The sequence below is a fragment of the Propithecus coquereli genome, unplaced genomic scaffold (genome assembly GCF_000956105.1).
Source record: "Propithecus coquereli isolate 6110/MARCELLA unplaced genomic scaffold, Pcoq_1.0 Scaffold110, whole genome shotgun sequence".
Classification (NCBI taxonomy): Eukaryota; Metazoa; Chordata; class Mammalia; order Primates; family Indriidae; genus Propithecus; species Propithecus coquereli.
The window spans coordinates 106,414-171,134 of record NW_012134970.1 but is presented as its reverse complement, the minus strand read 5'-3'; the positions used below and the strand labels follow the sequence as shown (position 1 = coordinate 171,134).

General features: G+C 41.3%; 3 protein-coding genes across 5 annotated transcripts in view; all 3 read left to right on the top strand.

Annotated features, from left to right (window-relative positions):
- The window catches only part of LOC105814424 (UDP-glucuronosyltransferase 3A2-like), a 22,421-nt gene extending 3,102 nt beyond the window's left edge, over positions 1 to 19,319 (top strand). Inside the window, exons 3-7 of the mRNA XM_012649384.1 lie at positions 8,932 to 9,046; positions 11,013 to 11,544; positions 13,696 to 13,927; positions 15,536 to 15,755; positions 17,474 to 19,319. Of these exons, the coding sequence (XP_012504838.1) occupies positions 8,932 to 9,046; positions 11,013 to 11,544; positions 13,696 to 13,927; positions 15,536 to 15,755; positions 17,474 to 17,750 (1,376 nt within the window). The 3' untranslated portion in view covers positions 17,751 to 19,319. The remainder of the gene's footprint in view (positions 1 to 8,931; positions 9,047 to 11,012; positions 11,545 to 13,695; positions 13,928 to 15,535; positions 15,756 to 17,473) is intronic.
- A 4,815-nt stretch (positions 19,320 to 24,134) lies between these two features.
- On the top strand, positions 24,135 to 43,352 carry LOC105814642 (UDP-glucuronosyltransferase 3A2-like). 2 transcript variants are annotated; one of them, XM_012649699.1, is made up of 7 exons: positions 24,135 to 24,342; positions 27,024 to 27,125; positions 33,677 to 33,791; positions 35,861 to 36,392; positions 39,359 to 39,590; positions 41,042 to 41,261; positions 43,047 to 43,352. In XM_012649699.1, the coding sequence occupies exons 1-7, from the start codon at positions 24,249 to 24,251 to the stop codon at positions 43,321 to 43,323; spliced, it is 1,572 nt and encodes a 523-aa protein (XP_012505153.1). In that variant the 5' UTR covers positions 24,135 to 24,248; the 3' UTR covers positions 43,324 to 43,352. The 2 variants fall into 2 exon arrangements, with proteins under 2 accessions (XP_012505153.1, XP_012505162.1); XM_012649708.1 differs by lacking the exon at positions 27,024 to 27,125.
- Positions 43,353 to 62,513: 19,161 nt separating this feature from the next.
- Positions 62,514 to 64,721, top strand: part of CAPSL (calcyphosine-like) — a 26,208-nt gene continuing 24,000 nt past the window's right edge. The window contains exon 1 of one of the 2 annotated variants that reach the window (XM_012649767.1): positions 62,514 to 62,640. The gene's annotated coding sequence lies outside the window, so the exon portion shown is untranslated. The other variant, XM_012649759.1, reaches the window with a different exon arrangement.

The window sequence follows — 64,721 nt, the reverse complement described above, 5'->3', positions numbered from 1 at the left end:
AGTTCCAGTGGACTTTGAGAAATAACCAAAAGCTACTGCCTTTCTAGGCTTTAATAAATATATGCATACTAAAATCTATAAACAATTGAAGGAATTCATGGAATTTCTTCCATTTTACCATAAGTTTAGCAGTTTAGACATTTTTTTTTGAGACAGAGCCTCATTCTGTCACCCTGGGTAGAATACAGTGGCATCATCATAGCTCACTGCAACCTCAAACTCCAAGGCTCAAGTGATCCTCTTGCCTCAGCCTCCTGAGTAGCAGGAACTTCAGGCACATGGTACATGACTGGCTAATTTTTTTTATTTTTGGTAGAGATAGGGTCTCACTCCTGATTTCAAGCAATCTTGCCATTTTGGCCTCCTAGAGTGCTAGGATTACAGGTATGAGCCACTATGCCCAGCCTTAGCGTTTCTTTCAATATTCCCTCATCGTGGATTTCTTTGAAGGTTTGAAACAGCATTTTCACTCTTCATTTCATCGGTAGAGCTTCAGTTAAGGTCTGCCAATAAGTAAAACACATGATTGGGTTATTATTTCTGACAGATGCCAAATTCAGTGTATTTTGAAACATTTGATCCATTTATTAACTCCTTTTTTGAGTGTGCTTTCCTATGCTGTTTATTTATTTACAACTTTCAAAAATAATATTAGAGGCACTGAAGAAACAAATGTTTCTACTACTCACATGTACTACTGCTTCAACCAATACTGGGAATCACAAGTGGATTATAGGTAGTGGCTAGAAGAGTATTGAGGCGTATAATAGAGCAAATCTCCATTGACCGAACGGACTGTTACTAGAAATGTGGATGCTAAGAATTCTGTGAGTAATGACTCAAAAGGAAGTGTCAACCCAAAATAAGTGACTGAGGCAAATATATCAATCAATGGAGGTTATTAAGGCAAAGTTGAAGAATTGCCCAGGAAAACCACACCACGGACAGATCTTTGGCTGTTTTTCTGAAGGGAAATTTGAAAGTTTCAGTATTGATAGGGGAATGGGAAAATCAGAAAGAAAACAAAAGGCAGGAACAGTGAGACAAAATGGTTATATTTTTGTGAGACCCAGGAAAATCTACATAAGATAAGGAAAACGTTAGAAGAGAAATTGTGAGGGAAGCATCAATTAAGTAGATGTCTGTGCGTAGATGGAAGAGTGATAGATACTGTTTTGTCACTGTTCTGTACCTGTGAAGATAAACTTGTTATTCATTATGAGTGTGAAATTAAACAGACCTTAGGTTTAGGAATTTGATGTAGCCTGCAGACCTAAAGTTGCTATTTGCAAGTCCTTTTTAATGGGAAGCCAACAATGAATTTCCTTAATGAATGATGTGTGGAGCCCGTCCTTCACAGATACCTGATGACTTTACCTTCCCTTTTGAATAAGGCATTTGGGCGGTAGTTCTTAGATTTTATTTTCTTTTACGTTCAACCCTGTTCTTCAAAATCTTTGGGGGAACACGTTGTGGAGGACATGAGTTTGCATTTGTATGTTTCATATAATTTGACATTGCTAGGAAGCCTCATTCTTAGGAGGTCATTTCCCACAGAGAGGAGAATGAATTAAATCAAGAAGGATCAATGCCAAAATTGAGGTGGATAATAAAAACTCAAAAATAATGAAGAAGGCTAGAATCTAATAAGAGGTCTGGTGTAGGTTTTTTTTTTTTTTTTTAACACATAATGTTTTGTTCTCTGTCTAGTTTCTCATTTTTACCAAGTGTATAGCATAGTAGGTCCAGTTTATTTGTAACATAAATTTTAATCTTATTATAATTGGCTAGATTATTTGCATAAAGTGCAGCAAGAGTAGTTATTGGCCATATGGACTTTCTTTTTTTTATGTTGGCTTTGTTGGAATTTTTTAAAAAGGAATCCCAGATTAGACTTTTTTTGAAAAGAGCCTCTTGAGGCTAGTCAAGGCAAGTATTTTTCAAACTGTCTGCAATACCCGTATGAATTGGGTAACTTCTTTTCAGAGATCCCCAAATAACTTAAGCTTGCAGAACCTGATGGAAAGTGACATTCTTTACCTACCATAGATTAGAACCTTGTAAATGACAAGGTACTAGCCCAGTCTCTCCAAAAGGGCTTCTTATTGGCTTTATAATGTCAATCTTAATTCCTCAATGTAGTCTGGGCATACTTGAAAATATGCCATTCCAGTCAAAGCTTTGGTAAAATATCCAGTGTCACCAATTATGTCCTGTTTTAAAAGAAAATCGATCCTTATTAAACTTAAGCAAATAACTATATTATCATATATTAAGAATATTCACAAATAGTGTCTAAATTTTGGAGAAATCAAGTAGAGAGAAAAATGCTTCAAATTTTGCTCACAAAATTATACTTTACCAGTTTGCTGTGAGCTATAAATAGCTCAAAAGAATATAAAAAACTTTTTTGACTTCTGGAAAACAAAACACAAAAAGAATCAGCAATGTTTTAAACAAAAAGTCATAAATAATAAAAAATTACTTCAGTTCCATGTAATCAATTTTTGTTTTGTTTGAGGTTTGTTTAACAATCCTCATGAACAATCCTCATGATGTGTGGAGCCCGTCCTTCACAGATACCTGATGACTTTACTTTCCCTTTTGAATAAGGCATTTGGGCAGTAGTTCTTAGATTTTATTTTCTTTTACATTCAACCCTGTTCTTCAAAATTTGGGGGGGAACACGTTGTAGAGGACATGAGTTTGCATTTGTATGTTTCGTATAATTTGACATTGCTAGGAAGCCTCATTCTTAGGAGGTCATTAATCAGCTTTTAATCAAAGTCTGGTGAAGTTTTCCTCATCCAAATGGTATGATCTCCAAAGTTATCAGCTGTACCTGTAATTAATAGTACCCATCAGAGTCCTTTCTATAAATTTTCTTGAAGAAGCAAATTTTGGACTGTATCCAGTTAAAAATCACTTTTTAAGAGAATCAAAGTAAAGCAATTATTGTCTGTGGAAGACAATATATCTTAGAATAGCCATTGTTAAAGAGATAATTGACAAAGAAATTTGGTTATTTTTGTGGCGTAGGACAATTTAATGAATAACCATAATCAATACTGATAATATACACAAAGACATATCAGAATTATAGAAATCTCATATAATTTTATTATAAACTACATATTAACAACATGTTTATACAAATATAACCCAAAGAAAGTTAAACACCATTTCATATTTGAAAATGCTTCATGATGGTTTTCACATGCCGTACTAGACTAATGTACCTCTTGGACTTTAAGTGGCTCCAATATTTAAAAAAACTATTTTGAAGTCAAGTAGACTAAATTTAGAATTTTGATTTTGGAAAGTTTGTCAAATATGAATGTTTTAGAACACTTGTCACAAAACAGGATTACAGGTTACTATAAAATAACAGTCATTCATTTAGCCAATGTGATAATTTAAATAATTTAAGAAGCAAAAATTTTACTCTTTGATAGAGAGGAGACTCAATTTCCTAAATAATCATAAGACCTAAACAAGACAAACTTAAAGACAAGCTAATAAAGAGGCAGACTGAATCTGTCTCTCTTTCTCTCTCCTCTTTTTTTGTTTAAGTTGGCTCAAAGGTTGAATAAAAATCTTTTATTTCCATTAAAATTACATGAAAATCTTGTTCAAAAGAGAAAACTGACTGGGTATGGTGGCTGATGCCTCTAATCCTAGCACTTTGACAGGTGAAGGAGGGAGGATCACTTGAGGCCAAGAGTTCAAGACCATCCTGGGCAATATAGTGAGACCTCATCTCTAAAAGAAAAATGATCTAGGCGTGGTGCTGTGTGCCAATAGTCCCAGCTACTCAGGAGGATCACTTATGCCCAGGAGTTTGAGGCTGTAGTGAGCTACGATGAAGCCACTGCACTCTAGCCTGGGCAACAGAGCCAGACCCAATCTCTTCTCTCCCCCCCAAAAAGAGAAAACCAAATTTTACATTTGCACTTGTATCTTATTAATGCTACAGCTAATTTTAATAAAGGCTCTATAAAGAAATCTATTTAATCTGAATCAAGTTGACCACAGAATGAGGTTTCTATAAACCTTTTATAACCTTTTTAAAATTTTATCATTTTTTCTAACTTTTATGTCTATTTAGTTTTATCATTCATTTTATTTTTTTTAATTTAAAACAATCTCTAAAACCTTTAAATTAGGAAAATTATTTTACTTTTATCAAAAACCACATTTCTATGTCTTCTGAAATCCTTTCTTACCAAAAACATCTATCATTTTCCTTATATATTGTGCATATAGAGTTTTTCCCTTATATCTAGTAGTTTTAATTATGTATGTTAATTACAGTGTTAATTCCTAGTCACCCTAAGTTTTAGTGAAAAACCTAGGAGGTAAGAAATTTTAATTATGTATCAGATATAGAGCTCAGGACAAAAGACAATGTCTGGAGTATCTTATCTTTTTCAGCAAGACCAAGAGGAAAAACTGGCCCATGAAAGTCAGGCCAGTGTTTTTTCCTAGGACACATCATAGTCTAAAGGCTCAAATGTAAAGATATAAGCTTATGGGCAAATTAAACAAGCATTAAAAATATCGTAGAAGCAACAGTTTATAACCTTAAACCATTTATCTGAGATAGCGTAAACCTTCCTGATCAGTATGTTTAGGAAAAAGAATGTCTAAATTAAATTTGAGGATATTTTTATTGTATTTTATCAATAATTTAAAAATGATCTTTATTTATCAAAGATTATTAAAGCCACATATATGTGAAAAGCTTTTGGGCTTATTTACTTAATTTATGATTATTTACCTACTTTTAAGCTAATTTTGTAGCATAAACAATATTTAAAGACATACACACATACGTACATGAAGATACAAACCTGCATAAATGAAGGCTCTATAGTCTTGATTTTAAAACTCTTGTTATAAGACTGGCCAACTCACCAGTTTTTTTTTGTTTTTAACTCACCAGTTTTAAAAGACAGCTGGATTCAAACTGTGCCCTTAAAAATGGAACAACTTAAAGCCTACTTGTTTCACCCAAGGCCTACGCCCTCACTGAGACTCAGGATACAGGGTAGTAATCTGTATCTCAAAGCAGAGGTAGGGGAAGAGAGAGAGAGATGATGGGAGAGAAAATACTGTCTCTTGAGAAGGAGTTTGGGCCATGCTAGAGGAAGACAGAGTTAATTTCTGATATCCTCAAAAGCCAAAAAGATCAGGTAACATAATACAGCAGAGAGCAGAGTTGTATACCTGAGAGGTTCTGTCTGTGACTTTAGACTCCGCAAGGGAAGCAGAAGACACACAAAAAGAAGTGAGTGGTGCCTTTTGTCCAAGTTTATGAAGGGATTTGAGTCATAAGAGGTTTCTTCCAGGCTTTTTTTTTTCATGTGGTACTGAAGATGGCAACAGTGAAGGAGGAATAGAAATATATATACATATACATATTCCTATTCCTCCTTCAACGTTGCCAATATTTTGATTTCTTTTAACCAACAGTGTACTGCAGTTGAAAGGGTGTTAGTTGATTTTAGAGGCCTCATTTCTCGTAATTTAGAGGTTTTGTCAGTATTGACTAAGAGTTGGTCAAATCTAATGTGACATAGACCATAGACCAAAATGAAAAATAGACGATGCAATCACACAGTTAATATGTTATTGAGATCCCTAAGCATAAGGAGAAGTTATAGCTAACTGACAATAAACTTTAAGCACTTAAAACAAAACCCCAGACTAACTCCTTACTTGGAGATGGGCCCAGCTGAGGCTGCTTTCTGTCATCACAAAAGCAGGGAAATTCACCCTCTTAACTGGAAGAATGCAAAACTCCTTAGAGGCGTTTCCTGGCCAAATATACCTTGGATATCAAGTCAAGAATTTTGAGAGATCCAGGAAGCTCAGGACAGGGCCACTATTTGGCCTTGGCGAAATTCCCTGTAGTTCTCAGTAAACATTTAGCCAGTACCCCAGCACCAATAGAATTGCTGCAAGCCAAAAGGGGTATTGCTCTGCTTTGTCAACCCAAAATAAGTGACTAAGGTAAAAATCTCAATTAACAGAGGTTTATGAAGCGAAAGCTGAGGACTCACCAAGGACAAACACAAAAGCACAGACAGATCTGTGGCTATTATTCTGAAGGGGAATTTGGAAGTTTCGGTATTTAAAAAGGAGTACGGAATACAGAAAGAAAAAAAGGTATGGGGTTAGTGAGACAAAAGGGATATATTTTTGTGAGATTCAAGAAAATCTACATTTTATGTAAGATGAGGGGAATGTTAGAAGAGAAAAAAGCAATGAAGGAAGCATGGATTATGTAGGTGTGAGGATGAGGTATGTATTCCACAGGATGGGTGGAAGAATGTCTGATCGTGCTTTGTCTCTGTTCTGTACCTGTGGAGATAAACTTATAATTCATTATTATTGTGAGAAAAAACAGACTTTAGTTTTAGGAGCTAGACTTAGCCTGCAGACATAAAGTTACAATTTGCATGTCCTTGCTTATGGGAGGCCAGTAAGGAATCTCTCTAATGAATGATGTGTGAGGCCAGTCTCCACAGGCAGCTGAGGCCTTTACCTTTCCTTTTGTATAGGGAGTTGGGAGGGTACTCTTTGTGGTGAGCTGAGAGCTTTACAATAAGGGGTTAATAAATGAAATAAGCGGTACGCCAGGGGCTGGCTAAATTATAGCTACATAGTTGAAGTGTTACACTGAAAGAATAGTCTTTTGTCTAATAACTGCCATCTGCTTCTGTAACCCTGCTTGCAGCTTGCTTTGAGGATTGTAATCTGCCTTCGGGCGCCAGAGATCTGTGAGGGCAACTATGCCCTGTGACCTTGTATTTTGCAACCCAGACTTCACTCCCCGCTTTTGTTCCCTGAACACCTGCCCTATGTCACGTAGCCTCCCTCAAAAATAGTATAAAACCCTCATAAAAACTTGAGATGATGCCATCCTCTCGTACTGCTTTTATGTGGGCGGAGGTGGTCGCTGGCCAGCTATAAAGACTCTCAATTTGGCTTCATTGAATTCTCCTGTGGTCTGTTCGCACCCTCCACACTACAACACTCTTGAGATTTTCACTTTCTTTTACAGAAAAAGGGAATATTGTAGAGAAAATCTATATTGCTCTGGAGGCTATGTAAATCATCATAAGTAGACTATTTGTGAAAATATAGATGTTAATGTCTTCCTTTTGTGAATAGCAAAATTTGAGAAGAAAGAGAGAAATTGAGGAAAGAACTATTAGGCAAAACGGAGCCAGGACTTCATGTTTTGGGAAATTCTCAGCCTATTAGGATTATGAAAGATTCTAAAATTAGGGGCCTCAATGTCAGGAAACTTGTGAATTCTTTTCTCTTGTAGAGAAAGCCAATTGTGTGGCTGGACAAGCTTTCGCTAATGTCTCTGAAGGATTAAAGGGTCAGAGTATTGAGTCACACAGAGGCTCATTGAAGAGATTAGTGTGAGGTAGGTTCACTGAGCACTGGTTACAAACTTGTTTGAGTTTGGGAAGATGGAACACACTCTATACAATTTATGTGAGGTGGATTTTTTACATACAAATAGGCAGCGAGGGACAATGGAAGGCAACGATCCATTGCCAGCTGGTCCCTCAAGGCTCAGAAAGCTGCCGGGTCAAATGGAGTCTCAAGTGTGCATGCCCCACGTGCAATGCAGATGAAGGCCTGTGAAAAGCAGCCCACACTGGGATTTATAGTCTGGGGAAACCTGACACATTGGGCTAAAGATGGAAAAACAATCTGTTTGTAGTGGGGACTAGAACAAAGCATGGGCTATTCAAGCCAGTGCCTTCCTATCTCAAGACGTTGCGTTCCCAATGCATTGTACAGTTATTCTTGAGAACTTTAGGTGAGAAAGGGGAGGGAGGAACAGGGTCAGTCCAAGGCCACCCAGTGACTTATCCTGCAATTAGCTGTATGACTTGTGGATCCCTTCACCCATAGTGGAAGAAGGCAAAAATAGAGATGAAATTATCTACAAAGGATCTGTGTAGCAACCTCTTATCTAGTGAAGTTTAGTCCCATGACATACACAGGAGAGCCACAATGTACCTGAGAATTCTATGCCAGCAAAACCACTGCCAATTTGGACTGGAAGGATCAGAGAGAGAAGATGACAGGAAAGAAGCCTGTTGGACTTCCAAAATTCCACAAGTAGGAAATAGATGATAAACTACTCAGCTGCAAACACATGCTAGCTTTCATGGAAAAGGAAGGATAACTCTTAGGGTGACGCCGTGAGCCCAAAGGGCAGAGCTTCAAGCCGAGAGGCCTGAACTGTAGACCAGAGAATTACTCCTAGTCCTTAAAACCTAATTTTCTTTGCCCAGTTGGCATCAAAATATCTTGGGACTGATGATTCATTTTTTTCCTTCTATTTTATCCCTATTTAAATGATAATGTCTATCACCGGTATCCAGTGCTTGTTGCACTATTGGTGTTGTGGAGCAGATAAATTTATGACTTTTTGACTGAATAAAAAATTATTTGCATGTATCACTTTAATGAAAATGAATTTTTCTCAAACAGAAATAGAGGCTCTGAAATCAAACAGACTCATATTGTATTTAAATACAAACTCTGCCACTTTCTATGTGTGCAGTTTTGACAGGTTGTCTTAAACTAAATTTGCCTTTGTTTTCATACTTGTAAAATGAGAAAAATAGCTATTCCTTTAAATGAAAGCTTTAAATGGAGCTTCCATATCTTCAAATTGAAAAATAAATCCAGAATCTTTGTACGGTCTCAGTAAATGTTATCAGTGTATAAGACTGAATGAATGAGAGAGGAGCAAAATGAGGTAAAACTACTTAAAAAATCAAACATTCAAATACATATAAAATCATTAGAATAAGCAAATTTTGTCATTTTTATGCTAGTGTTACCACATTGTGTGACATATTTACCTTTTTTAACCCATTTCTAATTTCTTAGATTTTAAAGAGGAAGAAAAATCATACCAAGTTATCAGTTGGCTTCTGCCTGAAGACTATCAAGAGGAATTTAATAAGATTATAAGTTTGTTTGTGAAAGAAGTTTACAATGAGAGGTAGTTTTTTTTTATTCTCTGAATGAAAGAGTTACTATTTTAATCATGTAAATAAATGGGTGGATGCCTGCATAATTGAAATGAGGGTAAGGGAAAGGGATGGAGGGATGGATGGATGGATGGATATATGGAATGATACATAGATGATAGGTGGATGTATATAACAGGTGGGTGGATTTGGTACAGTCACTGGAAAACCTTTCTTGCTCTATATTGTCCTTCCTACACTATCAGCATGAATGTATGTCTACACAAATTGAAAGATTGTTCCTTTTGGGACTTCCTTCCAACATTTCATCCACAAACATTGTCTAGAATTTCCCCAACACAGAAACAGGGACATTCCTCTCAAATTCTCATTATTGATAGTATTCAAACTTAGTTTTGTTCCTTCTCCTCTCACATGCTTATAAATAAAGGAAAGATTTATTAATGTTCCTTTTATAGAAGTTGAACGTCTGGCCATGTAAAGTTCTGTTATAAATCAATCACCCTGATACAAAATGAGACATGATACTGACTCTTTTTGCTTCTCTGCAATGCAAAGGAACATATAACTTTTTAATCTAAGACAAAAAACAGGAATAAAGAAATCCATGCCTATCTTGTTTAATTACAGTGGCCTTACCCTATATCTTTCCTTGGGGTCTGCTCTAACCCACCCGTTTGACACTTAGTCTCTATCATCTTCAGAGTTAGTTATAATTGTAAGTGTATACTTTGCTTCTTCTTCCCCAGTTTAATATTTTTAAGGACAGGTTTAGGTAATAGTACATTCTTAAAGATATTTTTAATTTATTAGCTTAATTTTAAATATGATTAATGAACTATACACTAAAGACTTTTACTGCACTACTGAAATTTTCCAAAATAGCTGGAAAACATTTATATTCCTTTGCTATGTGAATTTTTAAAAATAAACAACAGTGGATGATTTCAGCCAATAATTTTCTTTGTTTGACTCGAAGCTGGTCCTAATGGTTAGGCAGGGATCTCAATATGCCTAATAAGTTCTCAGCCTCAGAGCAATCCCTAACTGAAGGGCAATGGTGCAGTGATGTACAGGTTACAGGTGTGCAGAGGTATTGCTTCCCTCAGTCCTCGAAGCTGCCAACAGGCCCCTGATATCTAGAGGCCTGGCACCTGTGGGCTCTGGCCTGGGCATCCTCATTGATTTCCTTAGCATGCTGGAAGATAGGATCATATCCTTTGCAGCCAATGAGGGGAAAGCATTGCAAGAAGAAAGGTCCCTGGAATAGCATAGGCAAAGTCTTAATTAAATGTCAGTAAAGCTTTGGCATTTTATTCTGTGACTACTCCAGCCTACATTGAAGTGGAAACGCTAATAATGTGTTTCAAAACCAGGTTATCTTTCTTTTTTGTCTTTTTCCATTGCTTAACTCCTAGACATAGAAAGGTAAAATTTTCATTTTTGGCTAAGATTTTTGGTTCTAATATGATCGGTGTTTCTTGGGTGAGGCAATGTCTCATACGCAAACACACAATGATAAAAAGATTAGTATAATCATCAATACTGATAAAGTCTATCATCAAATTACCTACAAGTCTAGGTGGGCAAAGAAGAAAATCACTCATAAAAAGTCAGTATGTAAAGGAGGGTTAAACAGAGCATGACAGAAGTTATCAAGGAGACACAGAACTGTGAGATCTGCTATAGTCAGAGACAACTCCCAGAACAGGAGGACCTTGAATTGGCAATGATGGTGGGTGGGATTTGGATCTGGGTGGGAGGCTGAGGGGAGAAGGATACACTCTAGGGAGCAGAAACATTGGAATAACAATGACCATGGCAGAGCGTGTTTGTGGGAAACTGGTTGAATGTGTGGGCTACTGCTAGATATGCTCTTGGTTCTCCAAGATATTGTCTTTGTATCTCATGATTCTTTTATGTATTGTAAATTTAACACCTCCCATGAATATTTATCATTTATTTTCTTTCTTACAGGGATTCGTTTGAAAACTTTTTAAAGTTTGTGGAACAACTGGGATTTCAGTGCAGTCATTTGCTAAGCAGAAGCGATATCATGGATTCCTTAAAGAATGAGAACTTCGACCTGGTGATAGTTGACAGTTTTGACTACTGCCACTTCCTGATTGCTGAGAAGCTTGGCAAGCCATTTGTGTCCATTCTTCCTGCTACATTTGGCACTTTGGACTTTGGGCTTCCAAGCCCCTCGTCTTATGTTCCAGTATACAATTCCTTGTTAACTGACCACATGGACTTCTGGGGCCGTGTGAAAAACTTTTTGACTTTCTTTACTTTCTCCAGGAAGCAATGGCAATTTCAGTCTATATATGACAATATCATCAAGGAGCATTTCCCAGAAGGCTCGAGGCCAGTTTTATCTCGTCTCCTACTGAAAGCAGAGCTGTGGTTTGTTAACTCTGACTTTGCGTTTGATTTTGCCCGGCCCCTGCTTCCCAACACTGTTTATGTTGGAGGCTTGATGGCCAAACCCACTAAACCAGTACCACAAGTAAGTAAACCCTTAGCACTAATTTGGATTTCATGCCAAGGCCTTCAGTACATGGTTGGTGAGACTGAAGTAGAGCCAGGGAGGGAGGGCCTGCTGTGAGAGGAGTTCTCACCTTTAGGGCTATGCTAGTACAGTGCTGGGCCCTGCATGATCCTGAGATTGAGGCCTCCTCCTGTGGGCTCCTCTGGCTGCTCTCTTGCCTCGCGCTAGTTCTGGGCTTGGTGTGATAAGCATTTTATGACAGTTACTGTTTTCATTTGCATTTTACATGAGCATGTGTACAATAAATATGTAGTTAGTGCCCATTGCATGCAATAATATGCAGGGAAATGAGTTATTTACTGACAATGCTGTGATACAGGGAGTAAGTGGGGTGGGACTGTGTGGGACTGACTGACAGCCAGAATGGCAGGTGTCATACCCAGCATCCCCTGCAACTGCTGGTGTCATCCCAGTGTCCCCTGCCTGTAGAGCCCTGTCTCTAGACTCCAACTAGACCTTGTGATCTGATTTGTCAGGGGTGGGCCCAGGCCACTATAATTTGTGAACTTTGTCTTGGTGATTTGAATAAGCAGCTTGGACTCAGAACCACGGCTGTAGAAGGTTGTAGAAGGGAGGACAGCTGGGATTAGTTGGCTGCCTGTTGCCTGTCAGCCCTCGATTGCCATGTTGTAGCAGTTATCATGTACAACATCCTGGCCCTGTAGGTGTGATACTCTCTAATTTTATAAATGAAGAACATTGGAGGCCCAGGTGATGTAGGTGACCTTCCCAGCACCATGCATTTGAGAGGCCCTGAGGGCTTGAACTTGGCCTGGGCCTTGAGGTCACCAAAGTGTCCACCCCTCCTCCCCTGACCTCTCATTGAGTGAGCAGGAGAAGCTGGGGGTGATTCACTGGAGAGATGGGCTTCACATTGGTGTCAGGAGCTTAAAGGAATGAAGCTGGGAGGGAGGTCCCCAGGTACGGAGAGCAGGGCCCATGTGAGGAGGTGGAAGTGCGATGGCCATGAGTTTGTGTCCCCTGGGCAGTCTGGCTGGATGGACTATTGCACGAATAAAGCCAAGGGGGACTGAGTGGAGCTTTATCTGTCAGGAGGGTGAGGCAGGCCTTGGCCATAGAGGAAAGGGAGAGAATTGTTGTGAGGATAATAATGGCAGTGAGGGTTGGAATATCTGTGAGACACACACACTGTTTTAAGAAAATTTTCTTCTCTTCATTTTCCAATTTTTATACAATGGTATTTGATTGCTTTAGTAGTTATAGAAAGGGTGACAAAGTTGTTTTAAAGCAGTCCTTTAGGATGATAAATCAGATAGTGGTGGGCTGTGTAGAATCCATAGGGACCTCACCACCTAATAGGGTGAGGAGTTGGGAGCTTAGGGGAGCCACAGAAGTGCAGAGAGAATCAGGGTCAAAGACATATTTGGCATTAAGAACTGACAAAACTGTGTTAAAGTCACGGTGAAGACACTAGACACCAACCTTCCTTAAGAATTGCCTGGGGGACTTTAAGACATAAGCTGATCAGGTGTACCATTGGGGCTGGGCATGGCTGCTTTGTACAAATTTTCCAATGAGGTTATCATTTATAGTCCTGTGGGTGAGGCATTGTGGTACCAGATGAAGTATGTACGAAGATTAGTGGCCAAGAATATTGTGGAACGTAGGATCCACACTGTGTGTAGGGGGAGGGAGCCTTACCCCATTCTGCGTCCATTTCTGCTGATGACAGCAATGTTCTCCCAGTTTCTGCATTCTGGCCTCCAGAAGTCCATAACCCATGCTGGGTGCTGACCTCCAACTGGTGCTCTCCCAGACCACCACCCCTGGTCCAGCCCTGGACGTCTCTCAGATACCGTGACTCCCTGAACATACAATGGGTGGAGGGAGAAGAACAGCCCAGAAGCTGGGGTCAGGGTTTGAAAGAAGAGAGCTGTTCTCACTCACACAGTGGAAAGGGGTGGACAGTGCAGGGGTGCTGAGCTGTCCCAGGGGCCATGATAACTGTTTCAGGATGGTGATGTCGAGGCACTGATGAGAGGCACTGATGAGAGGGTGTGCCAGTGAATAGTGTGATTTGTATTCTGCTGCCGCTGAGGCTCTCACAGGCAATTGTGTTGTGTCCTTTGCTTGGTTATCTCTCTGCAGGACTTGGAGAACTTCATTGCCAGGTTTGGGGACTCTGGTTTTGTCCTTGTGACTATGGGCTCCTGGGTGAACATCACTAGCCTCCAGGAAGTCCTTAAGGAGATGAACAGTGCCTTTGCCCACCTTCGCCAAGGGGTGATATGGAAGTGTAAGCATTCCGACTTACCCAAAGATGTCAACGTGGCCCCAAATGTGAAACTCGTGGACTGGCTTCCTCAGAGTGACCTCCTGGGTAAGGGCTGCCCAGGCCTGCTCCTCTCATTCCATTGTCCTGTCTTTGGGGCTCTTCAGGGCTCTGACCTCTAGCTGGGCATTTGTCCAGCTAGAGAAAGAGCTGCCCATGGGTAAAGGTAAGGCTCCAGAGTGCAGGAAGGAGCCGCCAGCTGGAGGTCTTGAGGCATCAGGCTATTTTTCCTATGGAATCAGATGCCAAAATGGCCAACATTCCTCCTTCTTTTCTATCCCAGACCTGATGTGTGTAGCCAGTAGTGATATTTCTGTCAAGTCCCCTCCACCTACTGCATTTGGTCTTGGAACAGGTCACCCAAAATCCATCACAACCTGTGGATTCTGAGAATATAAACGAGGGGGGATGCTGCCACTCTCTTTAGTGGCTTTGTGAGCAGCAGTTCAGCCACAAGTCTTTTTTTTTTTTATTTCAGCATGTTATGGGGGTACAGATGATTAGGTTACGTATGATGCCCTTACCCTACCTCCCCCGCAAGTCCGAGCCTCAAGTATGTCCATTCCCCCGGAGGTGCGCATCGCACTCATTGTTTGTGCATATGCCCGTCCCCTCAGCCACAAGTCTTTACACAAAAACACACCCACAGAGAGACACATCCTCTCAATCTAAACAGCAATTCAACCTTCACAACACTGATGCCAGCCATGACTTTAGGATGTGCCAACACACCTTTATGCCAGGCTTAGCAACCTCACAGCTTGTGATTTGGCCCACCAAGTTGTCTGGTCCAGAGAGTTCCTTCATCCCAGCAAGTTTTCTGTGCTCCCGGCACTGCTTGTTACAGACACCCCCATATACAGTACTCAGTAGAGTAAATACTCATAACCAAGGTATGGCTCCAACTACCTGAAACATTTAAGAAACATATTCCTGGCACCATTTCTGCAAATTTATTTCTTTAATTCTGAAGTGGAGCCCAGGATTCTCATTTCCAAGAGGAGGCAAGGAGATTCTGATACATTTTGCAGTTGAGTGACACAGGGTCAGAAGGACTCTTCATGATAACAATCATTTTCATTAGCTCTAAGCATTGTTGGGAGGGAGAGACAGGAACTGGAAATAGCTAGGTGTAGGGTCTGGTCTCAGCTTTGAAGGGACTTGTCACATAATGGAGTCTACCATAACAGTCCAGAGACCCATCAATTATGATGGCAAAGAATGAATTAAGAGTTAAAGAAAAGGAAATTATTTGTAAGTGGAGAGCTCAGGATGCACAGACTGAGGAAGTAGAGACAGAGGGAGAAACACATGAGAGAGAATAGAGATGAGAGAAGCAAATGGATGCACAGGGAGGACAGGGAGAAGGAAGGATGGATGGATGGACAGGGGATGTGTCTTGCATAGCCCTCTTCTCTGTAAAACTCCCAGGGTTCTCAGTCTTACCTGGACTTGGAGAAGGCTCTATACACAGCATGGCTTGGAATCCAGCACCTGGGCACTGCCTCCTTGGATGTGTCCAAAGCTACGTCATTCTAAATAATGGTTCCAACACACCTCTAGGTCCCCTTGGCTTTTTCTCATGCCCTCCCTGCTCGACTTGCTGTTCTGAAACTTTTCATCCTGAATAATGCACGCTTTTATTCTTTGCAACAGCTCACCCCAGCATCCGTCTGTTTGTCACCCATGGCGGGCAGAACAGTATCATGGAGGCCATCCAACATGGGGTGCCCATGGTGGGCATCCCTGTTTTTGGAGACCAGCCAGAAAACATGATCCGAGTAGAAGCCAAAAAGTTTGGTGTCTCTATTAAGTTAAAGGAGCTCAAGGCGGAGACGTTGGCTCTTAAGATGGAACAAGTCATAGAAGACAAGAGGTATGCTGCTTTCAGGGGTGCACTCCCTTTGGGTAAGTGAAGGCATAAACACTAATGGCATTGTGTGGGCCTGTTTTTCAATGCAAATTGTATTTTCCAGGACATGGGATAATATGTGTGTGATGCTAAGAGCTGACTTGTGTCCTCCAGAGCAAGACTAGAACAGTTTAAGTTGGATGCCAAGAATAATTGTCTACCTTTTGCATTTGTGGGACCCAAACTACATACACAGGGGCTCTATGAGAGCTCTTATATTTGCAGTTCTTCTAGTGGAATTTCAGCTGAGGCAGGATGTTGCCTTTCTGTTCTTCAAATGCTCCATGGTCTTCCTCCTCTTGGGTTTCTGTTCATGCTGCTCTCTAACACTTCATCTCTGCTCTTCTCAGAGAGGCTCCTTCATGACATTAGGTCTCATCTCCAACTCATTTGTTCACATATTTCATCCCAGACTGTCCTGGGTGGCCTCTTCTCCCTCCCACCCAACGATATCATTTCCTCCTAAGACTTCCTTGGGGCTGTAGTTACCTCATTTGTTTATGTTTTATTTATTATCTGTCCCCTGACACTACAGAGAAGAGAATATAGATCTTCATGAATATAGCAGTGTGTTCTCTTGTTTTCCACTATGCTCCCAGTGCCTGGCACAGGGTCTGCCACAAAGTAAGTGGTTAATGAGTTTTAGTCAAGTGAGCTATAGAATGGTCCCAGTGACCTCCAGGTAACTAACTGCTCATCCAGCACAATGGCATCGCTAGAAGATGGAAATGCACATTTTCTTTTTATATCTCAGAAGGAGTAAATAATTAGTTAAAGTTTCAAGGTCATGATCCTCTAGGCTTAACTTACTGCCTTGAACATAGGAGACACTCAAGTGCTTCCAGTTGAATGACTGCTGAGCAACCACATAGCTCATGGTTCTTAGCCCTAGAATAGTTAAGTTCCAGGTGTCAGATAACTGCACAAGAATTGTATATATTTTGCAATGTCATGTGTTGTGGATGCTCATTTCCTGAAGAACAGGTTTGTAGCTTTTGTTTGATGCATTTTTAAAGACCTAGACTCCAAATGGCCATGATTTACTGTCCTCTGGGAAGGAGTCATTCTGGGCTGGGATTTCCCCTCAGACATTGTGCATCCCCAGGGCCAGATGCACCATTTGTGGGGCCTGGTGTAAAATGGAAATGTGGGGTTTCTTGTTGTAAAGTTTAAGAATTTCGAGAGGTGACAGCAAAGAATTCAATCAAACACTGGATAGTATTAAGCTTGTTGTGCAAGTATGCAGACAGCAGTCCAGGAATCGAGCCCTGGCCAACATGACTCTTTCCTGGTGCAGGAACATGAAGTCATTGTCCTGGGCCCGGCTGTCCACAGAGTGACATTTTTCATGCAGTGTGGGCACACAGTAGGTGCTCCCTGAATACAAATAATAATAATTACATCATATAATTTTCCTGTGGTCTATCGTAAGCCTCCTGGTAGTAGAGACTATTCCTTACAGATTGAGTCACTATAGTTTGGCACTTTCAGAACTAAGCATGGATTTTTTGCGTGTAGGTATCATTATTGAACTTTTCAAAGAGACCCAGCTAGATTATTGCAGAGTCAGGCCAACAAATTTTCCTTAATCATAGTCTTTAGTGCATCAAATAGAAAAGGATCACACTTTTAAATCCTGTGAGGTAACATCAGTAACGGCCCCACCCCATCTCTGCCAACAGGTACAAGTCTGCAGCAGTGGCCGCCAGTGTCATCAGACGCTCCCACCCCCTGACCCCTGCCCAGCGGCTGGTGGGCTGGATCGACCACATCTTGCAGACAGGGGGCGCGGCACACCTCAAGCCCTATGCCTTCCAGCAACCCTGGCATGAGCGGTACCTGCTGGATGTCTTCATGTTCCTGCTGGGGCTCACTCTGGGCTCCGTGTGGCTTTGTGGGAAGCTGCTGCATGTGGTGTCCAGGTGGCTGTGTGGGGCCAGGAAGCTGAAGGAGACATGAGGCCGAGTACAGTCCTGGAAGACAGATGTGTTTGGTGCTCAGTATCCCCATTTCTTGGAGGCTTCCCACTAGTTCAGGCAACCCTGTTCCCCACATCACATCCACTTGCTAATTTGCTACAAATTCCTCCTCGTGGGCTTTGTCCTGTTAGCAGAATCTTTACCAAGTACTTATGTCCTTTCTTCACCAGTCAGCAAGGGCTGTGCTGTGATTCTGTCTCTGAGTGACTTGGACCATCGACCCTCAGATTTCCAGCTTTCAGACCCACTCGCCTTCTCTGGCCCCTCTGGGCATCACTAAGCCTAACCATCCCAGCCTCCCTGTCCAGATCTCAGCCTCTTGCTCTCACTCCTGCCCCCAGCACTTGTCAGGGAATATTTTTCCAAATTTTCCCTGGTCTTTGCTGCTCCTGTACACTCAGTGCTCAGGAAGCCTGTGTCATGCATATGCATTCAGGGTCGGGCCCACCCTTGGAGAGCTTCATATGTGGAACCTTCCTCTGGTGCTCACAGATAGCTCCTTGTTGGCTGATCAGACAGGGAGACTTGGGGTTTCCAGATTTCCGGGAAATTAAAAGTTTTTAAAGAATATTTCCCCTGCAACCCACACTGCCCCACTGGCGAATGGATATCTGTCCTAATTGCCCATATTTCTGTCATCTGGCTCTCAAGCCTACAAGGAAGCTGGAAAGTGTCTGCATTGGCAGGTGACAAGGACAAAGGGATCTGGGACTGGCTGTGGGGTAATCCAACCTGTAGTGTCTGAAGAACATGGAAAATAGCCAAACAATACTCCAGAATGGACAATTTTCTGATGTTTTTGTCTTGGCCTATGTTTATACATTAAATCAGCAAGGAATCTTGGACATAAGGGGAATACAATCTTTTGTTTCTTGGTTATAGTCTCTGGCTGGGCCTGAGGAAGCACATGACACTGAGCTGGGCTCAATGACTTTCTGAGTCTGATGGGGACCCCTAGATAGGCAGAAGGAGCAGGTGATTTCAGTGCTGGAGCCCCAGCCCTTGATCCCTGTATAGATGAGAAGAGGGAAGGAATCATGGAACCGAGGCTGTGAAACCAAAGAGAGCACAGAGAGGGCTACATGTTGTTACCCACCAGTGGACACTAAGCCTTAAGTGTTATAAGAAGGGTATAAGCCACCCTATTTATGGTTGTGTAGAAATATGATTTCCAAATGGATTCTCTTTTCAGTCAGTTGGCTCTGTCCTCTGTACAGAAGATTTTGTACTAATGAGTGGGAGATATGTGTCCACGTGAAGATGTCCCCACAAGTACAGAAGAATGGGGACTTGAAACTTGCTCATAGGCACTAGAATTCACCTTAGCATTCATGCATGGTGTTTTTAATTAAGCCTACCCCACTGTTTGCTAGCTCTCACCACTTTTGTTGGTATGAAGGTTTAGAAAATGCTGAGGTAGGTGTCAGGATGGAGGATATGGAACATTCAGAGGGACTTTTCCCATACGGGGTCTCCACAATCTCTTGTAATTAGATAACAGATTCAGTAAAAAGATCAACCAGAAGAGAAAACAAGCCATGTAACTGAGCTTTTCATTAATAAAAATATAAATACCAGATGTGGGCCGAGCTATTTACTGAACTCCTCTTACAATCCTTTGTTTTTATGTTTTATGAAGCTGATGTCACCCTGATACCAAAACCAGGAAAGGACAGAACAAAAAAATAAAAGTACAGATCAATATCCATTATGAATATAGATGCAAAAATTCTCACCAAAATCCTAGCAAACTGAATTCAGGTGCTTTATAAAAAAATAATCTATCACAACCAAGTGGGCTTCATCCCAGTGATACAGGGATGTTTCAACATATGTAAATTTATAAATGTAATTCTCCACATAAATAGAAGCAAAAACAAAGACCATATGATCCTCTCAATAGATGCAGAAAAAGCTTTCAACAAAATTCAACTCCCTTTTGTGACAAGAATGCTTAACAAAATAGGCATAGACAGGACTTACCTCGAAATGATAAAAGCTGCATATGACGAACCCACAGGCAACGTCATACTGAATGGGGAAAAACTGAAAGCATTTCCACTTAGACTGAAACCAGAAAGGTTGCCCTCTATCACCGCTTCTATTCAACATAGTGCTAGAAGTCCTAGCCAGAGCAATCAGAAAAGAGAAGGAAATCAAGGGCATCCAAATGGAGGAAGAAGAGGTCAAACTGTCGCTTTTTGCTGACAATATGATCTTATATCTAGAAAACCCCAAAGATTCTTCCATAAGACTACTGAAATTGATAAACAAATTCAGCAAAATCTCAGGTTACAAAATCAATGTACGGAAATCAGTAGCATTCTTATAAGCCAACAACGGTCAAATTGAAAACCCAATCGAAGACTCAATGTCCTTCACAATAGCAACAAAGAAAATAAAATACTTAGGAATATGTTTAACTAAGGAGGTAACAGACCTCTACAGGGAGAACTGCGAAACACTGATGAAAGAAACAGCAGAGAATGTAAACAGGTGGAAAACCATACCATACTCATGGGGCGGCAGAATCAACATTGTTAAAATGTCTGTACTACCCAAAGTGATCTACAGATTCAATACAATCCCTATTAAAATACCAAAATCATTTTTCACAGATCTAGAAAAAATAATTCTATGCTTCATATGGAACCAGAGAAGATCCCGTATAGCAAAAGTAATCTTAAGCAAAATAAACAAACAAATAAAAAAAACCCAACAACAAAATTGGGAGGCATCAATTTACCACACTTCAAGCTATACTACAAGACTATAATAACTAAAACAGCATGGTACTGGCACAAGAACAGAGACATAGTCCAGTGGAACAGAACTGAGAATCCAGATATAAAACCATCCTCATATAGCCATCTAATTTTTGACAAAGCAGACAAAAACATACACTGGGTAAAAGAATCCTCATTCAATAAATAGTGCTGGGAAAACTGGATAGCCACATGAGGAAGACTGAAACAGGATCGGCACCTTTCACCTCTCACAAAAATCAACTCACAGTGGGTAACAGACTTGAACCTAGGGCATGAAACTATAAGAATTCTAGAAGAAAATGTTGGAAAAACTCTTATAGGCATTGGCCTAGGCAAAGAATTTATGAAGAAGACCTCAAAGGCAATCACAGCAACAAAAAAAAAATAAATAAATGGGACCTGATCAAATTAAAACGTTTCTGCATAGCGAAGGAAAGTATCATGAGAGCAAACAGACAACCTACAGAATGGGAGAAAATATTCACGTTACACATCTGATAAAAGGCTGATAACTAGAATCTATATAGAACTCAGGAAAATCAGCAAGAAAAAGTAAAACAACCCTATCAAAAAGTGGATGAAGGACATGAACAGAAACTTTTCAAAAGAAGATAGATTAATGGCTAACGAACATATGAAAAAATGCTCAACATCTGTAATCATAAGGGACATGCAAATCAAAACTGCAATGAGATATCACTTATCTCCAATGAGAATGGCCTTTATCAAAAAGTCCCAAAACAATAAATGTTGGCATGGATGTGGAGAGATAGGAACAGTCATACACTGCTGGTGGGACTGATAACTAGTCAACCTCTGTAGAAAGTAATACAGAGATACCTCAAAGAGCTACAAGTAGAACTACCATTTGATCCAGCAATCCCATTACTGGGTATCTACTCAAAAGAACAAAAGACATTCTGCAAAAAAGACATCTGCACTAGAATGTTTATAGCAGCACAATTCACAACTGTTTATAGCAGCCCAAGTGCCCATCAACACATGAGTGAATTAATAAAATGTGGTATATGTATACCATGGAGTTCTACTCAGCCACAGAAAACAATGATGATATAGCACCTCTTGCATTATCCTGGATAGAGCTGGAACCCATTCTACTAAGTGAAGTATCACAAGAATGGAAAAACAAGTACCACATGTACTCACCATCACATTGGTATTATCTGATCAATACTTAGGTGCACATATAGTAATAACATTCATTGGGTGTCAGGGAGATGGGAGGGGGGACGAAGCGATGGGTATATACGCACCTGATGGGTGTGGTGCGCACCATCTGGCAGATGGACATGCTTGAAGCTCTGACTCAGGTGGGCAAAGGCAATATATGTAACCTAAACATTTGTACCCCTGTAATATGCTGAAAAAAAATAAAAAAAAAACCACCGAAAAAAGAAACAATCCTTTGTGTTGAGCTGGTGAGTCTGGAAAAACTGTCTGTGTGAAGCAGGTTCACTGCACACTGGTTAACACTGCTTAACAGTTTGTCTGAGTCCAGCGAGACAGACACCTCTACATATAAGATAGAAGAAATGAGTTTAGTGGCCTAAAATATTATTCAAGTCTCTGAAGGAAGCCAAAATTAGAAGAATAGAATAAGTAGGAGAAATGGAAACATGGTAGATTTAAATCCATACATTCCAGTTGAGGTAAAAAATTGACAGACCTGATTAAAAATATCAAACTAATCTACAATAGGAGGATACAGGTCGGTTCCATATAAAAGGATAGGAAAGGATAGGTCATATAATTCTCCTGGAAAATAAAACATGAATAATTAGTAATAACATCAAACAAAATAGACTTTGGGTGAAAAGTACTACTAGAGACAAAATTGGTGATTCACAATGAAAGTGAACTGTTTCGCTGGGAAGGTATAATACCTGAAACTATAATTGTAAATGTGTATGCACTTGCCGAGGTGGCTTTAAATTTTATAAAGCCCAAATTTCCATAGTAACGAGGGAAAATAGAATCATAGTGGGGAAGTTGTAAAAAGTTTTTATTGAAAGATTTAAAACATTCATAGAAGTAGAACTTCCTCATGTCCAACACTTAGTGTCAATGATTAATAACTCCTGACCAATTTTCTTTTGTTTGTATTCACACCCACTTCTGGGCTTGCTTCCCTCCCCTACTCCACCTCTAATTATTTTGCAGCAAATCCCAGACATCATGAGAGTTCATCTGAAAATGTTTCAGAATGTAACACCTTAAGCGATAAGGAATGTCTTTTTATATAATCACTGTAAAGTATAACTTTTCCACAAAGCAACAGTAACTACTGAATATCATGAAATTTTGTGTTCAAATATCTCTGATAATTTTACAGTATTTTAGCACTGTTTGCATCATGTTATCTAAAATGTTGGCACTTCTGATACCCAACCCTTCCTATCTCTTTCTGTCTGATTTTTCTTAGTAGCATGTGCCATTAACACTATATATATCATTTGTTAGTGTGTTTTAACATCTGTCTCCCCAGCAGGACAGTGTCTGGCATAATAATTTGCTATCAATTTAATTGTTGAATAAATGAAAAGCTTGGAGTTTCATAATAAATCCTAATTTTTGCTAACAAATTAAGAAAAGTACAAGAAAAATAGATGGACTGGAGCCTTATGATGCCTGGTAAACCTTTCCCCTCTTCGCTCTCTCTCTCTGTTTCTCTCTTCCTACATTTCTGTTTCCCTCCCTCTCTCTCCACCATGGGCGTGTATATGTGAGGGATGCACAAATATATAAGAATGTAATGCTTCAAATAAATATAAAAAAAAACCACATGTAGACTGAAGACAATAATAGTACAAAGAAAATTCAAGAGCCTACTTCAGCTATAGACATGATCCACTGAACCATTTTTCTGCCTGTTTAGAGTTGCCCTGAAAGCCTTTCCTAAGGCCAGTGTTGGTTTGAGGGTAGGGAAGAAAAAGGTGACTCCTGGGCATAGCGATCCCTGCCTTCCACAGGCCAACAGTACAGGGGGGTGATATGACAAACTGTCTTCACCTTGTGCTCGAGGAGTTAATGGAAAGATCCCCCGTCCTATTCTATGATGCTCATTCAGAATTATAGTCTTGGCTTTAGAAGTTCAGTCCTCCAGAGAAAGACCTGAACTTCCAGAGTCAGAACACTAGCCCCTCTTCATGAATGTTATCTTCTAAAGTTGTCCTCAGAGAGACAGTCCCAGGGTGGTAGAGAGATTTGCTTTGGAGATTCAATTCCACGGAGGTGTTGAGCTTGGGACACCAGTAGGATTTTAAGCAGGTCCTCAAAGAAATGGGGTGTGAGGATGGCAGTATGAAGTAATAGAATAGGCAGTTAGAAAGGAGGTAGACAACTGGGTGGGTCACTTGGGAGTGGAGTTGTCATCAGTGTCCCTACCATTCCTGGCCTCACAGTATATTCCGGGCAGGGAGGGCTGTGATTACATGGACAGAGAAGGGTTAAGGATTAGCTTGTCAACCCCTCCTACTGACAGCTGGTAGTTTCGGAAGCAGACTGTCCAATGGAGCAGCACCCAGAGAGCAGGACAAAACTGCAAAAGGAGATGACAGAAGTCTGGCGGCCTCCTCCCTCTTCCCAAGCTCAAAGTGAGTGCTTTTGGTGCACTGAGGTGCACAGGGTCCCTTAGCCGGGCCCAGGGTGTGCAATCCAGGCTGGGCTCTGCGGCTTCTGCAAGAGAGAGCATGGCTGGGCAGCGAGTGCTGCTTCTAGTGGGCTTCCTTCTTCCTGGGATCCTGCTCTCAGAGGCTGCCAAAATCCTGACAGTATCTACAATGGGTGAGTGTTTGGCCAGAAAATCCAGACAGGCATGGTATGTGGCACAGTTATCCTTGCCTCCAGGGCTGAGGCTAAGAGTGCTTGATCAGAAGGTCATCCATGTGGTTTTCCAGCCTGCACTTGTAGGGCTGTAGGAAAGAGAAGATGACGTGATTGTGGGCAGATAGGGGCCTCTACTGCTGAGGTGGACAAGATAGTTTTGCAGAAAAACCTCAAAATCCTTCCCTCTCTCTTCCTTTTCAGGATGTGCTCTCCATTGTGCAGGGCTGGTGCCAGAGGTTGGAGATCCATCCCAGAGCATGGGACCCTGGGCTGCCTTCTGCAGGGCTCAATGGGACATTCAGAGGCTCACCCTAAACTCCAGGAGGCAGGGGTGCACAGTAGTTTTCAGCAGAAACCATGATAAGCATTTTCAGGCTCTTGGAGGCCAGGGAAGGTGCTCTGGGGCAGCGCTGCACGTTTTCTGAATCTTCATCTGGCATAAAGGAGAAGCAGGGAAAGTATTTCCTGAAGGAGGGACAGTGGAGTGTTTCCATCCAGGGAAAACCTGCAGAACTGTCCGGGGCTGAGGGAGGACCCAGGTCATTTGGATGTTTTGGAGCCTCTTTCCTTTCACTTGTGCTGCTGAAAGTTTTTGAACGACTTATGGGACAGTGAGTTCTGCATTTTATGACCTCAGTTTTGTTTCCTTTACTTTTGTTTCAAAGAGAATAGAAGATTAAAAGAAACATGTGTGTGGATAAATGGGTCATCCGAGGATGGGCTTACCCAAGACTTCATTTTAACCCATAATGGGCTCTATTAGATCACTTTTAGCTCACCCAGAGCAGGGGATCATAGATCTGGAAGGAACCATGATCACCTCATCTAGTTTGGCCCCCACTTTGATTTCCTGAGAGGGCACCTGAGGGTCAGAGGAGTGGGTGCCTTTCTTTTTCAGGAGCTCACCCACCCTCCCTGATGGCATGGGAGGAACTGACTCAGGGTTTCTTTCCCCAAGACGATCCTCACCACAACTTCTACTCAGAAGCCCTTTTCAGTGGTGATTTTCAAGTATCACTGTTTAAGAGACTGTGTAAGTCTATTTGAAACTTAATTTTTTCTTTCTGATTCCTAGTAGCAAGGAAGCAAAAGAGCTTCCTTACTTCTTGAGTGCAAACTGTCACCCTTACTCAGACTCCAAAGGGAGTTGGTGTAGTTCCTTATGTACTATAACCCCAGCCTTTGCCCCAGAATGCCGCCTGGCTTCCCAAGACCCACCATGCATGCTGTTTCTGTGGGATATCTTCTTCCCAGCTCCCTGTCCTGACATAGATTAAAATGTGAGCAAGAAGTGTAGGGGATTTGGAGTTCATGTATTCCTTGTTGCTTCAGAATATACCAGTCTGTGTATGAAAAGCTGAGTCATGCCCAGAGCTGCACATTGTTTTTGTAGCTCTCCTCCCCTTTCAACCCCATCCCCAATCTCTTGGCATCAGCCATTAACTTCTCTTTTGATCTACCTTTCTTTGCTGCTGGGAACTTAGATTCAAGCAAAGGCTCTGTGCTGGAACATGGTCTAAGAAAAGTCATTGAAGTCATGGATACAAAGTCATTGTATCTCTTTTGAAGGATCAAGTTTTTCTTTCCCCAGGATGGTGAGGTTTTCCTAGAATCAGTGATTACTTAGTCTCTCGTGCAACTAGGATCCAGCATGCCCGTCCCATGTGCTCTACAGTTATCCTTAAATTTCTAACCTGTAAGTTGAGTATTGTTTAGGTCCAAATGGAATAACTTCCTTCCAAATACATTTGAATCTCAGTAATTTTGGCTCTAAGTTGTGGCTTCAAATCCTTCATTTTTTTTTTTTTTGAGGCTAAGTCTTGCTCTGTTGCCTGGGCTAAAGTGCTGTGGCATCAGCCTAGCTCACAGAAACCTCAAACTCCTGGGCTCAAGCGATCCTCTGGCCTCAGCCTCCCAAGAAGCTGGGACTACCGGTGTGTGCCACCATACCCAGCTAATTTTTTCTGTTTTAGTTGCCCAGCTAGTTCTTTCTATTTTTTGTAGAGACAGGGTCTTGCTCTTGCTGAGGCTGGTCTCAAGCTCCTGACCTCAAGCGATCCTCCCACTTTGGCCTCCCTGAGTGCTAGGATTACGGGCATGAGCCACCATGCCCAGCTTCAAATCCTTCATCTTTTAACTCCGATATTTCAATGTCCTACAGTAGCATACATTTTGAAAAAGAAACATCTCAGGGAAAGCTCTGATTCACTGTCTGTTAGGGACTCCTCACATTGATATGCATAATATCATGCCTATAATTCTGTCAATGCAGCTGTTAATATTTCTTTTGGACAAGCCGTCTCCATATGGGCTTGGTTAAAATGCAGCCTATACCTCAGGATGAGGAACTCTTAAGGCCTAAGCATGGAGAAGCTCAGCACACTGACATGGAGACTATGAGTCACAAATGGCAATCTTTGATATAGGATTGTCACAGGTTAAGGATTTGGGTAGCCATCATCTGGGTGCAGGTGTTGGGGTTTTCCCAGAGGGAGATGGAGAGACTGAGAAAACACATCTGTCTCTATTCACTCTCAACTTCCTGTTTCCCTACCCTTCCTCTCCTTGACTTATCACCGTACCTACATCAGACACTGTACTCTCATCATTACAGAATTGAAGTTGTGCATTGTTCCTAGGTGGAAGCCATTGTCTACTGATGGACCAGGTGTCTCAGATTCTTCAAGATCATAGTCATAATGTCACCATGCTCCACCAGAGAGGAGATTCTTTTATATCAGGTATCTTTTCTCACTAATTCTTGATTTCTACTACTCAAGGCAAAGAGCCAAATCGGCATAGAAAGGCTTAGCAAAATGTTTTTGAAAATGCAACTTGATCGAAAGCATGAAAAAGGTGTATGCACATGTGTTTGCATGTAAACTGTTGGAAAGCTCCTTAAGCCTTGTCTACCAGGAATCGACACTCCATACTCTTATACTTTTCTGTCTAACTTGACTTCTACACCACCCCAAACAAATATCCACACATTATTTAAATAAATGCTACTTTATAATATGGCTTAGAAATATACTGAATGAAGTATTTGGCCATACTTAACATTTCTTATACATAAGGGTTACTTTTCTTTTTATATGTCCTAAATTACTCTTTCCCCTTTTTATGATGTCTGAAATTTAAGGAAGCTTTCTTAGGGAGCCCCTTATTTATGCAACTAAAATAGAATCTGTCATTGGGAGGATCTTGTATTCTTGAAAAACAAATGGCTGCCCATGAATATGTGCATAGTGATATCAGAAATTCTTAAGTGAGTCATCAAATCCAAAGAATTTTAGCTAAGATGAAGCTCATAAATCTGTCAACTCTTCTCTGTTGACCGACAGGGAAACAGAAGCCCAGAGAACTTAGAAGATTTGCTCAAGGTCACATGGCAGGTTAATAACACAGTTGGGTGGGTTTAGGACTTGAGACTCTGGATTGCTCAATATAGAACTGTTGCTCAGGCCTTAATTTAAAAAAATCCAAAAGTAAGCCACTTTGAGAAATAAAATTCTGAGATACTGTCAAAATAAAACTTTGAGGGTCACCTCAGGCTTTGTTAGTGTTAAAATTTTTAAAACAAATTTTTTCATAAACATTTTTTCATTTCATTTTCATATTTTTTATAGTAAAATATACATAACATATAACCTACCATTTTAACCATTTTTAAGAGTACATTTTGGTAACTTTAAGGATATTCACATTGTTGTACAACCCTCACCACCATCCATCTCCAAAACTTTTTCATCATCATAAACTGGAACTCTACCCACTAAACAGTAACTCCCTGTTGCCTACTGCCCCAGCCCATGGACACCATTGTTCTGCTTTATTTCTCTATTAATTTGACTCTTGTGGGTACAGTGTATGAGTGGGATGCTGCAATATTTGTCCTCTTGTGTCTGCCTTGCTTCACTCAGCATAATGTCTTCAAGGTTCCTTCATGTTGTAGCATGTGTCAGAATTTCTTTCCTTTCTAAGGCTGAATAAATATTCCATTGTATGTATATTTAATTGGCCCCAAATTCAACAAATTTCAATGCCTCCTGCTTTTTTGTAATCCTCTCTCTTAACTAACTACGTGACCTTTTGACTTGTTTCCCAGAAATGGTGGATGTTCTGCAAGACAAAGGATTTGAGATTCTGAAGCAAGACATCTGTCATAGTAAAAATTCCTGTGTCCCTTGTCTAGCTTCTTTGAATCAATAATTGGATCTTTGTGCGACAAGCAGCTAGATCTAGACTGAAACCCCCTTGTGGTTTAGATGACATATATAGCACATTTTGTTTATCCATTCATCCAATGATGGACATTTCGTTTGTTCCCACTTTTTGACTATCATAAATAATGCTGCTATGACCATTGATATACAAAATTTGTTTGAGTCCCTGCTCAACATCATTTTAATCATCTTCTGGAATAGATATCACATTCTTCAGTGATCATTATTTGTATCCCTTTGCATCTTGACTGGACAGCTGATTAAATAGTTGTAGTATATTGATTTTTAATATAATTATATCTTAGTTTCAAAAATTGAAATAAGTGAAAAATTTAAATTAGATTAAAATTTTAGATTAAAAATCAATGTGGCAGTTCCAATGGACTTTGAGGAATGAATGAAAGCTACAGACTTTCTACCCTTTAACAAATATACACACACCAAAATCTATAAACAATTGAAGGAATTCATGGAATTTCTTCCATTTTATCATAGGTTTAGGAATCTAGAGTTTCTTTTAATAGTCCCTCATCACAGATGTCTCTGAAGCTTTGAAACAGCATTTTCATTGTTCACTTCATCAGTAGAGCTTCAGTAAACATCTGCAAATAAAGAAAAGACATGATTGGGTTATTTCTGACTGATGCCCAATTCGGTATATTGAAACATTTGAATGATTTATTACCTCCTGTTTGGGTATGCTTTCCTATCCTATTTATTTATTTATGACTTTAAAAAATAAATAACATTAGAGGCACTGAAGAAGCAAAAGTTTCTGAAACTCACATGTACTACTGCCTCAACCAATATTGGGACACACAAGTGGGTTATTGGTAGTGGCTCTAAGAATGGGGAGGAGCGTAACAGAGAAAGCCTAGAGTGCCTTGAACAGACTGTTAGTGGATATGTGCTGAGAACTCTGCTAGCGATGACTCAGAAGGAAGAAAGGAACATGGTAGAGAAAAGCTGTATTGTCTTAGAGGCTATGTAAATCACCATAAGCACACTTGGTGGAAATAAAGATGTTGAAGTCTTCTTGCTGTGTGTAGTAAAATGAGAGAGGAAATAGAGAAATTGAGGAAAGAACTATTAGGTGAAACAGAATCAGGCCTTCATGTTTTGGGAAATTCTCACCCTATTAGGATTATGAAAGATTCTAAAATTAGAGGTGTCAACATCAGGAAACCTGTGAATCTTTTTCTCTTGTAGAGAAAGCCAATTGTGTGGCTGCACAACCTTTCGCTAATGTCTCTGAAGAATTAAAAGGTCAGAGCATTAAGTCACACAGAGGCTCATTGAAGAGATTAGTGTGAGGCAGTTTTACTGTGTACTGGTTACAAACTCGTTTGAGTTTGGGAAGACAGAACACGTTCTATACAAGTTACACGAGGTGGATTTCTTACTTACAAATAGTCAGCAAGGGACAAGGGAAGCCCAGGATTCACTGCCAGCTGGTCCCCCAAGGCTCAGAAAGCGGCCGGGGTTGAGCCTCAAGTGTGCATAACCCACACACAATGCAGATGAAGGCCTGTGAAAAGCAACCCACACTAGGTTTTATGCTCTGGGGAAACCTGACTCACTGGGTTAAAGATGGAAAAACAGCCTGTTTGTAGTGGGGACTGGAACAGAGCATGGGCTATTCAAGCCAGTTCCTTTCTATCTCAAGATATTGTGTTCCCAGTACATTCTACAGTTATTCTTGAAAACTTTAAGTGAGAAAGGGGAGGGAGGAACAGGGTTAGTCCAAGGCTACCCAGTGAGTTACCCTGCAATTAGGTGTATGACTCATGGATCCCTTCACCAGTAATGGCAGAAGGCAAAAATAGAGATGAAATTTTCTAGAAAGGATCTGTGTAGCCACCTCTTACCTAGTGAAGTGAAGTCCCATGACATACACAGCAGAGCCGCAATGTACCTGAGAATTTTATGCCAGCAAAACCATTGCCAATTTGGACTGAAAAGAACAGAGAGAGAGAGGATGTCTGGGAAGAAAGCTGTTGGACTTCCCAAATTCTACAAGTAACAAATAGATGATAAACTACTCAGCTGCAAACACATGCTAGCCTTCAGGGAAAAGGAAGGGTAACTTTGAGAGTAAAGCCGCGAGCCCAGAGGGCAGAGCTTCAAGCCCAGAGGGTTGAACTGTAGACTGGACGATTATTCTTAGTCCTTAAAAGCTAATTTTCTTTGCTTAGTTGATGTCAAAATATCTTGGGACTGGTGACTCATTTTTTCCCTATTTAAATGATAATATCTATCACTAGTATTCTATGCCTATTCCACTATTGGTTTTGGGGAGCAGATAACTATTTTCCTACTTCCATAGATCCACAGATGGAGAGCAATTTTGCTCCTGGATAGATCCTGCCTAAACTCTAACCTATACCTTATTTAAATTATTCAGGTGATGTGATTTGAGACTTTGAGGTGATGAGACTTAGATGAGATCTTGCACTCTGAATTGATTTAATCCCTTGATACTTTTGGGGATGTTGGGATGGGATGAATGCATTGTCAACCCATGTACAATGTACATAAATGTTTGGGGTCCAGAGAGCAGACTGTGGTAGATGCATAAGGTCCCTTCAAAGATATCTACGTCCTAATCCCTGGAACCTATGAATATGCTGTCTTACATGGGAAAAGGAGCTTTGTAGATATGAATAATATAAGGCCTTTGAGATGGAAAGATTATCCTGGATTATCCTGATGGGTCCAATGTAATATCAGGAGTTCTTATAAGGGAAAAGAAGAGTTGGCTGGGCATCTTGGCTCACACCTGTAATCCCAGCACTTTGGGAAGGTGGGAGGATTGCTTGATGTCAGTAGTTGAAGACCAGCCTGAGCAACAATGTAAGACCTTGTCTCCATAAAAAAATAGAAAAATTAGCTGGGCATGGTATGCACCTGTAGTCTCAACTACTCTGGGAGCCTGAGGGAGGAGGATCGCTTGAGACCAGGAGTTTGAGGTTGTAGTGAGCTGTGATGATGTCATTGCACTCTGGCCCCGAGCAACAGAGGGAGACTCTGTCTCAAAAAAGGGGGAGAAAAAAAGGAAGAAGAAGAGAAAGGAAGAGGGGAAGAGGGTATGAGAGTCATAAAAGAAATAATGATGAAAGAAAAAACTTAGAGTGATAAGGTTGCCCACTGAAATGGGGCCATGAGCCAGGGCTTTAGCAGCTGAAAAAACAAGAAAATGGATTGCTTCCTAGAGCCTTCTGCCCTCTTCACATGTGATTTTTCTTCTAACGAGACTCATTTTGGAGACTTCTGACCTCCAGAATTATAAGATAATACATTTGTGTTATGAAGCCATGAAGTTTGTAGTAATTTGTTACAGCAGCAGTAGGAACCTAATACAGCCATGATAGGTGGTCAAGCAGACTCTATGTGGCATAAGAGAAGGTTGGAAAAGCCTTTATAGGCTTTGGGGGAACTAAGGGGAGAGCCTATTTTATTACAATTTGTATAGATTCTAGAGCCTTTTGTTATAGTGGCCCTATTAGAAATGGCCTGATTATTAAGTAATGTGCATTCTTGGGCTTAGGTAAAATTAATAAATGAGGAATATGTTGTCTTTAGAATGCAGAAAGCCCTAAAAGATCTTGGACTTGTAACATCGTGGGTCCAGAGAGTCTCCACAGTTGTTTCTAAGATAGTGCCAGGGATGGCAGGCTTCCGACTAATCACATAATTCCTTGGAACTTAACTGAGGAACTAAGACTTGTTCTTTGTGAGGGACAATGGCTTATCCTTTTCTGAGCTCCTGTCTGAATGCTTTCATGTATTGAATAAGTGTGTCAAATGAATCTCCACAGAGAAGGACATCTTTAGTGTAGGGTCATATCTGTGCTCCTGGAGGAAGCTGAATGCAGGATCTCACTGGCGAAGACTGGGCAATAGGGCTGTTGAAGTACTCCATGGGCAGCCCGTTACAGGTGTATTGTGTTCCTTCCTGGGTGAAGATAGGCTGTGGCTGAGAGCCTGCTGAAATAGGCACAGAAGAGAACATAATAGCCAAATCTATGAGTGCAAAGTATTTGCCAGTAGCTACTTGAATACAGTCTGTAAATTCCATTAGATTGGGTATAGGGGCTTTAATATGTGAAACTGTGCCTTAATCTACCCCCAATCCCTCTACAAAATTTGATTTTGATGTCATCTCCTGAAAGCACATGTGAATTAAGAGGGCCTGAATGGTTTATTACTTATAGAATGAGGCTTTTTTGGAAGAGAAGGACAAGCTCCCAAGTGAATCTGAAAAATGGCTTTACAGAGCAGGGAGGGATGACTGGCCTGAGTTTTTATTGTGTGAAGGGGTTGGGATGGTGTGAGGGTTCCCTGCCATTGGCTTGATTTGCATGGTTTGAAATTCCTACCAGGCTAAAGGAGGGAGCGTGTATTGTGCGGAGTTTCTTACCAGTTTGCCCAGATGAAGCACAAAGGGGGACAGGAAGATGGGGCTGGAAGTCTGTCTGTGGTCCATCATCCAAAATGAAGTCAGACTTTTTATTATACATGGGTAATGGGAAATGAGCCAAGCTGGTAAGTAGTGATGCAGGGGACTGGTATTTTAATTAAGCCTGTTAGTATTTTTCCACTGAATTAAAAATTATTAGCATGTATCACTTTAAATAATAAAAATCAACTTTTTGCTAAAACAGAAAGAGCAGAGGCTCTGGAATCAAACAGACCTATACTGTATTTAAATCCAAACTCTGTCACTTCCTATGTGTGCAATTTTGACAGATTAGCTTAAACTAAATTAGCCTTTGTTTTCTTATCTATAAAATGAGACAAATAGCTGTACCTTTAAAGAAAGCTTTAAATGGAACTTGCCATAACTTTAAATTGAAAAAACAATCAGCAATCATTGTAAGGGTCTCAATAAATGTCACCAGTATATAAGACTGAATAAATGAGAAAGCAACAAAGATAAATGCACTTCAGAAAGCAAACATTCAAATAAATATAAAATCTTTGGAATAAAAAAATTTTGATATTGTTATGCTAATGTTACCATGTTGTGGGCATAGCTTTTTTTTAACCCATTGCTATTCTTTTAGATTTTAAAGAGGAGGAAAAATCATACCAAGTTATGAGTTGGCTTCTGCCTGAAGATCATCAAAAAGAACTTAATAAGCATTTCAATTTTTTTATAGAAGAAGCTTTCAATGGCAGGTAGTTTTTTATTCTTTGAACCAGAGAGTCACTATTTAAATCATACAAATGAATGGATGCATGCATGGAAATTTGGAATGAACAAAAGAGAAACGGATGGATGGATAGATGGATGGATGTATAGAAGGACAGCTAGATGATAGTGGGGTGGATAGATGATAGGTGGGTAGATTTGGTACAGTCATTGGAAATTCTTCCTTACTCTGTACTGTCCTCATGCTAAGACCTTGAATGTATTTCTGTACAAAGTGAAAGGTTATTCCTTCTGGGACTTCTTTTCTGCACTTCACCTACAAACTTTGTCTATAATTTCCCCAACACAGAGACAAGGATATGCCCCTCAACTTCTCATTGTCAATGGGAAAAATAAGAGCCACTCTTTTCCTTTTATTTACCTCCCCTTCTTTCATACATATTTAAAAATAAAGGGAAGAATTATGAATATTGCTTTTTCAGAAGTTGAAGATTTGGCCATGCCTAGTTCTTTTATAAAGCAATCAATCTGGTACAAATTGAGACACGAAACTGATTGCTTTTGCTTCATCTAGAATGGAAAGGAACAGGTAACATTTTAATCTTAGAAATAAAAGAGAAAAGAGAGAAATCCATGCCTACTTTGATTAATTACAGTGGCCTTACCCCTCTTCTTTCCTTGCAAATTCTAATCAGTAATCAAGGTGATGTTCAAATCTGAATTTTTCCATAAAGCCTTTTTCCTCACTCAGACTGGAAGACCACATTCCCTCCTCTATAGGTCTGATATAACCCACCCATTTAATACTTAGCCTATATCATCTTGCACAGTGAGTTATAGATTTTAAGGATACGTCTTGTCCCTTTTCCCCTAGTTTAGTATTATTAAGGACAGGTATAAGAAATAATGCATTCATACCGTTTTTAAATTTACTAGCTTGTTTTTAAATATAATTAACAAACTATATTATAAAAATTTTTATGAATTACTGAGATTATCCAAAATATGTGGCAATCATTCCTTTGTTATGCAACTCTTTAAAAATGTACAAACGAGGATGATTTCGGCCAACACTTTCATTATTTGACTTGAAGCTGGTCTTAAAGGTTAGACGGGGATCTCGATATACCTAATAAGTTCTCAGTCTCAGGGCAATCCCTAACTGAGGGGCAATGGTGCAGTGATATACAGGTTACAGGTGTGCCAAGGTATTGGTTCTCTCAGTCCTCGAAGCTGCCAACAGGCCCCCGATATCTAGAGCCCTGGCACCTATGAGCTCTGGTCTGGGCATCCTCATTGATTTCTTTAGCATGCTGAAAGACAGGATCATATTCTTTGAAGAAAATGAAGGGAAATCACTGTAAGAAGAAAGGTCCTTGGAATAATAGCATAGGCAAAGTCTTAATTAAATGTCAGTAAAGCTTTGGCATTTTCTTCTGTGACTACTCTAGCCTACATTGAAGTGGAAAGGCTAATAATGTGTTTCACAACCAGGCTGTCTTTGGTTTTTATTTTTTTACATTGCTTAATTCCTAGACATAGAATGGTGAAATTTTCATTTTTAGCCAAGATTTTTGGTTCTAACATGATCGATGTTTCTTGGGTGAGGCAATGTCTCATATGCAAACATATAATGATAAAAAATTAGCATATATCTTCAATATTGATAAATTCTACCATCAAATTACCTACAAGTTTGGGTGGGTAAACAAGACAATCACTCATAAAAAGTCAGTATATAAAGGAGGGTTAAACAGAGCATGATAGAATTTATCAGGGAGACACAGAACTGTGAGATCTGCTATAGTCAGAGATGGGTCCCAGAACAGGAGGACCTTGAATTGGCAATGATGGTGGGTGGGATTTGGATCTGGGTGGGAAGCTGAAGGCAGAAGTGTGCACTCTAGGGAGCAGAAATATTTGAAGCATAGTGACCACGGCAGAGTGTGTTTGTGAGAAACTGGTTGAATGTGTGGGCTACTGCTAGATATGCTCTTGGTTCTCCAAGATATTGTCTATATATTTCAAGATTCTTTTGCATATTGTGAATTTAACACCTCTCATGAATATTTATCATTTATTTCCTTTCTTACAGAGGAATATATGAAAACTTTTTAAAGTTCATGGAACAACTGGCATTTCAATGCAGTCATTTGCTAAGCAGAAGTGATATCATGGATTCCTTAAAGAATGAGAACTTCAACCTTGTGATAGTTGACAGTTTTGACTACTGCCATTTCCTGATTGCTGAGAAGCTTGGCAAGCCATTTGTGTCTGTTCTTACCACCTCATTTGCCAATGTGAACTTTGGGCTTCCAAGCCCCTTGTCTTATGTTCCAGTATACAATTCCTTGTTAACTGACCACATGGACTTCTGGGGCAGAGTGAAGAACTTTCTGACTTTCTTTATTTTCTCCAGGAAGCAATGGCAAGTTCAGTCTCTATATGACAACACTATCAGGGAGCATTTCCCAGAAGGCTCAAGACCAGTTTTATCTCATCTCCTACTGAAAGCAGAGCTGTGGTTTGTTAACTCTGACTTTGCGTTTGATTTTGCCCGGCCCCTACTTCCCAACACCGTTTATGTTGGAGGCTTAATGGCCAAACCCACTAAACCAGTACCACAAGTAAGTAAACCCTTAGCACTAATTTGGATTTTATGCCAAGGCCTTCAGTATGTGGTAGTGGCTGCCCTGTGCCAGCGGGATCCTGAGACTGAAGTAGGGCCAGGGAAGGGAGGCACCTAGGGCCTGCTGTGTGAGGAGGTCTCACCTTTAGGGCTGTGCTAATACAGTGCTGGGCCCTGAATGGTCCTGAGATTGAGGCCTCTTCCTGTGGGCTCCTTTGGCTGCTCTCTTTCCTTACCCTAGTCCTGGGCTTGGTGTGATAAGAACTTTATGACAGTTACTGTTTTCATTTGCATTTTGCATGAGCATATGTACAATAAATATGTAGTTAGTGCCCATTGTATGCAATAATATGCAGGAAAATGAGTTACTTATTGACAATGCTGTGATACAGGGAGTAAGTGGGGTGGGACTGTGTGGGACTGACTGACAGCCAGAATGGCAGAGTGATACCCAGTATCCTCTGCTTGTAGAGCCCTGGCTCCTGGCTCCAGCTAGACCCCATGATCTGATTTGTCTAAGATGGGCCCAGGCTGCTGTAAGTTGTATTTTGGTGATTTGAATAAGCAGCTTGGACTCAGAACCCTTTCTGTAGAAGGTTCTAGAAGGGAGGACAGTATTAGGGGCTCACGACACCCCAGATATAACTGGGCCCCCAAGCAGTGTGCCCTGCAAGAGACGGGAGAGACAAAGATAGGTATACAAAAAGTAAGGTGAAAGGGTGTGGGGAAGTCAGGGTACCACCAGCATTCCCATGAGCCAATTGCACTGACTGAAATCTAGCCCCCTTTTTTATTCTCTTTTTCATGCTATAGATTACAATGGTTTCACATGAAAAGCTTGTGGGTTACAATGTGCAGAAGTTTCAAGTCTCCCCTGAAAGTCACAAGATTCCTTAGCTAATTATTCTTTTATCTATAGAAGCAGGAACACATAGCTCATTACTAAGTACAACTACACCTTAAGGTATGTATAGATAGTATCTCTGAACTCAGCAGCTGTGGCCCATTCGATTGAGGAACAAAGAGATTGGTACTTCTTACTGGAAGGTTAGCTCCCCATTAACTGAGGCGTTCTACTGAGAAAGGGGAGGGAAGGAACTCAACCTGGTGTTCTTTAAGAATTGGAGCCTGGCATCCCTTCTCCCAGGCTGACATTTTGCAGTCTTCCTCTACAGCTATGGGTGGCTTTCATGTCAAGCTGCTCTGTGGCTTCTTAGGCATGAGGCCCCTCAGGCTTTAAGGTGGGAGTCTGCTTAACTGTACTCCCAGATCGCTGGAATGTCCCCCAACTAGGCAATTAACTTCTGTCCTTATCTCTGGCTCCTGCTCAGGCAGCATTCCTTCACCTCCTCTCCTCCCACGGCCTCAGAAATGGGATCCCTAAGCCCTGGCAGTCTTATCCCCATCAGGACAGCTTGGATTAGTTGGCTGCCTGCTGCTTGTCAGCACTGGGTTGCCATTTTGCAAATTCTAATCAGTACATGTACAACATGTACAACATCCTACCCCTGTAGGTGTGATCCTTTCTAATTTTATAAATGAAGAAAGATGGAGGTGCAGGTGACATAGGTGACCTTCCCGGCACCATGCATTTGCAAGGCCCTGAGGGCCTGGACTTGGCCTGGGCCTTGAGGTCACCAAATGTCCATCCCTCCTCCCCTGACCTCGCATTGAGTGAGCAGGAGGAGTTGGGGGTGATCCATGGGAAAGATGGGCTTCGCGTTGGTGGCAGGAGCTTAAAGTAATGAAGCTGGGAGGGAGGCCCCCAGGCAGGGAGAGCAGGGCCCATGCGAGGAGCTGGAAGTGGGATGGTCATGAGTCTGGGCTCCCTGGGCTGGTTTGGCTGGACAGAGCATTGCATGAATAAAGCCAGGGGGGACTGAGTGGAGGCTTTATCTGTCAGGAGGGTGGGGCAGGCCTTGGCCATAGAGTAAAGGGAGGGAATTGTTGTGAGGATAATAATGGCAGTGAGAGTTGGAATATCTGTGAGACACACATGCTTTTTTAAAAAAAATTTTCTTCTCTTTATTTTCCAATTTTTATACAATGGTCTTAGATTGATTTAGTTGTTATAGAAAGGGTGACAAAGCTGTTTTAATAAAAGTGGTCCTTTGGGATCGTTAATCAGACAATGGTGGACTGTGTAGAATCCAGTAGGGGCCCAACCACCTAATAGGTTGAGGAGTTGGGAGCTTAGGGGAGGGGCAGATGTGCAGAGAGAATCAGGGTCGAGGACATATTTGGAAATAAGAACTGACAAAACTGTCTTAAAGCCATGGTAAAGACACTAAACACCAACCTTCCTTAAGAACTTCCTGGGGGACTTTAAGACATAGCTGCTCAGGTGTGCTATTGGGACTGGGCATGGCTGCTTTGTACAAACCTTCCCATGTGGTTATCATCTGCAGTCTTGTGGGTGAGACATTGGAGTAGAGGATGAAGTATGTACAAAGATAAGTGGGCGAGAATATCATGGAATGTAGGATCCACACTGTGTGTGGGTGGAGGGAGCCTTACCCCATTCTGCCTCCATTTCTGCTGATGACAGCAATGTCCTCTCAGCTTCTGCATTCTGGCCTCCAGAAGTCCACTACCGATGCTGGATGTGACCCCCAACTGGTGCTGTCCCAGACCACCACCTCTGGTCTGGCCTTGGATATCTTTCAGATGACTGTGACTCCCTGAACATACAATGGGTGGAGGAAGAGGAACAGCCCAGAATCTGGGGTCAGGATTTGAAAGAAGGGAGTTGTTCTCACCCACGCAATGGACAGGTGTGGACAGTGCAGGGGTGCTGAGCTGTCCCAGGGGCCATGATAATTGTTTCAGGATGGTGATGTCAAGGCACCGATTAGAGGCACTGATGAGAGGATGTGTCAGCGAATAGTGGGATTTGCATTCTGCTACCTCTGAGGCTTGCACAAGCAATTGTGTTGTGTCCTTTGCTTGGTTATCTCTCTCCAGGAGTTGGAGAACTTCGTTACCAGGTTTGGGGACTCTGGTTTTGTCCTTGTGACTATGGGCTCCATGGTGAACATCACTAGCTTCCGGGAAGTCCTTAAGGAGATGAATAGTGCCTTTGCCCACCTCCGCCAAGGGGTGATATGGAAGTGTAAGCATTCTCACTGGCCCAAAGATGTCAACGTGGCCGCAAATGTGAAACTCATGGACTGGCTTCCTCAGAGTGACCTCCTGGGTAAGGGATGCCCAGGCCTGCTCCTCTAGTTCCATTGTCCTGTCTTTGGGGCTCTTCAGGGCTCTGACCTCTAGCTAGGCATTTGTTCCAGCCATGGAAGGAGCTGCCCATGGATAAAGGTAAGCCTACAGAGGGCAGGAAAGAGACGCCAGCTGGAGGTCTTGAGGTATCAGGCTATTTTTCCTAGGGGATGAGATGCAAAAAGGGCCAACTTTCCTCCTTCTTTTCTATCCCAGGCTGACATGTACAGGCAGTAGTGATATTCCTGTTACATCCCCTCAACGCTACTGCCTTTAGTCTTGGACAGGTCACCCAAAATGCAAGACAACCTGTGAACTCTGAGAATATACTCTGAGAGGGGACGCTGCCGCTCTGTTTAGTGGCTTTGTGAGCAGCAGTTCAGCCACTGTTGTCACAAAAACACACACCCGCACAGAGAGACATCCTCTGAATCCAGAAAGGGTCTGCACAACTCAACCTTCACAACACTGATGCCAATGATGACTTTAGGATGTGGTAAGATAGCTTTGTGCCAAGCTTAGCAATTTCACAGCTCATAATTTGTTTTACCAAGTTGTCTAGTCCAGAGAGTTCCTTCATCCCGGCAAGTTTCTGTGCTCCTGGCACTACTTGTTAGAGACACAGCCGTGCATAGCACTCAGTAGAGCAAATGCTCATAACCAAGATATGGCTCCAAATACCTTTAACATTTAAGAAACCATATTCCTTGCTCCAAATCTACGAAGTTATTTCTTTAACTCTTTAATTTCTTTAATTATGGAGCCCAGGATTCTCATTTCCAAGAAGAGGCAAGGAGATTCTGATACCCTTTGCAGTTGAGTTACTCTGGGTGAGATGGACTGTTCATGATATCATTTTAGTTAGCTCCAAACACTGCTGGGAGGCAGGGACAGGAACGGGAAATACCTCGGCTTTCAAGGAGCTTGTCACATAATGGAGTCTACCATACAAGTCCAGCAACATATGAATTGTGATGGCAAAGAATGAATCAGGAGTGAAAGAAAAGGAAATTTGTTTTCAGTGGATAACAAAGAGCTCAGGACAGACAGACTCAGGAGGTAAACATGGAGGGAGAATCACACGAGAGAGAATAGAGATCAGAGAAGAAAAGAGAGCACAGGGAGGACACGGAGAAGGAAAGATGGATGGATCGATGGATAGGGGTATGTGCCTTTCTTAGCCCTCTTCTCTATAGAACACCCTGGGTTCTCAGTCTTAACCTGGGCTTGGAAAAGGCTCTATACACAGCATGGCTTGGAATCCAGCACCTTGGAACTGCTTCCTTGGATGTGCCCCAAGCTACGTCATTCTATACAATGGCTCCAACACACCTGTAGGTCCCCTTGGCCTTTTCTCATGCCCTCCCTGCTCAATCTGGTGTTTTGAAACTTTTCATTTTGAATGTTGCGTCCTTTTCTTCTGTGCAACAGCTCACCCCAGCATCCGTCTGTTTGTCACCCATGGTGGGCAGAACAGCATCATGGAAGCCATCCAGCATGGGGTGCCCATGGTGGGCATCCCTATTTATGGAGACCAGCCAGAAAACATGGTCCGAGTAGAAGCCAAAAAGTTTGGTGTCTCTATTAAGTTAGAGGAGCTGAAGGCAGAGACATTGGCTCTTAAGATGGAACAAGTCATAGAAGACAAGAGGTATGCCGCTTTCGGGGGTGTGCTCCCTTTGGGTGAGTGAAGGTATAAATACTAAGGGCATTGTGTGGGCCTGTTTGCAATGTAAACTGTATTTTCCAGGATGTGGGACAATATTTGTGTGATGCTAAGAGCTGGTCTGTGTCCTCTGAGAGCAAGACTAGAGCAATTTAAGTTAGATGCCAAGAATAATTTTCTACCTTCTGTGTTTGTGCACCCAAACTGCATACACAGGGGCTCTGTGAGAGCTCTAATGTTTGCAGTTCTTCTAGTGGAATTGTAGCTGAGGCAGGATGTTGCCTTTCTGTTCTGCAAATGCTCCACAGTCTTTCCCTCTTTGGTTTTTGTTCATGCTTCTCTCTAACACTCCTTCCCTGCTCTTCTTGGAGAGGCTCCCTCATGACGTTAGGTCTCATCTCCAACTCATTTGTTCCTAGATTTCATCCCAGAATGTCCTAGTTGGCTTCTTCTCCCGCCTACCCCAACTATATTATTTCCTCCTTAACACTTCATAGGGGCTGTAGTTACCTCATTTGTTTATGTTTTATTTATTATCTCTTCCCACCACATTAGAGAGAAGAGAATATAGATCTTCATGAATATAGCAGTGTGTTCCCTTGTTTTCCACTATGTTCCCAGTGCCTACAACAGGGCCTGCCACAAAGTAATGAGTTTTGAGCTAATGAGTTTTGGTCAAGTGAGCTATAGAATGGTCCCAGTGACCTCTAGGTAACTAAATGCTCATCCAACACAATGACATTATTTGAAGAAATAAACATATATTGTCTTTCTTATAACTAAGTAGGGCTTAGTAACTAATTAAACTTTAAAGGGCATGATCGTCAAGGCTTAGGAGACACTGAAGCACTTTCAGTTCAATGACTGGTAAGGAATCACATAGCTCATGGTTCTTAGCCCTAGAACAGTTGTTAAGTTGGAGGTGTCAGATAACCCCAGAGTAGTTGCAATATTTGCAATGTCATGTGTTGTGGATATTCATTTACTAAAGTAGAGGTTTGTGGCTTCCATTGGATTTTTGAAGTCTTAGACCCTAAATGGCCATGATCCACTGGCTTTTGGGAATGAGTCATTCTGTGCTAGGGTGGTCACCAGACACTGTACATCCCCAGGGCCAGCTTGATAGTTTGTGGGAACTGGTGTAAAATGAAAATATGGGGTTTCTTGTTGTAAAGTTTAAGAATTTCAAGACGGTGACAGCAGAGAATTCAATCAAGCACTGGATAGTACTAAGCTTGTGGTGCAAATATGCAGGCAGCAGTCTAGGAAGTCAGGCCTGGCCAACATGATCCTTTAATGCTGCAGGAAAGTGCAGTCATTGTCCTGGCCTGACAGTCCCCAGAGTGACATTTTTCACCCAGTCTAGACACTGGCACAAGGTAGATGCTCCATGTATATGAGGGCTGTCCAGAAAGTATCCAGCCATAATTTTCATAATTTTTCATATTACATGGCTGGATATTTTCTGGACAGCTCTTGTACATATAATAATTACATCATATAATTTTCCTATAAGCTCCCTTGGAGTAGGGACTAGTCCTTACAGACTGATTCTTCTTTATATAGTTTGACACTTTTAGCATTAAGCATGGATTTTTGCATGTAGGTATCATTTTTGAACTTTTTAAGGGGACCCAGCTAGACTATTGGAAATCAGGCCAACAAATTGACCTTGAAATGCAGTCTTTAGTGCATCAAATAGAAAAAGATTACACGTTTAAATCCTGTGAGGTCACATCAGTAACGGCCCTACCCCATCTCTGCCAACAGGTACAAGTCTGCAGCAGTGGCTGCCAGTGTCATCAGACGCTCCCACCCCCTGACTCCCGCCCAGCGGCTGGTGGGCTGGATCGACCACATCCTGCAGACAGGGGGTGCAGCACACCTCAAGCCCTATGCCTTCCAGCAGTCCTGGCATGAGCAGTACCTGCTGGATGTCTTCATGTTCCTGCTGGGGCTCACTCTGGGCACCGTGTGGCTTTGTGGGAAGCTGCTGCATGTGGTGTCCAGGTGGCTGTGTGGGGCCAGGAAGCTGAAGGAGACATGAAGCCAAGTACAGCACAGAGAGGGCTGCGTGTTGTCACAGACCAGTGGGTACTTAGCCTTAAAGTGATATAAGAAGGGCAAAACACACCTTCTTTAGTGTTGTGTAGAAATATGATTTCTAAATGGATTCTCTTTTTAGTCAGTATGGTTCTGAAGTCCTCTGTGTAAAAAATTTTGTACTAATGAGTAGGAGATATGTATCCACATCAAAATGTTCCCACATGTGTAGGAGAATGGGGACTTCAGACTTACTAATAGGTGCTAGATTTCACCTGAGAATTCATGCATGGTGTTCTTTTATTAAGCCTACCCCATCTTTGTTAACTTTCCTCCCTTTTGGCTGGCATTAAGGTTTAGAAACTACTAATGTAGGCAATCAGAATGAAGGAAATGGAGCATGTCACAGGGACTTTCCGCCTCTGGGACTTCCATAGTTTGAGAATGTAATTAGGTGACATATGCACTATAAAGATTAATGAGAAGAGAAAACAATAACAAATACCAGATTATAACAGAGCTATCTGCTGAACTCCTCTTACAAACCTTTGTGTTGAGCTAGTGCATCTGGAAAGACAGTATGTGTGAAGCAGCTTCACTGTATACTGGTTAACAGTTTGCCTGAGTCCAGTGAGACAGACACCTCCACATACAAGTTAGGTGAAATGGCCGTGACTTACAGATAGTCAGAAAGGGTCTTCAGATGCCTCCCATTCATTGCCAGTTGGCCACCCAATGCTCAGGGGCTGCCAGGGCTGGTTGGAATCTCATCTGCCTGTTACCCACTTCTCAGCTGAGGGACCTGGGGAAGCAGCAGCTCGTGGGTTTATACCCCAGGGGATAACATGACTCCCTGGATTAAAGAGTTAAAGGATATCCTGTTCTGGCAGAACTGGAACACAGCTGGGCTGTTCCAGCCAGTTCCTCTCTAATCGTATGCTGCATATCCAGCACATTCTACAGTTATCCTTGAGATCTGCGAGCCATTGCCAGGATACATTCCACCAGTCTCAAGAGGACCACTACCACAAGCAGGATGGTCAGGACTTCCTAGAACAGTGTTCCTGAGAGCGTTGAGGGATGTCTGCTGGTCTACCGAGGCTGTGATAGTAGAGGAAGCAATATTTGCCATGGTCAGGGACAGATTTATCATTATTTTTCTATGAACACTGACTCCTATGAATGGTATCAAACATCTCGTAAAGGCACAAACCTAGAGGCAGTTACACCTCCTTAGAAAGCCTGGTGTGCAGCTTTAGACTTCTGGCCCAGTGGTCCTCTCATTCCCAGGGGTGACATTTAGGGGTAACTCCAGCAGCCCAATGTGCAGGGACCCCGCCATCTGCCAGCTTTCTATTCCACCAACACGCAGGATGCCACAATGCACACGTGGTTTTTGGGTCACTTCCAGGTGCCTGTAGATTAAGATGTAGCCCTCGGGTGTGCACAGCAGCCCTTCCCCACTTTGTCATTTGTTGGCCTACTCATGGGTATGGAGGCATTACCATTCATCAGCTAAATTATAGTTGCATGAACTCAGCTTTCCCTATACAATATTGTTCATAAAGCCCCTGCAGAGATGGCTAGCATTAGTACAGTCCTTATTTTTGTCATCACCACTGGGACATTTCTTATCCACAGAAAGTAGTGTGTCAAAGTACCAGCCCACCAAGGTTTTGGTAGTTGTGGTCATTACATTTTGCCACCTTAGGCCAGTTAATAGGACACCTCTGGCTTCCTTTCCTGAGATGGGTGCCAGATCCTCACCTGGTAAGCCAGGGCTTGGGTTCTGCTGGTGTGCGCTGTGGTGTTCTCAATGCTGGTGTAGTTTACCACTAGCAGATGAGATGGTCACTGTGGTCTGTGAGAGAACGAGGTCTGGGGTGGCAGATCCAACACCTGATCAGGTTACCCATGGGGGCCCCAGCTTGGGAGAATCTAAAGAAGATGTTGTGCATCCAGGCCTCTCCTGCCATGTCCTTGTGGAGAAAGCAGATTGACAGGTGAGTGCCCCAGCACCCACTCCCCCTGGAGTCTCTGGTGATCCCTACCCATCGGATAGGGGTGGGGCTGAGTTGGGATGGCACCAAGTCCAGAGGATACTACCTCTGTGGGCACCCATTGCCCTTGTTGCTTGACCCAGACCTTTCAGCCTCTGTCTTCCAGTCCAGGAATGGGGGAAAATTCTGTAAAAACTTGATATGTCTGAAAATGTCATTCACCTGACTAGAAGGATCAGATGTCCCTAGTGCCAATAGAGGGACATTAGCACCCTGGTATTCCTTGGTCTCATTCCCTACCCCTGTGGGATCCCATGGTGGGGAGGCAGCTGGAGGAAGCATCACCTCCAGATTAGATTTAGGGGGCCCTGTCTGGGGTACTATGGAGGCCTGGTCCACAAATCGCTCCCAGGAAGTGTGCTTTAATGGAAAAAAAGGAGAAGAACGGTTGAAGATACTGAGATTGGGATTTTGCAGGTGCAACCTAATCAGACAGCTGCTTGGTCCACCTCTGCCCCCACCAAACTCAGTGTTCTCAATATGTGCTGCAGTGCTGTGTTTTCCTTGCACTGGAAGGCAGTGTCTAGTGTCCATACTGCCCTAGTCAGACAGGTGACTACCAGAATAGCAGGCCGTCTTGATGTCCTGTCTTCAGTTGCTGTATGAGTCAGCTGTTCTATTGTTTGATGGCTCCACTGGGCTGTGGATGACACAGTGCATGGGAAGTCCATTGTGTTCCATGAGAGTGCAAGTGCATCCATTGTTGTGTTGGTTGGGCAGTGAGGGATGTTCCTTCATCAGAGTGAAGTCCTGTGGGGTATCCAAAAAGATGACATAAATTCCTCTCAAGGGTGGCCATGGTAGCCCCAGAATCCACATGATTGACATATATTTGTCCTTTTTGTCAGCAAGTTGTTACCATAGTTCTTGTTCCCACACCAAGGTCCTTTAACAGTCCCGTCACTCAGTTGTCATTTTCCTGACCTGAGGGCAAGGCTATTGGAAAACAGCTCATAGGCCAAAAAATATGTATTAAGATATGGTGGGGTGGCCGGTATGGCCATTACCATTGTGTGTAGTTAGGCCCATTGGGCAGAACATCCACGTCCAACTTCAGTCAAAAGATAGCCATCCACTGGCTGGATGGCAGCTGCAGCTCAATGACCCCAATCTACTAGTAGCTTCCCAGAGCCATCAGTAGACCGAGGTCCTTTAACAGTCCCGTCACTCAGTTGTCATTTTCCTGACCTGAGGGCAAGGCTGTTGGAAAACAGCTCATAGGCCAAAACATACGTATTAAGATATGGTGGTAGGGGTGGCCGGCATGGCCATCACCACTGTGTGTAGTTAGGCCCATTGGGCAGAACATGTCATACTGTCAGCAGAAACATCTTGAGTCTTGGGTTCCAGGTAGACACAGGAGGAGCCAGAGCATCCCTTACAGGTTGCTTGGCTCCTTCTGGTCAGTTAGCCATTTGTTCATGGAGCCTATTGGTCCTTTGGGGTCCTGGTTAGGGTCCTATATTCAATATACCGTTTCCATTTGATAATCAGGCTCTGTTGGGCCTGTCTAGTTTTATTGGTGGGGTTTATAAGCATCCAAGTGAGAATGGGCAGTTCAGGTCACAGTGTTATATGTGGTAATCTGGCCATAAGATGTTCAGTTTCCTCCAGTACCCAGTAGCTAGCAAAGTGTTGCCATTCAAAAGAGGCATTTCTAGTGGCTGTCTCAGACAACTTACATCTCCAAAATCCAAGAGGCTGGTGCTCTCCAGTGGCAGGTTTTTGTTTCCATAGACTCTGTTCAGCGTGCATGGCAGTTGCAAACACTTATATAATTCCATCAGGCTAGCAGGCTCCAATGTTTTTCCAAAGACAGTGCCTGGAGCATGGCTTGTTGAATGGCTTCCAAGGCCTGTTGCTGCCAAGGGCCCCATTCAAAGTTGGCAACTTTGTGGGTCACCTTGACTAAGGGGGACAAAAAATATCTATACTGTCTCCAGTATGCAAAGAGGCATATCAGTTGTTGAGCCCCCTTTTCATCAGTGGGTGCAGCCAGGGCTGACGAGTTTTACCTGACTGTATCAGGGATACATTTTTGTCATCCCACCTAGGTGGCCTTGGCATTCAGTCTACAATAGTCTATTGTTAGTCTTCATGCCCTGAAGGCCTTTTTGACTAGGCAAATTGGACTATTACATTGTAACAGGATGTTGTGTATGAAGCACTGAATTAACAAAGCAATGTGCAATTCTGCAGCACAGCTTTTGTTGAATAACCCACTGGGGCTTGGGTAGCTTAGGTAATAGGCAGGAGTGGATATGCCCCATTGTTATGGCTCAAATTCTTGGCTGTGAGGAGACATAGCCTCTCAGGCGGCAGATATGTTCTGTGCCACAGCAGCCAAAATGTCTATGTCTATAATGTGCTCAGCGGTGGGAACCACAGTCACTGGCAGCCAAAATGGTGCAAAGGGTCTGATCTGCAAGTAGATAAGCACCTTGGGTCACCGACTCTGTCCCCAAACTTCCTTATGTCATTAGTTTTATGTTTTTCCACTTTCCTCTTTTTATCTTGACAGCAGTATAGGGCAGGACCCAGAGACCTTAAACTTACCCTTAACTGCACTGTTCAGCAAGAGACATTTGGGTCTGCAATGTCCCTGATAACTTAAATAATCAGTGATTGAAACTGAGAGTCACATTCAATTGAGGTTCATTAAGCCAAAGTCTAGGGACACACCTGGGAAAAGCACAGACCACAAAATATCCATGGCTTGGGCTCTCCGTGGAAGGATTTAGAAACAAGGTATTTAAGGGAGAGGGCACACAGAAAAGAGGAAGGACTGGGAGGGTAGGCAGTGAGGTAAACATATTATTAATAGTTACATTCTTGCGAGGTTCTAATTAGTGCTCAGTAAATCTACAGTTTACCTAGGAGAAGGTGAACATTCATATAGGGGTCATATACACTGAAATGTTTAGGGCTAACAAGGCAATTCCCTCTAAGCAACCTGTGAGGAAAGCCAGCCAGAGCGACAAGGACCTTTGTTGTTGTGGGAACCTGGCTTATGCATAAAGTCACGACACAGCATGAGCAAGAGCAAGAACGAGACCCCGTCTCTACTAAAAATAGAAAAATTAGCTGGGCGGAGTGGTGCACACCTGTAATCCCAGCTACGCGGGAGGCACTACCCTGCCCACCTAGTTTTTCTATTTTTAGTAGAGACGGGGTCTCGTTCTTGCTCAGGCTGGTCTCGAACTCCTGACTTCAAGGGATCCTCCCACCTCAGTCTCACAGAGTGCTAGGATTACAGACATCTTTCCCTTTTTTAAAGGCAGCTTTCTGTATGTCACTGTGTACCCAGTATGCTTTTCCCCAAGTGATGAGCCCTCGTTATTTTTTTGGAGACAAGCTTTAAGAGTGATCTTCATGGGCTGGCTACAAACACTCAGATAAGTTCCTGTGTGTAAGAACCGTCTCTTGACCAGACAATTCTCATCCCTTACAACAGGTCAACTTTTCAACCCCTAACTTCAATTCAGGCTTCTGATTGTACCACTGGGATTTTTCTGTTTCTCTATAAATTGTGTTCATTTTAGCCCTGGGGAGTGAAATGTACAGCATGTTCATTTGCCATGAATGGTAAAGTCAATTTCATATTGTTGGGGTTTATAGAATTTAATAAAATACAATCACCTCCTGTTGATAACATTTGGCTTATTTCCAGTTTTGGGCTATTATAAATAAACCTGCTATGAACATTTTGTGTATAAGTCTTTGTATAAACAACTACTTTCTTTTCTCTGTATTAGTAGCCAGGAGTGTACTGGCTGAATCATATGTCAGGTATTTGTTTAACCTTTTGAAAAATGGACAAACTGTTTCCCAAAGTGGTTGTACCATTTAAATGCTCAGCAGAAGAGAAAGTATGGTATAAACTATTAGTTGTCCTTTCTAAATTGGGTTGCAGTTTTTCATTGACTTTAATCACAGGATATGTTAATATTTAGAGATGCCCTAAGAGATCTCCTCTATTGCAAACTGTCTCTTTTTTAATCTCCAATGTGCAGAAACAGCCCAATTTCAAATTGGTGATTAGAATCACTCACCCTAATTAGTACAGTAACTAATTTCTTTGCCATTTGATTCAGAGGCATGAGGAAACAAAAGTAGCTGAGTTGCTGTCTTACTTTCCAGTTTAATAGAATCATTTTTTCTGTCTCTTGGTGGAAGCATTCCTCCCTCTGGAACTAAACCTTCTAGACCAAAAGTGCATAAGCCTGCAGGAACAGGAAGCAAAACATAGTGATAGTGAACCACTGGGGGAAATAGTGAGTGATACTACTTACTCCATTTCTATCCCTTAACACCAGACCCACAAATCCTGGCTATGGGAGAAGCAACACCACATATTAGATGTGATTAAGAACATATATAGTCTTCTGGCAGCAGTTTCCAAACTTTTTGGCACTAGTGATGGTTTCACAAAAAACAATTTTCCCAGTTTTTTCACGGATGGGGGTGGGGAGGAGGCAGAGCTCAGGTGGTGATGTGAGTGATGGGGAGCGGCTATAAATACAGATGTAGCTTTGCTCAATCACCGCTGCTCACCTCCTGCTGTGTACCTCCCTTCCCAAGTTTCACAGAAGCCAACTTTTCCATAGGGAGGCAGGTGGGTAGTGGAGTTCACAGACAGGTACCAGTCCACGGCCAGGGGCTTGGGGACCATAGTTCTGGAGAACATTTCCCGGGCCTTGCATTTTCACCAATCTGGAGTTGTAACTGTGTCTTTCAAAAGCCATACACTGTTCTATCATGTCAGCTGCTCCAGGGTAGTGGGGAACCTAGCAAGAGCATGAATTCCATAAGCATATACCCATGTTGTGGCTCATTTGCTGTGAAGTGAGTTCCTTTATCAGAACCAATGCTGTGTGGAATTCCATGTCAGTGGATAAGACATTCTGTAAGTGCATAGATGGTAGTTTTGGCTGAAGCATTGCATGAAGGGAAAGCAAATCAAATCCAGAGTAAGTGGCTCTTTGGGTAGCAATAAAGTGCTACCTCTTCCATGATGGAAATAGCCAGTGTAATCAACCTGGGACCAGATAGCTGACTGATTAACCTGAGAAATGGTGCCAATCAAATAATTATTGTTGATCTCTGTTCCTGGCTGATTGGTCACTCTATAGTGGCATTACCCAGGTCATCTTGGTGAGTGGAAGTGTAGGTTTCTGAGCCCATACATGAACTCCATCCCTGCTACCATGGCCACTGTATTCAAGAGCCCATTGGGCAAATGACAGGACTGGATGAGAAAAAAGGCTGACTGTTATCCACAGAATAGGTCACCCTCTCTGCTTTATTATTAAAGTTCTCCTCTGCTGAGGTCACCCTTAGGTGAGCATTTACACAGGACACAAATATCTTCACATTTTTTTCCCATTCAGATAGGTCCGTCACATAGCTCTTTCCCAGAACTTCTTGTCACCAATTTTCCAATTATGTTCCTTGTGTCCATGATGATCTAGTCAAACTGTTGGCCACAGGCAATGTAATGGACAAGTGTGATGTCTTGTGGAAGGGAAAGGTAAATAAGTTTCCTGCAGACTAAATGATGTCACAGGGCTGGAGGTCACAGGCTTGGTATATCTTTGAGGTAAGAGATTGAAGGTATGTTGCTGGCCTTCCCAGATAAAAGCAAACTGCCTTTGATGTCCTTTACTAACAGGTATCAAGAAAAAGAATTTGCCAGATAAATAGCTGCATAGGCTATTTATAGGCTTTGTGCATAGGCTTTGTGTTAATTTGCTCAAGCAATGAAATAATATCTGGAAGAGCAGCTGCAATTGGAGTTACCACATGGTTAATTTTATGATAATATTATACTTGTCATTCTCTAAGATCCATCTGTTTTCTGCACAGTCCAAAAATGCAAGTTGAATAGGGATGCAATGGGAATCATCACCTTTGCAATTTTTAAGTCTTAATGGTGACACTAGTCTTTGAAATCTCTGCAGAATGCAATATTGATTTGGTTTTCTGTTTTCCCAGATGTATGCCATTCTAGTGACTTCCACTTGGGCTTTCCTACCATTGTAGTCGAAACTCCACAGAACATGTGAATTCTGTCAATCTGAGTATATCTACTCCAATTATGTATTACAAATCTGGGGATATAATTGTAATCAGTTTGGGGTCCACTGGAACCATTGTGAAATGGACCTCAGCTAAAACTCCTTTGATCACTTGACCTCCATATGCCCCTACTTGAATGGTGGACCATAGTGACATTTTGAGTCTCTTGGAATTAGTGTCTATTCAGATTTAATGTTCAGTAATCCCTGAAAAATAAAATTATTTCCACTTTCCCAGAGTGCATAGCCACATTGGTAAAAGGCTGTAGCTATCTTTGGGGAAAGCTGGAGAAAGATTAATAGTATACATTTCTGGCAGTGCAGGGGGTCTCTTCCTCACTGGAACTTGTCCTTTCTTTACTCAAGGGCTTACATGTAAATTGGCTGAAGTCTGTGTTTTGGTGATTCAAGTTATACTTTTGTTTATTGTATTTAGAATTCTTTTGTCTATACTGATCAAGGAACAATTTAGTAGACTGCCCATCTACTTTTCTTCTAGGGACACCATGATTAATTAGCCAATGCTCTAAATCTCTGTGAGTGAGACTGCTCTGATTACTGCTTTCACTCCACTATTCATTAGAATAACCATGACCACCTTGATTTTGGGGATTAAGTGCTGCCACTCTATTGCAGCCACCTTAAGATCCAATTAACCCCATTGTGTCTAATGATCCTGTTTCAATGGCAGTAGTGAGCACTGTAATTTCCAATCTACAAAGAAGAGTGAACACAGAACACTTCAGTGATGCTTGGGAGCCCCATCACAAATTTGATTCTCATAGACATAGAGACAAAAAATGTGTCCTCGATCTTAGCTCCTTCCTGGGTTGGGTTATCAGGTCTTACATTTCAATTTTCCTAATAATTTTTTTCTTATTTTTTTTTTACTTTCTATTTTTAGTAGAGATGGGGTCTCGCTCTTGCTCAGGCTGGTCTCGAACCCCTGAGCTCAAGAGATCCTCCCACCTCGGCCTTCTAGAGTGCTAGGATTACAGGTGTGAACTACCATGCCTGGCCTCAATTTTCCTAATCTGTTCAATACTTTACAGGATACCAAGGCAGATACAACATTTTATCTTTATTTAGTGTAGACCACCCTTTGGTTAATCCAACTAACCAAACAGCCCTTTCTAACCTATTGAGCTGCAACAGCAAATCAAAAATATCTACTTTGTGGACACATATTAATAAATTCAGTCTGATATAACTTTATATTCCTTCCACAATGAATTATTCCACACACTTACTATCCATTTCCACACATGTAAGTCAGATTTCTGTCTGTGTACATTGGAAAAATCACACAGCTCTTTTGGCGTGTAGTGAACCTTCTTATGGATAACTTTTGGAACTTCCTGGAACTCAAGTCTAATTTTGAATCTAGAAATAAACAGAGCGGTTGGGGTGGGTCTTAAGAAGAAACTGCTGTGTCTTTCAAGCAAAATAACCTAGAGGAGGCCTATATAATTTCTCATGCAAATAAGATTAATCTCCCCAGACAGGTATAGAAAAGTTGCTTCTACTGGGAAAGAAGGTTCAGCAGAAGTTAGGGGTTCAATATTCTCAGCTTCATCAGGGTCTGCCTGTATGTCCCTATCCCAATTTTTAGGATCTCATTCTTTCCCAATCAATGCCCTGACTTTTGCAGAAAACACCTTGAAATGTTGGGAATTCAATTTCAGAACAGTCTGAGGGATAGGAGGTTTTGCTTTATATATCCCTTACTACCTCAGACCACGCAAGTATGGATGTTAAAAAACAGTGACTCCCACAGATACACACTATTTCTGCAGTCCCACAGCGCCCACTCCAAATCCAATCATCATGGGACCTTCAGCTCTCAAATAATCCCTGCTCCTAAGTTTTGGCAGTTGCTATTTCTTCTTTCTTGCTCTGACTTTCTCTGCTGCTGGGATCCTTAGAGTCAAGAGAAATGCCACATATTGGAGTGTAGTCTAGGAGAAGACATTGGTGTGATGGAACTCGTACATCTCCCAAGAATCAAGCTTCTCTTTCCTTAAGATCCCAAGATTGTTCTAGAATGGGTGGTGTGCTAGTCTCTCTTACAACTTGGATCCTGCAGGCCCATCCCATGGGCCCCAGAATTTTCCTGAATTTACCTTTTGCTAATTCAAAATTTGGTAGCGTATCAGAAAAATCCTACCAAACACATTTCAACCTCAAGGATTTTGGCTGTGTTGGCTCTACATACTTTTTTTCCTTCCAATGGCTGTTTCTTGGACTCACCTGTTAGCTGCCATATTTCTCTGTCCTACAGCAGCATAAAATTCCAAAGAGAAGGATCTCAGAAATAGTTCTGATTAGTTGTCCCTTAGGAACTCTTCAACTCACATCCACAGCTTTGTGCCATATTTTCCACCAATGCAGTTATTTCTTTTGACATGGTATCTCCATAAGGCTGTTGTTAGAATATAGCATGTGCCTTAGAATGAGAAACTCCTAAGGTCCGAGCACAGAAACTCATCACACTGACACGGAGACCACAAGTCACAGAAGGAATCTTTGAGGGAGGATTGTCACAGATCAAGGATTTGGGCACTCAGGGTATAGGTGCTTGGGCTGGGATCTAAACAAAGTGAGACAGAAAGACTGAAGATTATCTTCATCTGTTCACTATCCAGCTTCCTGTTTCCCAACTCCTTTCCTCCTGGATCTCCTCCTCCCCAACCCTTACCATCTGTAGACACTCTATTCTCATCTTTACAAAAATGAAGTTGAGTAATGGTGGAAGCCATTATCTACAGGTGGAGTGGGTGTCTCAGATTCCTCAAGAGCATGGTCATCAGGTGACCAAATTTTTAATGAAGGAAATTAATTTTTTGATCCCAGGTATCTTTTTTTTTTTTTTTGCTAATTATTGAATTCTTCTACCCAGACAAAGGGCACAGTGTCTTTTGTATAGCACTGCTTACAAAAAAATCTTTTTTTGAATCTAAATAAATTAATATTTAAAGAATGAAAAAAGTATGTGTCAGTGTACGTCCCTGTATTTGTGTGTACATATGTGTGTGTGTTTTGTATTCTTTTATGAGATGGTCAGTCAGTTGTGGCCACTAGAAGAGACAGAGGAGAAGCTCAGAAAAACAAAGTTTATTATATTCACACATCCTAGTGATGAGAGGCACTATGCATGGCTACATGGGAAAGACACCAGGGTGGTCAGGAGGCAGAAGACAAGAGCCAGAGGAAAGCATGAGGCCAGTGACTTTATTGGAGTTTCCTAGGGAGAGACAACACAAGGCAGGGTGAACAGTTTAGCATGGGTTAGTTTGCATAATTTTGGTGGGCTTTGGACTATAGGGGTGATCACTAATTGTCTGGTACCTGGCTCCGGGATGTTTAAGGCAGAGGCATATTGCCTCCTGAGGCATATGGGCCAGATAGAAGAGGTATAGTTCTGGATTGGTTAGTTTGCATATCAAAGACATGCTCCCTGCCAAGACCTTTGTTATCTCTAAGAATTGGCTGGCCCAGCATGGGCAGTCTCTCCCTAGCCAGAAAGGAATTTTTAAGATATCAAAACTTCATAACATACAAAAAATTAAAAAATATATGTAAAATACAATGTGTGTGTGTGTGTGTGTGTATACACTGAATGTTGGAAATCTTATTAAGCTGTGTAGACTGGGCCTCCACATACTATATTTTGTGGCATCTCTCCACCATCGTTATTGATCATTTTGAGAAATATTATGCTGTAGTGTGGCTTAAATTTGTATTGAACAGAAATGTTTGGTGACATCAAGACTTCTATTGTGTAAGGACAGCTGTTTTTCATAGCTTATAGGTTATTTTCTACTCTTGTTAAAGACCTGAAATTTAAGGAAACTTTCCCATGGAGCCTCTTACTTATGCACTAGGATTAGAAGGAACCACTGAGATGGCCTCATATTCTTGAAAAATTGATAACTGTCCCCGAGTTATGCATAGTGACATCAGAAGTTCTTAACTGAACCATTAAATTCAAAGAGTTTTAGTTAAAATAGTTAAATAGTTAAAATCAATTTTATCAAATTTTCTTTGTTGACGGACAAGATCACAGAAGGCAAGAGAACTTAAATATTTGTTCAAGGTCACATGGCAGGTTAATAACAGAGTTGAGTGGATCTCGGACTTCAACCTTCTGGGTTGCTCAATCTGAAATTCTTGCTGAGGCTTTGATTTTTTAAAAAATCCAAAAAGTAAGCATCTATGATGAATAAAAGTCCAAGAAATTATAAAACTCTGAAAGTGAACCTCAGGCTTTGTTATTTTTCAGACAATTTTAAAGTACTTTTCATCACCTTCTAGATTGGGTTCCATATTGTTCATTGAATATCATTTATATACATATCCCTTTGTATCTGCCTTGACTTAACAGCTGTAGAATATGACCATCTCATTTTGGTGGTTCTTATGCTTTTTGAAAACTGCTGAAAGCTTTGGACCTTCTACCTCTTTAACAAACTATGCCAATCAAAATCTACAAAGAGGGGATTCAAGGATCCCTTCAGTTTTTTCCTTGGTTCCACGTTTTAATAGTCCAGAGTTTCTTCCAATATTCCCCTATCACTGGACACTACTGAGATTTTGAAATGGAATATTCGTTCTTCTCTTCTGCATTGGAACTTGAGTAGAAGTCTGAAAATAAGAAAAACACACAATTGAATTATTTTTGCTGGCCTGATATCTAACTCAATGTATTGAAACATTTGAACTTGTTATTACCTACCTGTTTGGATAACTTTTCCTATTTTGATTATTTATTACAACTTCAATAAATAAATGACTTCAGAGATACTGATCTAGCAAAGGCTTCTAATACTTAAATAAAGTATTGCTCCCACCCATAAGTGAAATTACAACTGAGAGAGAATTTAATTGTCTTAAATTCTGGATATTTTCCTTTCCTAAAACAGCCTACTTTGTCAATCTACAAGATGGACATTCCCCAAATAATGGGTCCTTGTGATTTTGGGGACAGGCCAAAATCAGCTATCCTCAGGGGTTGGCTACAAACATTCAGATGGGTGTCTGATTGGAGAAACCTTCTGACTAGAAAACCTTTCACCACCTCCAGCAGTGTCAGCTCTGCCTTCTTTGGGTGAGTGGGCAGGAGGGCAGATCAGCAGCTAATATAAGGAAGCCTCTAAGCTGAATTTCAGACTTTTTATCGGACTACTGAACTTCCCTCTTTCTCTATAAATGGTGGTCATTTTAGTCCTGGGGGGTTAAATGTACAGTATCTTTGCCTATTGGCAAAAAGGGCAAGTCAATTTTGTATTGTTGAGGCTTCTGGAACTTAATAAAATGGAATCATCTTTCTTCTGAATATCAGAACCCACGGACAGAGAATCAAGATGACTAATGCCTTAGGTGATGGTCAAAATGGCACTGTATCCTGCTGAATGGAGAAGTTATATTTAGATCCGCACTAAAAATGAAGAATTGAGTCAAGAAAGAGTAGGGGCTTAGAGAGAGATCCTGCAAGAGTTCTGGGTTTTTTCTACTTTATCATTTCTGATGGTCATTCCTGGTCTCATAGAGTTTCCTCACATGTGTATATTGAACTGCTCTCAGCTGAGGACTCTAGTTCTAGAAATGTCTATCTGTGTAGCCCTCTGTTCTCTGGCATTTTGCCTTGTAAATTCTGTCTGCGTTGTCCTCTCCAAAATCTGAACTCACTCTCCTCCACTCAGGGAGATGGCTGAACTAGATTTGGGTGCCCCCTCCATGAGCTAAACCCTGGAAATTCTCTCCAGCCAGTTTCAATGTCCTGCACTGTCTGGTGTTCAATGCCTAGAAAACATTTTGCATATATTTTGTCTGGCTTGTTTAGTTGGTTAAAGCAGAAAGGTAAATCTTGTTCTTGTCGCTTCCTCATGGTCACAGATCGAAGTTCCTTATCTTCATTTTTTAAAAAACACTTCATCAAATAAAATTTGGCATATAATAAAGTGCACACATGTTTAAAATATACAAATTGACATGTTCGGAGATATATATATATACATATATACACACATACATATATATATATTTGTGAGTCCATCAACATTGTCAGGATAATGAATATATTCATAACCCCCAAATGATTTCTAGTGTCCTTCTTAATCCCCACTCCTGAACCCCCCTTTTAGCCCCCGTGCTAGTTAATCACTATATGTCACTATTTGCTAGTTTACATCTTCTAGAGTTTATATAAATGTGATCATAAGTTATGTTCTCTTTTATATTGGTTTGTTTTCCTCAGCATGATTATTTTGAGATTCATTCATGTTGTATATATGAATAATATATTTGTATTTATTGTGTAATAGTACTCTATTGTAAGGATTACCACAATGTACTTATCCAGCTGTCTATTGAAGGACATTAGGGTTGTTTCCTGTTTGGGATTAGTACAAATAAATTTTCTGTGGATATCGTATATTACAAATAAATTTGCTGTGAATATTTGTATGCTAGTCTTTGTGTAAACATTTACTTTCTTTTCTTGTGGCAAAATAACTAGGTGTACAGTGGCTGAGTCACATGGTAGGTGCATGTTTAACTTTTTAAGAAACTGTCAAACCATTTCCTGAAGCGGCTGTACTATTTTACATTTCCACCAGAAGTAAATGAGGGTTCCAGGTACTGTACATCCTTGTCCACACTGCCACAGTCTTTTTCATTTTGGCCGTTCTAATACATATGTAGCGGTATTTTATAGAGGTTTTAATTTGTATTTCCTTCATGACTGATGACACTGCACATCTTCTCTTGTGTTTATTTGCCATCCATGTATTATCGTTGGTTAAGTGTTTGTCAAGTCTTTAGCTCATTTTAAAATTGGGTCATTTGTTTTCTTATTTTTGAGTTTCCAGAGTTCTTTATATATTCTAGATGTAAATCATCAGTTTCGTGCTTTGCAAATACTCTTTCCCAGTCTCTGACTTACCCTTTCACTCTCTTAGCAGTGTCTTTTGAAGAGTACATTTTTAATTTTGATGAAATTCAATTTCATGCTTTTTTAAAACATATATTATTATGAACTTCTGATTTTTCTTGTATGTTCTGTTAATATGATGAGTTTCATTGATGGAATTTCAAATGTTAAACTAACCAGGAATAAACTCTACTTGGTCAAGTTGTGTTTTCCTTTTTACATACTTTTTGATTGTCCACTTAAATTTTAGTTTAAAATTTTACATCTGTGTTCATCAGGGATATTGTCCTGTACTTTTGCTATGATGGCTCTTCTGACTTTGGTATCAGTGTGATGCTGGCCTCATAGAATGAATGAGGCAGTGTTCCTTCTCTTTAATTTTCTGTAAGAGTTTGAGCAAAATTACTATTATTTCTTCCCAAATTGTTTTAGCCACTCTCAGAGATAGGATGGACTCCTCCACCCATAATTAGGATGGGATGTTGAGGTTTAAGGCAGAACATACATATCAAGAGGTTATGAACAGGTTTGTTAATAACTTAATGAGGTTGTCTGGGGAGAGTAAGGCAACTCTCAAGTTGTTACAAGAAGCAATTGAGAGAGTAGGAAAAGGAGAGTGTCTTGGGGTTTTTTGGTGGTTAGAGGGCAGGACTCGAGTGAAGAGCCCCCTGCCTGTCTTGAACTTCTTGCTAGTCCCAAAGGAGGGAGCACCCAGGCTTTCTTATCAGCTTGCCCACAAGTGGGGCAGAAGAGGAAGGGAGAGGGTGCAATTTCAAAGATGCCAGGAGCCAAGGATCAGAAATAAATCCAGACTCTATTCCAATTCCTCTCTGATGTTTAACTGATGAGTGGAATGTACCATTTGGTATTTATTTGAATTTGAACTTGATTAAGTAAACCACTAGGACACTTTATAAGATCTGCAGCCTGAGGGCGGTGAGGGAGTTGAAAGTTTCATTGAACTCCTTTTTCAAAAAAGCCCCATGTTGTGCATGTTAAGAAGTGAAGTTGGTGCCTTCATCACTATCAGTAATGTCTGGAAGCCTGAAGGGAATAAGGGGAGTCTTGTGAAGGCTGTGTATTGTATCTTTAGCATGTGCAGAGACATGTGTAACTTTAATTTATATATTGGGCATTTAGGTGGCAAGAGACTCCCGGAGTTCTTTACCTAAGTGGGCAACTTTATTCTTTATAGTCCTATTCAGATCATCTATTTCTTCTTGAGTTGACTTTGGTAATTTATGTCTTTTGAGGTATTTGCCCATCTCATCTATGTTATCTAATTTATTGGCATGTAAGCTTTACAGTATTCCTTTATAATCATAACGTTTACAGTCCTTGTTCACGCAGCTGGTCATGTGGCGATAGCTAGTGTTTGTACATATTCCATAGTCCCTTTGCCCTCAGCAAGCACCTCAATTAGTTCTTTGCCTGATAGGGTGACCAAAACCTTCATTCCTGGAGAGTTTGAGCTATTAGTTTTTCTTCTTGAATTGGGTTGTTGTAGTTTTTCATTGACTTTAATAACAGGGCATGAAAATATTTAGAGACATGCTAAAGCTCTCCTGTATTCCCGACTTAGTTTTCTTTTCTGCCAGTGTGTAGCAGCAACCCAATTTCCCTTGGTAATCAGATCTTACATGATAAATCCAGTCTAACATTTCAATCTCCCTAAGCATTTGAGTACATTCCTCTACAGTGTCCCAAGGTAATTCTAGCACTTCAACTTCATTAATGTGTGCCACCCTATGGTCTATCTTTAACTCAACCAAACAAACAGAGCTCTATCTAACCCATTGAGCTGAAACACTGAATCAAGAATCTGTGCTTTTCAGACCCATAGCAATAAACTCATCTTTACACAACTTATATTCCTTCTATTATTATCCCACACTATTAAGATACATTCCCACACATATTCACCATATTTCTTTCTGTATGTATTGAGAAAAACATGCATTTCTTCTGGTGTGTAGGGTATCTCCTGGTGGGTCACAATGTTTACTTCTCCCTTTCAAGCCTGCCAGGGCTAGGATCCAGTTATAGATCTCGAAGTCAAGATGTTCTGTGGGAGTAGGTTCTGAGGAGAATCAGTGGTGTCTTCCAAGTAAAATACTTAAGGGGTGCCAGAACTGTTTCTTCTGACAAATCGGGATGAAGCTTCTCAGATAAGGATAGAAAGATTTCTTCTATTAGCAATTAAAGTTCAGAAGACTTTAGAGGTTCAATGTCCTCTGCTTCATCAGAATCTGTCTGTATGTTTCCATGCAATTGTCCAAATCTCAATACTTTCCAGTCAATTTCCTCAGTTTAGCAGAAGACACCTTGCCTGGTTAGGAATTCAATTTGCATTGTAATTCAGCCACACTCAGGATAAAATTCTGGATTTGCTTTTCTGAAACTTCAGCCTGGCAAGAGTAGGAAGCAAGTATATTCTTCAGAGAAGACGTAGAAACTTTCAGATCATTTATGTGGAGCTTGAATTCAGAATTTGAAGCCCTGAGTTCATCCTTTTCTTTCTTCATTCTGCCCACCACAGTTAGGAGCAGCCAGTCATCCTCCTTATGTTCACGGGTTTGACTAAAATATCCTAAGGTACTATGGTCATCCATAACTTTGCCTTTTATAAACATTGGACTAGAAATCCAGTAATGATATTTTGCGTATCCTTTTGTTATGTCACACCATGGACTATCAATGCTCTCTTTACCACTGGAAAGAATCATTAGTGCTTTAAAATATAATTAATCCATTAGACAGCCAATGCCAGAAACTCAGATCCAGTTTTCTGAACCAGATCTGGCAGAGAATATCCCTATATGTGGTGAACCTTTGAGAATTACATCAGCTGCTAGTAACAGAAACAAGCAAAAGCTTGGCTTAAACACACAATAGTTTTTGTTTTTTCTTTCTGTGGTAAAACCTGAAGGCAGAGCATCAAGGGCTTGTATGGTGGCTCTGTCATGTTGTCCATAGCTCCCCCTTCCCTGTTTATTGTTAGTTTGCTTCGTTTGTTTGTTTTTTACTTTTTATCGCCTTTCTTAAATTACTACAGCAAAGCATCTCTCTAGTAGATGGGTTTCAGAAAGCATTTCACATTCCAATGCTTGTGCACTTATATTTGCTTTTGTAATCTCAGATGGAGATTTGAGTTCCTCCTTAAAAGTTTCAGATACGTAAATGATATCTGGTGAGTTAACCCTTTGAGAAGAAAACATTAGAGACATGGGGTTGCCCTGAAAGAACCATTGTTCTGATTGCCTAATTCTGGTGTCGTAAAACATATCTTGAAACAATTCAAACAAAAAGATAAAGCTACATATACTCCCTACAGAAATAGTGAAGGGCTCAATTCCTTGCCAGATCCACAGAAATATTTGCCTCGTATTCTGCAGAGCTGGGTGCCTGGCATCTATCCAGTTCTGTGAGTTCTCATGCTGCAAGGATGGTGCACACAGCCTGGATCATGTCACATGCAGAAGTGTGCACATGCACGTGTGTGTGTGTGTGTGTGTGTGTGAGAGAGAGAGAGAGAGAGAGAGAGAGAGAAGATTTGAAAACCTGCTTGCTCCTCAGAGCGGGGGCATAGGGGAGAGAATGGAGAGGGTAGGGTGGATGTCATAGATATACAATGAAAGAGAGCATAATTTAGATATTTTCCTCTAAATAGGCCACTAGACTGCTTCTTATCTGGTACAGTAATGGCAATGAATGCATAAAAAAGGGAAGCGAAAAGAGAAGAAATGAGAAAAGAAGAGAAGAAACCAAGGATGGAAATAGCAGAAATGGCATCAGCTTAGTGTGTGAATGCAAAGAAGGAGGGAGGACTTGGAATCACCTATAATTACACCTGGTTGCTCCCGAGAGTTGTGATTTTAAGTTTTACCTGGTAATAAGGGACCCTAGCAGTAAAGCTCCTGGGGACAGCAGAGGGCAGGAAGGGACTACCTAAAAGAAGGAAGATAATTTGCTGAATACTTCCTCATAAAACATAGGAGGTAGGGTTTGATGCTGTGCTAGAAACCAAACAATTGCCAGCTAAACTTCCGTCTGGCTTCTCTCCCTATGCAAACAGCTTGAGCTTTCATAGACACTGGGATTTCCTAGGCAACAGGAGTGTAAACTTGAGAAAAGGCAGGGCCAGAGTAAGGATTGACAGTAAGCTGAGCCAATCAGGCTGTGTGCCTGCAGCAGTGATCCCAGGCTATCCAATCAGCACTAAGAGAGTGGACTAGGATGGCTGAGGAAGACAGGTAAGAGGGAGGAGGAATGGGGCAAGGGAGTGACCGGTTTTCCCAGGTGCAAGAGAAAGCGTCCATAGTTTCAGTTCCAAGCAACTGTTGGCAACAGATTAGGATTTAAGGTAAATCGATTTTTTTTATCTCTTCTATTGATTTTATCACTTTTGCATGTTTTAGCCAAGAAAAGAAGACAGTAGATGTTACTCTCTAAAAAGAAAACCTGAAAGTTGTTGAGAGGTCCTGGACTAGAGAAGCCATCACTGGGCTGTCAATTCATGGAGATAATAGCTTGGTCATGGGAGAGACTTTTGTAATCTTTGTGAAGACATGCTAGGATGAAAGTGTAAAAATGTACAAAAATAAATTTCATCCAGTAAAGGGGAAGGAAATAAACAGTATTGAGCAATCACTATGTACTAAGTACTTGAACATCAAGTGTTTGGGTGAGTTGTTATAACCATCCTGATGTTCACTGATAAAATTGAGCTTCAGGGAGGTCCAACACCTCCAAGTCACAAAGCAATGAAAAGATTGAGCTTTTACGCAGACTTTTCTTTGTCTGATATTGAAAGCTTGTGTTATTTCTACCATACCCTGATGAACTGACAACTTAGAATTGGAATAAAAATCTGTATGTTTATTAAAATGTACTGACATGGCTTGTTCAAAGTTATATCAGAGAGTTGATTTGATTAATCAGAGAGTTGAGTAAACTAGGAACCAATGACTGTCGAAGTTGACAATCAGGCTCGCAATGACTTATTGAGAGTAGGTTCATTGTAGTGCAGTGGACTGAAGTGTGAATGGGGCATGAGAAAGTGGAGAAACTGGAGACTCTTTCAAGTAGTTTGACTTTGCAGGGAGATAGCTGGAGGGAGTCCAGGATTGAGGGACCACAGCGGATTCATGAACTAAACAGAGAAGCTAATGGAGAGAAGGAAAAGGGCGTAACTGATAACAGAATCCCAAAGGGGCTGCAGGTGGAGAGGGTATCGTTAGACTGGAAGAAGATGAGCACTCCCGCAGTGGAGGAAGGGTGAAGTCAGGATGGTCTCAAAGCTACACCTTCATAGATTTGGAGGAGGATGGTGTGAGTTTGTTCATATCTGGTGGCTCTGCTTTTTCTGTGACTTTTAAGACAAGATGTAGAGAAGAATGGCAAAGGTTTGAATTAGCCTCTGAGAATATTGGAAGAAGAATCTGACCAACATCATATTAAAGTATAGTTGAGTGTTTTTGAAGGCCCGCTGTGGTTAAAGAATAAATGCAATGGCACCCTTCATGTTGGCATGTGGGTTTGTTCAGTTGCATTTCATAGCCTGCCTATAAGAAGTGTGAGCATGGGCAAATTGAGCCAAATTAGGCATTTGTTTGGGTGGGAGACTGACAAGTGAGGGGTGAGAAAGAGGGTGCTGGCAAGGAGTGGTCAGAATGATGCACAAAGTGTGTAGAATGGAAGCGAAGGAAATGGATCCAAAAGGGAGAATGGGGCAGGTAATGGTTGGAGTGAAAAATGCAGGGTCAGGAGACTAGAAGTTCCTTTAAGTCACAAGCAAGTTGGAATAATGGAACCGAATGGTGCACAGAAAGTTAACTTTGAATATTGAACTTTCAGAGGAGAACAGCTTTGGCTGGCTGGTGACAGAATATAAAACATGGTCTTGGAAGGGAATACTAAGATGGTGAGCAGTTAGAGTTGGTACAAATCAGGGATCTCCAGGAACTTCGTGGCTGCCTGTTGGATGGATTGTCTAGATAGGCTCTGACTTTGCCCAAATTGATGAGGGCACTTGGAATGGAGAGGACTTCTCTGAGGCTAGATTCAGTCTCAGTGATGTATAAAATGACAGAGCCTAAGAGGGGCATAGGCAGTCTGGCTGGCTGGGCTGTGCTTCAAAGAAGGATAGGACCATGCTGTTTTGTTTACTATAGCCTTGTAGTAAAGCCTGAAGTCTGATAGAGTGATGCCTTCCAATTTGTTCTTTTTGCTTAAGATTGCTTTGGCTATACGAGGTTTTCTCTGGTTCCATACAAAACGTAGAATTGTTTTTTTCTAGATCTGTAAAGAATGATGATGGTATTTTTTTTTTTTT

Coding starts and splice junctions, on each gene's coding strand:
- LOC105814642 (XM_012649699.1), top strand. CDS start 24,249: ATGGCTGGGCAGCGAGTGCTGCTTCTAGTGGGCTTCCTTCTTCCTGGG. Junction 33,792..35,860: donor GAAGAAGCTTTCAATGGCAG/GTAGTTTTTTAT, acceptor CCTTTCTTACAG/AGGAATATATGAAAACTTTT. Junction 39,591..41,041: donor TCCTCAGAGTGACCTCCTGG/GTAAGGGATGCC, acceptor TCTGTGCAACAG/CTCACCCCAGCATCCGTCTG.